Source organism: Wolffia australiana, chromosome 3 (genome assembly GCF_029677425.1).
Source record: "Wolffia australiana isolate 7733 chromosome 3, ASM2967742v1".
Classification (NCBI taxonomy): Eukaryota; Viridiplantae; Streptophyta; class Magnoliopsida; order Alismatales; family Araceae; genus Wolffia; species Wolffia australiana.
This window is the reverse complement of record NC_135837.1, coordinates 19,902,070-19,974,158: the sequence shown is the minus strand read 5'-3', so window position 1 is coordinate 19,974,158 and position 72,089 is coordinate 19,902,070. Positions and strand designations below refer to the sequence as shown.

The following is a 72,089-nucleotide window of genomic DNA, read 5'->3' as shown; positions in this document are numbered from 1 at the left end:
ATGAATCATTTTCTTGAAGGTCATCATCGTCTCCACGTCAGCCACTGCATTTTGCAGCCACATCTATGCCGCCACCCCTGTTTTTGTTGCCGCTGCTGCACCTCTCCACACCGGCATTAGAGATACATGTGGTCGCATCCCTCCACTATCGTCTGCCTCCCTTTGCCCTACAACAACTAGTTTTGAAGCATTCTCGTCTCCCTCAGACTGCATCACAGTACTACACGCCATCATCTTGCGCCAACAATGCCACGCACTTGCCGCCCATAACCAGTCGAATAGCACCCTCAGTATTGAGCTCTCCCACACCATTCCCGTGTGGTGCACCAACATTGTGCGCCTCTACACTGCGCAGGCCTGCCATGCAGAAGCCCTTAGTGGTGCGACGGTGTCTCATGCCATTATCCAACTAAACCACATCAGCGCGCGCTCAGGAGCTGCCCGCTCCATACCTCATTCCCCAGCCAAAGCCAGATTTCTGCTACCCCGAACCAGGCCATCCTACGGATCAACATCATCACGTACCCAAGAGCTGCCAGCTGTGCTTCGTCCTAAGCCATTGCCCGAGTTCTGCTTGACCAAACCAGGTTCCTTCTCGTCTCTCCTTCATTAGCAGTATTATTAGCTTCACCAATGCCGCGATTTGAATACCTACATTCAGGTTAGCCACTTCGTTGAGTATTAGGATATATTTTCTTTGTGGTAGAAGACTAGTCATTGGATATCTAGTTGTGAATGTTTTTGGGCTGATTATCCCCTTGCATCTTGGGTATCTAGTTGGTTTATTGGGTCATTGAGAGTTTGATTGTGCTATCCTTCTTCTCGGAACATTAGTGAATCGTTCACCTGGTTTATCCGCAACCTCATTTCTTTGTTAAAGAGCTATTTTTTACACTCGCATTCACATCATTTCAGGATCCTTGTAATCCATCTTCTTGTGCTGTAGTACAAGGCGTCGATCCTGAAAATTTTGTATTACATCATATTGGTATCAGAGCACGGCTTGTTAGCACTTGCTTAACATGGTCGGTAACATATCACTCGTAAAAGTTTCTTTCATAATGCATGTCATTTCTTGAAATTCATTTGCATCCATATCACATCATATCTTTTCATTACCTCATCATTCCATCATATAGGAATCATCATTTGGTTTACGAGATAATTGACCATAGGATGTATCAAACATACGAATAGATACAATCCGCTGATAAACTCAAATTATGGGTAATTTTACTGGTTAATTACTGGTTAATCGTGTGAGGATTGAGCTTATGCAACAATATTTATAACCTCACAGCCTTAGGGCGAGTAAGGTGTCGATCCACAGGGAGACGGTAAAATGAGAGCGATTCTTTTTCCAATCAGTTCAGTTTATCAGATTTATGTATCAATACTAGCAATCAGAGGGATTATCTTCAGTAACACTCAATGAATTTCCTCGGAGAAGACGTATGAAAAGATCTCTATGTAAAACAGCAAACTACTCCTCAAGATTAGTGCATAGAGATTGATAATCGACTCTGTTTACTTGTCTACAGGCTCACACCTGTAGGTTTGGCAATTTGCCAAACACCTGGCGGGCGTCCCTGTAGGCGTTACTGCCCGCGGCCTCAGCTGCGTGCAGACGCGCCTGCAAGAGCGCCTGCGTGCTGCAAGTGCGCACGCAGCTTAGCTGCGCGTGGCCTGGCTGCGCGTAGCTGCTGCTGCGCGCTGCTTGGCCGCGCACGGCGATTGCTACGCGCTGCACAGCTGCACGCGTGAACGTTGCTGCGCGCGGCGGTCGTTGCGCGACCGGAGCTGCGCGTAGTTGCGGCTACGCGCTGCTTGGCTGTGCGCAGACTCTACTGCGCGCGGCCGGAGCTGCGCGCTGTTGGGCCGTGCGCGGCCTGGCTGCTGGCAGCCTAGGCTGCTAGCGGCTTTGGCTGCCGGCAGCTTAGGCTGCTGGCGGTCTTGGCTACTGGCCTCCTGAACTGCTAGCGACCTAGGTTGCGGCCTTGGTCGCTGGCGATCTCGATTGCTGGCAACCTTGATCGTTGGCGACCTGGCTACTGCTTCAGGTGGGATTTCAACCTTGATTGTGAAGAACAACAGTGGATTTTTGTGGGAAAACGAGAGGAAGAACAGTTTGAACGAACTGAAACTTGAAATCAAATTAAAACAGAAACAATGTCAGTTGGAATCGTTGGAAGATCACTTGTGTGAAGCTTCCAACCCAACCTAGATTGTCTGAAATGGAGAGAGTTACATTGCACTGAAACTTGGGCAATCTCTCCACCTTGTGTCATGATCCTTGCGGCGAGGTGGAGGTCGTCCAGCCCAAGCTACTCCTCAGCTTGCTCCTTCTCTCCAGCTCCAATGCTCATCAGCTCTTGGAGGGTCTGCAGAACTCCTTCTTCTCCAAGCCCTAGCTTCTTTGGACAGAATTTCTGGACCAACCTAAAATGAACTCCCAAGAGAGTATTTATAGGTTTCTCTTAACTCATGCCCAGGGGCATTTTCGTAATTTTCCTTCTTTGAATTTTTGCCCGCTCCACTTGATCCTCGTCTTCTTCCTTGATCGTCTTAACCTGTCTCTGAATGTTTACTAACCATAAAATGTTAAATATAATCCACTTGATTTAAAGAATCAAGTGGGGTTAGTACTTTCAAAAAATGATGCATATGCATGATACTCACATGAATTAACACAATAATTTTAAGGAATTAACACTCAAAAGATTAAATATTTGATGACATGTTTGAGAGTCATCATCCGCCATAGGTGATAGACACTTTTACGAGGAGCATGAATATGATGTTGAGATTCCCGATCTTCTATCAGATGATTTTCGTAGTTCACTTTATCAGAATACCCATTCTGACCTTGACGTGGTCGAGTTACCTACTCGAGCTGTTAGGAATTATTCCCCTAGAAGTCCTTCATCACCTAGTGCACCTCGACAACATGACTATTCGGCACGGCGATGTCAACAACGTCAACAACCATGGGAGCCAGCGAGATGCCAATTTCCACCACCCGACCCATATAGCCAAGTGCGAGTCCATGATGATAGAAGCGAGTCAACAACCGGGATAGTCCTTCGTACTATCTCGAGGTGAGTTACTCACCCCGAAAGGAGGCAGCCTCTCCAATATGTTCTTATGGGAACAAACACCATTATGACTATCATGAACGACCATACGAGTCAGTCCATTCTTAGTACCTTGTGACAGAACCCTAGTATGATAATCAAGGGTATCCGTACAGAGCAGCTCCTGCCACCTATGTGGCCTCTGCTCCACCTACTATACAGTACGCGCGCAGTTACCCAACGAGTCCAGGTGCACCACCTTACTCCACCAGCCCACTAGCTGCACTGCCCAAATATGGCCCAATTCCTAGCCAAGCCCCTAACTATGGGCCGCTTGCTGCAAATGTGTCGCACCCTTACGGTGCTTCACTAGCACACTCGGTACCTCTGAGAACTCACTTGTCGTATGTGCCTACGCTGAATTATGCGCAGTACGAGCAGTATCCTGCTCCCCAATTACCACCAGCACATTGTATGCTGCCACAGCAACATACATACCAGTACATACACTTGACTATACCACCACTGCATGCTTCATATGCACCGCCGATTCACTATGGGTAGTGATAGTAGAGGTATTGTGATGGGGGACAATCTCGCCGTCAGCACGGAACAATGTCAACAGCCTCACCAAGCTGCTCGAGCTAACGCCCGCGACTCATCGTTCAAGTACCCTGCTTGACGACACAGCAGCACATGTCATATTTTATCATTATTTTTTCGATTGTAATTTCCTCTCAGATTGTGGACAAGGCCTATTGTGTTTTGGGCCTTGTTCTTTCGAACAGTTTTTTTCGTCATTTTGAGAGGGTCGCTCGTCAAGAGACGGTTCCCTCTAATTATGCCAATTGGGCATGCCTTCGACCCCATATAAAAGCTAGCATGCCCAAGAGGACTGCTTGGAGAGCATTTAAAAAATTGAAAGTTTGAAGTTGAGTTTTTTAGTTCTTTCTTTCGTCAGTAGATAGATTGACTAGAAGATCATGGAATCGTGGCCTCTTTTTTGTCGTCGTAATTTTCGTGGATCGTCGCCAATGCCCATCGTATTGTTAGACCGCATTCGCCTTCAAGAACTCCAGTTCTTGATTTGTTGATTGATCAAAGATTTGCCAAGAAGCCTCCACTTGGAATTATCTTGGATTCGTGTAGTTTGTCCTTTGCCTCACCGTCTGCATTGCCGCTGCCGCCCTGTCCACGTCCGTGCACTGCCACGTACTTCCAGTGCACGCTAACGCCAATGCCCGCCACACCGTGACCTACAACCAGCCCAACAACAGACGCGCACGCACTAGTGTCCACCCGCGCAAGCGCTGCTCGCACGCCCGCCCTCAATTGTGCGTGCTCGCGCCTGCCGCTGCCGGTGCTCTGTCCCCATCATTCTTGGTCGTGCTCTGCCTCATGCCCGCACGTCCACCTGTGCCACTGAATGCCAATGCCTTGCCGCCTGTATCCTTGATAAGCTCAAATTAGGGATGGTTTTTTACTGGTTATTTATCAGTCAAGTGTATGAGGATTGAGCTCAAGCAACAAAATTTATAACCTCACAACCTTAGGGTAAGTGGGGTGTCGATCCTCAGGGAGCAGGTAAATCAAGCAGTTTCCTTTTCAATTCAATTTATATTTAGAGTCAGATTTCTAAATTCAGTTGAAATAATTAGTTAAATTTATCTTCAGTTAAGTTCTACAGAGTAATCTTTACAGAACCTAACTGAGCAAAACCGTCAGTAGAGAATTTCTTTGCTGACGGTTCACCTTTGCCCTTTGGGACAAGTGAGCGAACACCCTGCGTGCGGGTAGCAGCCTGTGCGTAGGCAGTTACCTGCGCTCGGACGTGCAAGCCCGCCGCTCAGCGTCTGCGCGCGGCGCTGCTGCGCGTGGGCGAGCCCTGCTCGCGGCGCTGCTGTGCACGGGCGAGCCCTGCTCGCGGCGCTGCTGCGCGCAGGGGAAGCTCGCAGCCGTGAGGCTGCGCTCAGAACTTCTCTACGCGCAGATGACAAACAGGTGGTGTGCACCTGTTTGGGCCTCGCTCGGCCCTGATTGGGTGTGGCTCTGCTGCGCCCTGCCTTGGCTGGGCGTGGCTCAGCTACGCTTAACCCCGGCTAAGCTTGCACAGCAACGCAGCACAATTAAGCAAAAACTCATATATGATGGTGAAGTCGAACAGGAGATTGAATAGGGATATCGATTCTAACAAATACACTTGCAATGAATCTAAAAAACAGAACAATCTCGTTTGGAACAACTGGAAAACACAACTCACCACCTTCCACTCCAACCTCAATTGTCTTTGTAGGGAGAAGAATACATCAACTAAAACTGGAGCCCTCACACCACCTGGTGTCACACCCCTCCCAGCGAGATGACGATCGTCGTGCTCCAGCTATTCCTCAGCTTGCTTCTCTCCCAGCTCCAATGCTCATCAGCTCTTGGAGGGTCTGCAGAAATCCTTCTTCTCCAAGCCCTAGCCTCTTTGGAGAGAAATTCTGGACAACTTAAAATGAGCCTTCAAGAGCTATTTATAGGTTTCTCTCAATCATGCTTCTTGGAGATTTTTAGGGCTTTTTCTTCTTCATGATTTTCGCCAGCTCTTCTTGATCAATTGCATTTTCCTTTTGATGCTTAACCCATATCTGAACTCATTAATCACACAAGTGAGATCTAGTCCACTTGATTCAGAGAATCAAGTGTGGTTAGTAAGTAAGAAAATAATATGCCTGAAATATGATCAATATGGGTTAAATGTGTGCAAATGATGCTTTGATGCTCAGAAATTTCATAATAGTTAATGACATAATGAGAGTCATCAATCCTACCACGCGGCCGCCCTCACACTGGCATCTGCATCGCGCGCCAACCGCCCAGTCACGTGCCCGCTCTACCGCACACTCGCGCGTGCCTGTCACTCAGTCACGCACACGCCCCTACCATGCGTGCGCGCTCTCGCCCCCCAGCCGCGAGCATGCCCGCGGCGCACACACGCACGCGCTGGCTGCTCACCGGCAATCCAGCCTGCCCTGTGCCCTATCCGAGCCCGCGGCCTGCTCATGCACCCTGCCCTATTGACGCACCGCTATTGAACGGATTGACTGCTCGGCTCTGCTACAAAATCAATGAGTATCAAACCCATCAGGTTCTACCATCTCCTCCTTTGTCGCAGTTCTTATATTCTCTTACAGTACTGTTGCTTTACATTCCGTGCCTCGAGAGATAGGAACCGTCCTTGTGAATTGAACACAACTCCATCTAGTGAGAGATAGGATTTTCTTATGGTAAAACACTACTAGCTTACTAAGGAGGATTGGACGCCGAAGGGTAATTGAATTTACTGATAACATGCTAATAAGAGTTGATAAAGTGTTAATTTCATCATATTTTTTGGGCATTTAATGCATAAAACATTTATTTTTAGCACATGTTATCATGATTTCAGGTTAAAATCATGAATTCCTTGAATTTCAAGTTAAATAATACCTTTAATCAATATTTAGGTCAATTTACACATTTAAATGATTTAAAATGATGATTGGAACAATTTAAATGATTGTAATTGACCTAGTTCTATAAATAAAAAGAAGCTAAAATTAAAGTCTTTTCGAAATGAATAATCTAGTTTTTTATTATGCATTTAAAAATAAATTTTCCAATTTATTTTAAGTGTTTCTTTTAATAAAAACATTTTTTTATTAAAACCGGCCTTAGTGGGCCGGTTTGAGCGCTAATGTTTTTCTTAAGTTGCGCAGCATGCACGAATAGACGCACCGCACCGCACACAACATGGTTGCGACCCATCAGAACGCATGTCTGCGTCTTCGGTGCGCAACACACACGTACACGATTACGTACGTGTCGCGCACCCAATGAAGGCACGCAAAAGCACTATTGACCTATCATAATGCGTTGTACGCTTCGTGTACAAGGCGATAAGGATGAAGAAAATAACGGAATCGAAAGAACATGTTCTTCCGATTCCGTGGCGATAAAAAGGAAAAAAATGGGAAGATTAAAGGGGTTCTTGATTTTTAAAGCTCAAGGAAGGATCCCCTAGCCTCCTTGAAGTCTCAAGGATCACCCAAGAAGAGTTTGAAGCTCGATTCGTGGACAAAATTCGCAGATCCGTCGCCGCAAATTTCTGGAATTTCAAGCCAAAATCGGAGGAAAATATTCAGCATTCGTTGCTCGAAGCTCGCCTGGATCGATTCTCTGCTCTTTCTGGTACCTCTAGGTTTATCCGTGTTTGATTCTTGCACCTTACTTCATTCTTAGTTTTCTGAAATTTGCATTTTCCTTCACGTTCGCCGTTCTTTTTTATTTCCGATTTTAGTCGTTTAATTTCATAGATTTTAGTTCGTTTTTTAAATCATTGCCTTAGTTGATTATAAAATTCAGATCTCGAACCTATCTGTCTATTGGATCGCAAAAAAAAAAAAAAAAAAAAGTCGTGAATGGAATTCACGACATCGTTCTCCTTGAATAAGCAAATTGTGACTTGTGTTCACGATTTGCTATTTGAGGATATATACACAATTTCAAATGAATAAAGATAAAATAAAAATATAATAAAAATGCTCTTAAAATAGCATAAGATTTGGTTTACTGATTCTTTAGAAATAGTCAAACTCCCTTAGAAAAATAAAACAAATTAAAGAAATAAAGAAAAAAAAACATAGAGTTACATCCATTTAGAAATCGATTTCAAAGTAAAAAGAACAAAATTATATATATAATTCAAAATCAATAAATATTTGAAATCAACTATAAAGATAAACTTAAGTGATTTTATATCTTTGTTATTTAATAACAGAGAATCATTAAAATTACTTAAGTTCAAATGGACAAAATGTTTGTTAAAATTTACAAGTATTAGCATTTAAATAAGAAAACAAAACATCATTTCACTTAGGTTTCAAATTGAAAACCCTAATCAGAAAGAAAACTGAATATTTCCTATCGCCTCCCTAGGGTTCGACTCCTTACTCAATTCATTAAGGGATATATAAATTTAGTGATTAAGCTCAAAAAAAACCCCTAAATAACGACATATATAAACGTAATTTTCGAGCTTATCATTTACCTCTCATCTTAATGCATCTAATTGGTCCAAAGGGAGGTTGGGAAGTTGATTTTGACTTAATCAAACTTCGCCAATTTAATCGATCGTTTGACCTTAGTACTTTCTCAGTACTTGTCATTGACTCTTAAATTCGCATCATAATATTCTGCGTCCACGCATTTATCGTTTATCATTGTGTTGTAATGTGTGTCGTTCGATCCCGTCCGATCGCATATTACATCATATCGTCTTAGGGAAGCTAGTAAAGTAATTCGATTGTGTTCTCCATGAGTAACTTGTCCCTAATTAGAGTTAATTTGATTTTCAGTGAAAATCAAATCACTCTAATTAGCGGAAGAATTTAGAAAGGGAGGTAGAAGAGATGGGAAGAAAAGAAGAAATAGGGAGCTCTAAATTGAATTCTTTGATCCAATTAAAAGGATCAAAGGAGTCAAGTAGAGGGATTAAGAAGGAAATTTGATTTGGAGTTGGTTGGTTTTGGGAATTTGGCAATTCAAAATTTACTAACTATTAGAGCATACAAGGCAATTTAATTGCCTAAAAATGAAAATCCTTTTTTTTAGATTTTTTATGGCGCAATAGGAATAGCTAGATAAATCTCACAATCTCTCTTCTCAATCTCTTTAAGGGCTTGTACATTCTGCTCAGTCCTAGCGATTTAGAAGTTCATACCAAGATTGACAAGAACAATGAACAAATTTACTAACAAATCATCCCAATTACACTAAACATTCAAATACAATGACGAAAAAATAACCAAACAGGGTTGATCCAGGATGAAGCTCCTCGTTGTTTTGCAGCTGTGAAAGAACCACCTCTAGAATGACCCCCTCCTCTCAAAATTTGGCTCTTATACTTGGGTTAAATCATCAAATTTACCATTTTACCCCTAGTCAGTAATTAATTTTCATAAATCAAGGTAGGGTTGATCTGAATAATCCAACCGTACAGATGGAAAGAGGAGGTCAATATAAAATTTCTACACACAATGTTGTGTCGTCTCCTGATTGGCTGATGCACTTGAACTTTAAAAATTGGAATCATTATCGTCGTGCCACGTACCCCATATCCTGAAATCAAAAATAGAAAAAACCAATAAAAATAGACAGCATATATAGTGATTTGCATGTACCTTTGCGCCAAGTTACACCCAATCATAGAGCACCACGTCACCTCTTGTGTGTGCACTTTGTATGAACAGCATGGGTAGTGAACTTACCTCCTGAAGAGAGAATGTCCTAGAATTTTTCAAAAAGGTCCCTAATTAAATGCGCAAGCGGAAATCAACGCCACTCAAAAATATTTATGTTTATGTCCTGTTTGCTTTCTCTCTCCTCCATTTTTCCTAAAAACCATTAAAATTCCTGATTAATTGCAATAAAACCCTGAAACTAATTTAATCTCATATTTTCTAGAAAAATCAATAATTCGTCCTGTCATTAATTAACATTAAAAGTAATTTTTAAACATGCCATCTTTGTTAAAATATATTATTCCATGCTTAAATAAATTCCATAATATTCATAAAATTACGGAAAAAGCAGAATTCACTTAGAAAAATTAATTAACAGGTAATATATGATAAAAATCCTACTTTGGACTTTGTAAATGCATAAAACAGTACTGATTTCTTGAAGTAATTACCGAATTCAGGGTGTTACCACTGGTCTTCAGTGACGTTCCCAGTCACTCATGGTGTCGTCGACCACCTGTATTGCCCATGTGTTGGAGCGTTGCGACCCGCTCGATTCTTCACGACGCCGACAACTTTCGCTGGTCTCACCACCGGCCATTTGTGTGGCTCTTGGTTGTGCACATCGTCCATCGAACGCCTGCGACGGCTCCGACGCTCAGCCTTTGCGTGAGCCGTTTACAAGTTGTCCCGCCCAGTGTCATCCTGCCGCACGCGTGCCACCTGTTTGGACGTGCACCAATGCAAATCACAACGCCGCTTTGCCGAGCCATCGCACCACCTAGCGACCCACCTACCGTTGCTCTAACTCGCACGCTCTACCACCATGCCGCCTGCCACTGCTCGCATCCAACGCCTGCCTCCGCCTGCCCTGATCTAACTAGGGTTGCTCCACGTAGAGTTCAGTCGATCGATCGAGCCCCCTCCTCGTCGTCATTTCTCCTCTTTGCCTTAGATCTTCGATGTTGTCTCCTGCGCTGCATCACGCCCCCCGTTGAGCGACATCTAGCCATCATGTTTCACAATCATGTGTCGACTGCATCAAAATTGCATGTTCCTTTGGCGGTTTTCTCCTCGGCGTGCCGCGTACCCCTTGGCTGAAAAAGAAAGAAATAAAAAATTACACACAATACCTATTAAATGTACTTACTTGTGCATTGCTACTGCATTGCCCAATGAGAATTAGCAACATCACCTCCCGTGCATGCGCTTTGTATGCGTCGCACGAGTAGTGCACATACCGCCTAGGAGAGATAACTTAATCTTTGCATTTAAGCCGTCAGATTCTCATCTCACTTTCGAGATCTGGCCACGTGGCGTCGCAAAATTAACTTGGAATTTTGCATAAAAGTCCCCAAAAATATTTGCGTGCACAAACAGACACCGCCCAAAAAATATTTATGCATATGCCCCTCCGCTTTCTCTTCCCTTCATCTTCCCTAAAAAAGATACAAAATCCCAATTAATTTGATACAAACCTTGCAACTATTTTAATTGGATATTTACGCCTGCAATGGGCAATTGAGAGTTCTTTTGAGGGCATAAGTGTAATGAAAATTTAAGAAAAAACCCTCTGACTTTATAAATTACTTTAATACTCCTATTTGCTTTGTAAATATACCATTTTTATGTAAATATTAGTTTTCCCTGAATAAATTCCCAACAAATCCAATAAAATTGATGGCGCGACACAGCCCGAGACGACACGAGCAGCGCTCGAGGAGTCGGCATCGTCATCAACTCTGCCACCGACTCGCGTCCAGCCCGCACGGCAAGCCAAGGCGACGACGCGTGCACCCGGATTCAAATATCCCGGGTAATGACGTGCCATCTCCGATTTCGCTTACCGCTTTCATTTTCTACATTTGCATTTTCTTTCGTATCTCCTTTCTTCGTAACAGCGTTGTAGCGAGGGGAAATTCCCGTATGAGGATATTTTCCCCTCCTCGTTATTGGGTCCAAACCTTTCTTCCCATTTTCACTTCCCTTTTTTTTTGTAGTCCTAAAGGGGACCCATCCACCTCTCCTCTATAAAGGAAAGGGGTGGCCGCCCTCCAGGTACTCTCTTTGACATTTTGTTTTGAGAAAGAAACGTTAGAAGTTGAAGAGTCACCCCGCAGAATGAAGGAGTAAGAGAGGAGGAAGAAGAAGAGCAAGAAGAAGAGGAGAAGAAGGTTATCTCCGCCCCGCCTGATGAACCGCCGCCGTCGCCAGAATTGCATCGCCGCCGTCAAGCCGCGCCGCCGCCATAGCTTGAGCCGCACAACCGCCGCCGCCCGCGTTGCGTGCGACGCCGCTGCCGCTCTACCAGCGCAGCTGCTACCGCCAATCCATGCCCTGCCGGTGGCCCTCTGCACTGACCCGCGCGAGCCACCCGCTTGCCACGTGGCTGCATCGCCACCGGTGGCCGCGAGTGCTGCCCCCCGCTCTCGTGCCTCTGTTATGCAACTCCGGGCCGTTTCACCTGTCGACTGTCATTCTCGGTCGCTTCTCACCATCCTTCACTCTCGTATCCTCATTCATGCAAGCCTGGTCGTCGAAGCCATCCGCACGTGCTTCACGCCGCTTGGAGTGACCGCTGTCGTCCGTAGCTGCCCCACCGTCTGCGTTCATTCTCCTTAATGCGCCTGTTCGATAGCTCGAGCCGCCTGCTGTCGTTGCGCGCGCCGCCTCGCGTCCTTGCACAAACCTCCCACGCCACTATCGGTGCTAGACCATTTCCACGCTGCTGCTCTATCGTCGGCGACACCTTCGCCCTCCAATACGCGCCGAGATCCCTTGACCGCCATCCCTGTTGGTCGTCGCTCACTGCACCGACGGCCGATTAGTGGACGTCGCCCTCAACAACCCCGTTATGGGCTGGATTCCAAGTCGATACAAACCTCGCCCGATGCGAGCTGTGGTACGCCCCTCTACACCCGTCTCTGATTTTCTTCAGTGCGCTTTCGATTGCCTCCACCGCGCTCGGGTTAGACATAGGTGAGAGGGACAGATTCAGAAAACGGCGAAGATTCAGTCGAGAGTCTTACCTGTTCGGTGCGAGTCGGGTTTGCCCGTCCTCTGTGAGCATCATCTGCGGGCAATTCCCATTCGACCGCGTAGTCGTCCTCGACCCCTCAGATGAGGTTTGAGAAGCCGGGACTATCCAGCTCTGGGCGACCCCGTTGAATCCCGGGAACGGCATCACCATTAGTCGGCACTCGCACGTACCACATCTTGACATCTCGCATTCCGTCATATATCATATCTGTCTATTGACATTACTGGACGACACTCCTATCGTAGTCCGAAGAGTTCCCTTTTCGGCACCGATTCGTTACCCTCGGTGACGATCGGATAACGTTTCGATGACATCCGGCATAAAAAATTCTATTAAAATCTATAAATTTCAATAATTCATCCCCACATTAATTTACATTAAAATTAATTTTTCAACCTTTCATCTCAATTTAAATAAAATTATTGCAAGCTTAAATGAATTCCATAAAATTCATAAATTAACAGAAAGTTAGGGAAAATTAGAATTCACTTTGAATATTAATTAACATGTAAATATATGATAACAACCCTTTTGAAATCTTTAAATACATAAAGTTGTGCTAATTACTTGAATTAAACACAGAATTTAGGGTGTTATCAACCATAATGGTGAAGATCAAACATGTCACCAACTCTGACACATAACCAAGTACGGTTTGCAATAAATTAAGGATCATCCTATAACATAAGGATGATCCATGAATTGCGGGAGTCAAAAATTGGTCAAATTCCATGCATTTAAAGTAAAAGAGATGAAGATTTTAATAGAAAAGGGGTTTTGCCATGTGGCAGGGTAAGCATAAGTAGCGCGCTGAGAGAGGAGACAGAGTGGTCTTGTAATGCATCTCTCTCTCTCTCTCTCTCTCTCTCTCTCTCTCTCTCTCTCTCTCTCTCTCTCTCTCTCTCTCTCTCTCTCTCTCTCTCTCTCTCTCTCTCTCTCTCTCTCTCTCTCTCTCTCTCTCTCTCTCTCTCTCTCTCTCTCTCTCTCTCTCTCTACATATAAAGGGTAACCGTAGAAACTCTGGCCATGTCAGCACGGTGGAAAGGATTAAATATTACAGTAGAAACTCATTTTTTTCCTAATGCACCTATAAGAAAATCCAGGTATGAAAATCTCATAAGTGAACTTCTTCATAAGGAAAAGGAACCCACACTAGAAGAGATCATTGGATGATACAAGACAAATATCATTTATAACTGACAGTAAAAGCACATATGAAAAATGTTGCTGCATTTGTGAAAAGACAAGTGATGCCCACCCCGCTCATGGAAAACCTTGGTCAAACATATCTAATTTGGGGAACCGAACGTCTTGGAGTGCATATTGCAAAAGGAGAAGATACATGGAGACCATCTGGAGGTCAGCCCAAAAAAACCAACTATAATCCCAAGAATGCCTCATTGCTATCTCCCATTAATAGGAGAAGATGACAGTTCAAAATATCACAGAGTAGTCAAATGTAATACAAAAATTGGAGTGTGTGAATCAAATTCACAGTTCTTCCAAGTTATACATCATTTGTGAATTCAGGTGAGGCTGCAATTTTTCTTAGCTTCACCATATTTAATGAAATGTGGATTCTGGGGAACAGATCATGTTTCCAACACTATCTGGTTCTTCAAATATTTACTTATCAGTTAGGTGTGCAAGGTAATTATGGCTGGTGGACTCATTATTGTTGTATTTTTTGAGGACAAATTATGAAATATTAGGGCATTGAAAGGATTAATTGTATCACACTTAAGGAAACATCTCTTATTTGAATAATTGGCCACTGAATTGTCTTTCATTTCTAAATATGTGCATGGGACATCCTTTATTTGAATAATCAAGCACATGTTTTCTGCCACCTTTAATTAAGTGTATGTCGAGTAGTTATCATATGAAGCCTTTCAATTGACAAAGCACAGGCATTTGTCTTTCATGCACTTACTTCAGCAATGCTTAAACATGTTTGATTGTATGCACAGTATTGTGTGTGAACCATGCCAAGTTACAATTTTATGATGACCAATCCAATTTTATACATGCATTCTACACCTTTTTAGGATATTTTGATGTCATTAAATCCAAATTATTTTCATTTTAATCTGAAATTATATTTTCTTTATTTAATTGGTAGATCATGTTAATTTTGCATGTTTATTATGGATTTATCATGATTTACAGATTCAAAATTTTTACACTATTTCTTTAAGAGGTGGGATGGATTGAAAATAATAAAGGATAGAAAATAAGAAAAATAAATATCCAAGCGGAAAACTAAAATAAATTATAAAGGAGACAAAGCGTAAAAGATGTGGGTCATCCCATCGTTCTAACCATGATGTGGGGACTCCATGCAAGGGTCAACATATATGGAAATTCTTCGTGTCATATGCCTTGAGCAGATCAATTTTCTAACCAATATCAAAATATGGATCCACCCCCTCCTTTTTGGCGCCAAAAGTCCCCCCATCTTGAGGAATGTTTGTCTCATGCTCATTATTTGACAGTCATAAATGTCTAAAATCACAGTATCCCAACAAAGTGGGCTCTTATGTTCGAGTGATTTTTTATATACAACTAATATAAAATCTATCATGGATCAGACATGATTTTCTTGCCATTTAATTTTCTCATGATGGATCATGATTTTGATACATCATGATGTACCCTACATGGAACTCTTATAAAATGTTATTTATAAGATGCAAGATGCAATGGATTCCATTCAGATGCCTTTGATTCATATGTAGACTCATATCTTGGATATCCATTTCCTAGTGATGACAAGAAATCTGAAAGCTCATCTCCTATTTGTTCATAATCTGATAGCAAACACACGAGTGATCAAATAAATGATGAAGCACTAGTTAGTAGTATGCTAAGCAACGTGATTGATCTAACAACCATGGGGTCAATCGCTGCAAGCATGCACTAGCTGCTCATGTGCACAGCCTACAAATGTATCCACATGATCCATGGCATGTTGAATCTCCTCTTTTGCCTTGACAAGCTCTGTTTACCCTCCGTCATCGTTGTTATGCTATCTCGTGCATCAAGAGTGGAGAGGAGGTAAGGGGAGAAGGGGGAAGAAGGGGAAGGCCCCTGAACAAGTCTAGCCCAGTTAATTTTTTTTTAGGGCCATCCCTTTGTTGAACTAAGTAGGTATTTTTCATAAAAACCTCCAAAACTTAAGTATATTTTTTGACGTAGAAAAGACCATTTGCTTGTGACCCTCTAGTCCCATGTATCAGTGTAATTAACAACTCCAGTGACCCAACAACTTTTTATTGGCCCTCCGAATTCATAAACTATACCATCATATAGATTTGTTAATGTTGGATCAATTTAACACAATCGATAGGGTTGAGTCTCTTATGGGGGACCATCTCACCTCCAGCACAGAAATTCGTCAACAGCCCTATCGAGCAGCTCGAGCCGATGCCCACGACACGTCGTTTAAGTACTCTGCTTGATGACACATCAGCGAGCGTTCGTATTTTATCGTTTATTTTGAATTTTATTTTCTTCTCGAATTATGGACAGGCCTACTTGTATTTTGGGCCTCGTCCTTTTGAACAGTTTTATTTTCGTTGTTTTGGGAGGGCCGCTCGTCAAGAGATGGTTCCTTCCTGTTATGGTTCTTCCTGTTATGTAAAGGCCGGCATGCCCAAGAGGACCCTTATAGAGAAAATTGAATTGAAAGTTGAAGTTTAGTTCTTTGTTTCTAGTTTTCCTAGTTTTCCCACTCCATCAAGAGATAGTCATTCATTTTAGATCGTGGGTTCGGGGCCTTCTCTCCATGTCGGAACCTTCCACGGATCGTCGCTAGCACCCCACCACTCTACCGCTCGCTCTTCATCCCCGTTTAAGAATAGCTGACTTCTTAATCTTTTGTTCTTCCCGCTTCAAGTCACGTTCAAGAAATGATATCTTGAACCCTTTCTTGGAGCCCCATTGATTGCTCATTATTTCCACCGACAACATCATCGTTGTCTCTGCCGTAGCCGACAACCAAACACCGTTCTCGCCTTAGTCACCGTCGGTCTGCTGCCCCTGTCGTCGCCCACGTTGACAGTCACTATTGCAGTTCTTGGAAGATCTTTCATCAAGTATGCCCTTCTAGCGCCATTGTTCACATGTATCACACCCAGGTTGCGCGCACTGCACCAGCATTGGGGTTCTGAGCCAGTGTTGTCTACGCATCATGCCACACGCCTTTGCGCCATCCAGTGCACTGCGCATCACGCTGCTCTGAACCCCACCTGCGCATGCCACCCCAGTCTGCCGCCTAGCACACATCGCCTACGCAGCTCGGTGCACCTCACTGTGTGCCCTTCGGGCCGTCAGTGCACAACATCCTTCACAGTCTATGCACCTCGACCGTGTGGTTCCGTGCGCCTCTCCCGCATCATTTTGCCTCCTTGTAAGCCATGCTTCGTGTACCCCGCACACGCACAACCATTCTTCATCACCGTATGATCATGCCCTGCACCTGGTTCTCACCGGTCATCTCATTACTGCCTAATCATTCCACGACAAAAATTGCCCACCAGGTTCTACCACTATCCCTTCGTTCTTAGTTTGGTTATTTCTTACAGTACTGTTGATTTGTGCTCTGAGCCTCTGAGAGTTAAAAATTATCATCATCGAATAGAATTCAGCCCTCCATTGTGATAGATAGGATTTTCTATGTGGTAAACCACTAGTTAATTACAGAGGAGGATTGGACGCTGATGGGTAAATAGATTTACCTCTCATCTTGTAGCGTCTAATTGGTCCAAAGGGACATTGAGAAGTCGATTGTGATTCGAATCAATCTTTGTCAATTTAATTGATCTTTCAAATTTAGTAGTCTTCTTAGTACTTGTAATTGAATCTTAAAATTCACACCATTTAATTCATGCAATATTTGTCCGCACCGTCTCTCTGTGTTGTAATACATGCCGCTCGATCCCAGTCGACTACGTATTATATCAGTTTCCAACCTAGGGGGTGCCAAGCTCTAAAAGATACAAAGGAGTGTGTATCACTTCACTTATGGAATACGTTCATCATCGGTTACAATGTACGTATAATCCCACATACACATGACACACTAGAAGAACTTAGGCTATGGTCAACTATCAAACTCTTATCGGTCATCGGAGTTAGTACTAATGCGCTCTAAAATCATCAGAGGACTCTTGTTTGATATTTCACTTCCTTAGAAAAAGGGCTTCCTTGCATCATCTTTCTTGAGATATCTCCTCTTATACCGAGAGGGGATGAGCCCATCGTGACCACTTAATCATCTTTGTAAACTTCATTTGCACCCAAACTAAGCTTGTTTAGAATCCCATGATCACAGACTCGGAGGTCCTTGTCGAAGTACAAATATACATCTAGAAGATGGCTTTAGTGTCATAAATCTAAGGACCACTTACACAATCATGATGTGAATCAAACCTGATTGAAAGTTTGGTATTATACCATTTTGAGACTTGTGTGGGTCAATTAACTGAACTCTTTCCACTAAAAAAAACACCCACTATCTATCTGTAGTATCTCCACACTAATGGCTACGGGATTATCCTATGAGTGAAGGTAGATGTTTTTATCCTATCCGGATACTTTGATCACGTTCTGGAATATACTTTAAATAGGAATATTTACAACACATGCTTAAAGACTAGTGATCTCCATATTAAAATCTCATCATAATTAAATAAGTCTGATCATGTATTCATGGACTTCATTATATCCATCAAACATGCACTATAATGAATATATTCTATTAATGAATATGGAACAAGAATGGAATGTGTGATTGGCTTGTCGGCCATTTTGATAACACCCTAAATTCTCTACATAATTCACATAATTAGCAAAATTTAATCAATTTAAAGAGATTAAAGTAGGGTTGTTATCATATAGTTACATGATAATTATTATTTCAAGTGAATTCTGATTTTTATAATTTTCTGTTAATTTATAAATTTAATGAAATTTATATAGGCTTGTAATAACTCTATTTAGCTGGAAAGGGCAGGTTTAAAAATTAAATTAATTTCTAATTAATGTGGGGTTGAATTACTGAATTTTCTAGAATTTTATTGAATTTTTTGGGAAGTTATTCAAAGAATAAATGAATTTAAATAGAAAAATGATATAAATATAAAGAAAATAGCAGTTTAAATTAATTTCTGAAGCGGAGGGACTGTTCTGAAAGTTTTTTTGCAAATTTGCCCTTAAAACAGCTCTAGGTCACGCATTGCAAGCATAAATATCCAATTAAAAATAGTTAAGGGTTTTAACAAAATAATCTAGATTTATTCTATGTTTTTTAAGAAATATGGAGGGAAAAATTGGAGGGGCATATGCATAAATACTTTCGCTTGGCATTAATTTGCGCCCGCAAATTAAAGAAGGGAGTTTTGCGCAAAATATCAAAAACTGAATTTCACGATGCTATGTGGCACAATCTCGGCTGTCGGAAGAGAATCTGACGGCTTAATTGTGATGGCAGAAATATCTCTCCTGGGCAGTAAGTGCACAACCCATGATGCGCATACAAAGCGCGTGCACGGGAAGTGATGTGGTAGCTTCTCATTGGGCGGTGCTAGTAACAACGTACAGAAGGGTACGTGGCGCGACGGAGAGTGAGGATGCACACTAGAGAGATCAGGACAAAGAGGGAGCATGATCGAGCGAGGGAGAGATGGATCTGAAGAAGTCTAGGAAGAGAATTGATTAAGAGAAAAACCGGAGAGAGAGAGAGAGGGTCCAATAGAGAGAAAGAACGTTGGAGCGAGGGAAAGAGACAGCGCGATAGAGAAAGGAGAGAGGGTGATTAAGAGAGAGCGCGATAGAGCTACAGAAATAGAGAAGAGAGAAAGCGAACAAGAAAGTATCGTAGAGAGGAAGAGAAACAACAGTAAAGAGAGAGAGCACGCGATTCAAGAAGGGAATGTACCCGAAATGTGGCTGATGACTCAAAAATATGTCATCAAATAATCAAGTTCTTAAGTTTAAATTCATTACAATTATCTTGTGAATTCATGCTAAGTTCATGCATATGTATTGTTTTATGAAATCACTAACCCCACTTGATTCTTTGAATCAAGTGGAATATATTTAACATTTTATGGCTAGTGAATATTCAGAAACAGGTTAAGAAGATCAAGGAAGAGAGGAGGATCAAGAGAAGTGGGCAAAAATTCGAAGTGGCAAAAATTACGAAAATGCCCCTGGGCATGACTTAAGAGAAAACCTATAAATACTCTCTTAAGAGAGGAGTTTAGGTTGTTCAGAATTTTCTCTAAGGAAACTAGGACTTGAAGAAGAGGATTTCTGCACCCTCCAGGAGCTGATGAGCTTGTGGAGCTGGGAGGAGAAGCAGGCTGAAGGATACCCGCTCAAGAAGATCGCCAACTCGCCGACGGGACGTGACACGAAGTTGGAGTGATTGAGCTGGTTCAGATCTGTTCTCTTCTCCCCTTTTGACAATTTCAGTTGGTTGAAGTAACCTTCAGGTTCTTCAGCAGCTCAACCAGAGATTGTTTGATGCTACTTTGATTTGCAGTTCATAGTTATTTTGATTTCACTTAACGTTTCACCCCTCACCTCACCGTTCATCAATTTGTCATCGAGCGACACCCAACCAACCTGCATTTCCAGTTTTATCCAGCAGAGGGTGCGCAAGTAGCAAGCTGCAAGGCAGAACCGCGCTCAGGGGAGCATCCCTGCGCGTAGCACCCGCCACGCACAGGGATCCCCCGCACGCGGCAGCAGCCTTGCGCGCGCACGCGTCCGCGCGGAGGAGCCGGCGCGCACGGCATTCTTGCGCAGACACCTCCTGCGCGGGACGCACAGGAAGGGCTGGGTACACACCGCTGCGCTAGCCGCTGCGAGCAAGCCGTCCCGCGCGCAGAAGCGCAGCAGGCCGCTTGCTCGCGTGCAGCCAAGCGCGTAGCGGCGCTTGCCTGCGCAGTGCGTGGTTTAAGAGCCACGCACAACTGAGCACCCTGCGCGCAGGTAATTCTGCACGCAAGGTGCTCGATCTTTTGCCCCAAAGGCAAAAGATCAGTCAACAGAGAAAAGTCTCTGTTGACAGAACAGATTAGGAAATCTTGACTAAAAAATATATACATATCCGCAATCAAATATCTTTTACAGAGACCCCTTTAAGAAACCAACTGAGAACAGATTAACTAGGTAAAAGGACTGAACTAATTAATTGAATTGTGATTTGAATCAAAACACAGAAAGATAAAAAATCATCCTGCTGTTTTCTGCTGCTCCCTGTGGATCGACCCTCACTCGCCCTACGCCGTGAGGTTTATAAATTTGTTGCATAAGCTCTAAACCTCACACGTCTGAACTGCTAAATAACCAGTAAAAAACACATAAAGTCCGAGCTTATCAGTGGCGAGCGATTGAGAAAGAGGGAGAACGCCAAACATAGTGTGATAGAGAGAGGGGTATCACGAGAAAGAGAAATAGACGAGTTAATGAGAGAGAGAGAAAGCATGAGAGAAATAGCGATAGAAAAGAGGGAGGTCTAGAGAGAGAGGCGATTGAGAGAGAGAACAGGGAAAGATAGAGAGTGTTAAGCCAAAAAATAGGGGTGAATTTTTTAATTTTTTAATCCCTTGTCGTTGTTGATTTTAGCTTATACAATAAAATTTATAAAACCTTAACTTAAGGTGTTTAATGATAAGTATAGGTATCGTCCAAGGGAAGCTAGTAAGGAATTTCATTTGTGATCTGCATTTATAATTTGACCCTAATTAGAGTTAAGTTGATCTTCAACGAATATCCAACCACCCTAATTAGATGATGAATTTAGAAAGGGGGGTAGAAGAGATGAGAAGAATAGAAGAAATAGGGAGCTCTAAATTGAATTCTTTAATCTAATTTAAAGGATCAAAGGAGTCAATTAGAGGGTTTAATTAGAAAAAGATTGATTGGTGTTGGTTGGTTTTGGAGGCTTGGTAATTCAAATTTTACTAAACTATTAGACAATAAAAGCAATAAAATATCTCCTAAAAATTAAATGTTTTTTATAATTTTTCACTTAATGTGGAAATGGAATAGCTTGATCAATTTCATAATTTTGCCTCTCAATCCTAGAATGGGCTTGTACATTCTGCTCAAGCCAAGCAATATAGAAATGCAAACAAAGATCAAGAAGAACAATCAAAAAATTTACTAACACATAATCCAAATCACACTAAAAATCAAATACAATGAAATAGAAATCACCTAATAAAGTTGATCCAGGATGAAGCTCCTCTCTGTCTTGCAAATGTGATAGAGCCACCTCCAGAATGACCCCTTCCTCTCGAAAATTGGCTTTTATACTTAGGTTACATGGTGAAAATTACCATTTTGCCCTCATTTAGTAATTAATATTTATCCATCAATGTAGGCTTGATCTGAATGAGCAAATCCATAAAAAATGATCTCAATTGGACTTCAGGATCAAAGATTATTAATAACTGAAAATCGACCAATCTAAGCTGTTGGATCAATTTTCATTTATATGATTTGATTTTTTTCTACACGCAATGATGTGTCGATGGCGGATTGGCTGGAGAAATTTGAACTTCATTTTTCAGGTTAATTCTCTAAGCGCCACGTACCCCCTGGCGAAAATAAAAATAAAGAAAAAAAATCAAAAAACCGATGGTCGTACATTTAAAACACACTTATTTGTGCATTTTTCATAACATCACCCAATCAGAAAGTGCCACATCACCTTTCGTGCATGTGCTTTGTATGCGTTTCAAGGGAGGTGAACTTATCGCCCGAAGAGAGAATTTGATGGATTTTTGCATATAAGTCCATGATAAAACAGGAGCATGCAAATGGACGCTGGTCAAAAATATTTGTGTATATATCCTTTTTGCTTCCTCTCTCCTCCTTCTCATAGAAACCATTAAAAATTTTCAGATTAATTGCAATAAAACCCTATAACTATTTAAATAATATCTTTACGCCTGCACACACGACCAAGAGCTTTTTTAAGAGCATAATTGCAACAACAACTTAAGAGAAACACCTCCAAGTTTTGAAATTGCTTTAAAACTCATATTTTCCATATAAACATATCCTTTTCCTATTTAAAAATTCATTTCTTCCTCAAATAAATTCCCAAAAATCCTAGAAAATTTAGTAATTCATCCCCACATTAATTAACATTAAAATTATGTTTTAAACCTTCCATTTTCATTTAAACAGAATTATTCCAAGCTTAAATAAATTCCATAACATATAATCAATAGAAAAGGAGGGAAAAATCAGAATTCACTTGGAAAAATTAATTAACACGTAATGTATGATAACAACCCCATTTTAAACTCTTTAAGTGCAGAAAATTATGCTAATTGCTTGAAATAAATATCGAATTGAGGGTGTCATCAGAGAGATTGGGAGAGAACTAGAAAGAGGGACGATCGAGAGAGAGCGTGAAGAGAGAGAGGACAAATGAGAAAGAGCAGGACAAAGATGGATAGAATGCGTCCAATAGCAAGAGATAGAGAGATCCCGATAGCAAGGGCTTAGGACACAAGAGAGAAAAGAGAGGGAGAACAAGATAGGGAAAGAGCAAATAATAAAGAGAGAATATTGAGAGAGTGAATGTCATAGAAAGAGAAAGAGGAAAGGAAAGAGAGAATTATCGAACAGACCATGGCTGGTTAACAGAAGGGAGACGGTAGCAAGAGGGCGTCCCCTCAGCAGTGGCGGTGGCACTTCCGGCGGCGACGATGGCGGCAGGTGAGGAGAAATTGATGGATGATATTTCTCGAAGGAAACTTTTTTAAAATCAAATTGGCCATTGAGAACAATGAAAGTTTTGGGATCTTATAGATCCATAGAGGGGAAGAAGAATGTGGGAAGCGCGGGGAGGTGGCGACGGTTGCAACTCCAACGGCCACAAACGTGGGGTCGTTCGTCGCGCAATCTCCACCACCTTCCTTATAGACTCTTCATCTAATTAGGGGAATTTGATCTTCATTGAAGATTAAATTAACTCTAATTAGGCTCAAATTATTCAAGTAGATCACTAATTGAATTCCTTACTAGCTTCCGTTGGATGATACCTATATTTATCATTACATATCTTAAGTTAAGGTTTTATAAATTCTATTGTATAAGCTAAAATCAACAACGATAAGGGATAATAAAATTGCATAATTCACCCCCAATTTTGGCTTATCAATTTTCATCAGACAGGTCCTTAGCAATACATTTAAAAGATATCCACAAAGGCCACTGTCCTAAGCAAGGCCATCATCATTAAGAGCAGGCAGGGAACTACAACTTTCTTTTGGTGGCATCTTGAGAAGTTTCATTGTATTATACATGATGACTTAAATGGATTACCAAATAGAAAGAAAACAGTTGCTGACCTATTATGTGGTGGCCCCCGCACTAGGAAGGACCAAAATGGACTAGGATTACCCTTTGATGGGGGGACCATCCAGCTTCGAAGACCTTGTCGAACCAGCTCGTCAAACGAAGGCTCATGTGCGAGACCCAACTGATGGAGGACCATCCTGGAGACGGTGCGCCAGGACGACAGCAGCCACGTCAAGCAGCCCGTGCCAATGATCGCCACCGGGGTTCGAGTACCCCGCGTAAGAACTCCTATCTTTACTTATGTTCATTTCATGTTAGTTTGTATTTTCGGAGTCGTGGACTGGGCCAATGTTGTTGGGCCTCGTCCTCGTCATTTCCCTTTTACTTTTATAATTGTATTTTTGAACTTGTAAGGAGAGGCCGAACCACGTCTTGCGACGGTTCATCCTCTCCCACATTCTCTTGGCACCCATCCTCCCTATATAAGGGGATGGCATGCCCAAGGAACATTTGGAGTCATTGTTGAAAAGTTTATTCACAATTCGTCTCCCCCCTATCCTAGTTTGTAGCGTAGGGGGTTTGGCTAGCCCCATCCACGTCGAGATCACTCCGTGGTTAGAGCCCACGTATCTCTCGTCGAGATCACTCCAAGAGGAACGTGCTTAAACGTGCCGTCGAGATCACTCCGGTACGCTTAAAGAAGTTCAAGAAGTTGACGCCGTCAAAAGTTGAGAAGGCCTTCGTCGAGATCACTCCGGAGGTTCTTGGAGGCATACGACGAAGACGACGCGACGCCGACCTGTGAGATCCGCTCCATCGAGAGAGCTCACCCAGACCGATCAAGAAACCCGTTCTTGACAGGTTCTTGATCTCCACTCTTGATGACTCTCAAACATGTCATCAAATATTTAATCTTTTGAGTGTTAATTCCTTAAAATTATCGTGTTAATTCATGTGAGTATCATGCATATGCATCATTTTATGAAAGTACTAACCCCACTTGATTCTTTGAATCAAGTGGATTATATTTAACATTTTATGGTTAGTAAACATTCAGAGACAGGTTAAGACGATCAAGGAAGAAGACGAGGATCAAGTGGAGCGGGCAAAAATTCAAAGAAGGAAAATTACGAAAATGCCCCTGGGCATGAGTTAAGAGAAACCTATAAATACTCTCTTGGGAGTTCATTTTAGGTTGGTCCAGAAATTCTGTCCAAAGAAGCTAGGGCTTGGAGAAGAAGGAGTTCTGCAGACCCTCCAAGAGCTGATGAGCATTGGAGCTGGAGAGAAGGAGCAAGCTGAGGAGTAGCTTGGGCTGGACGACCTCCACCTCGCCGCAAGGATCATGACACAAGGTGGAGAGATTGCCCAAGTTTCAGTGCAGTGTAACTCTCTCCATTTCAGACAATCTAGGTTGGGTTGGAAGCTTCACACAAGTGATCTTCCAACGATTCCAACTGACATTGTTTCTGTTTTAATTTGGTTTCAAGTGATCTTCCAACGATTCCAACTGACATTGTTTCTGTTTTAATTTGGTTCGTTCAAACTGTTCTTCCTCTCGTTTTCCCACAAAAATCCACTGTTGTTCTTCACAATCAAGCTTGAAATCCCACCTGAAGCAGTAGCCAGGTCGCCAACGATCAAGGTTGCCAGCAGTCGAGATCGCCAGCGACCAAGGCCGCAACCTAGGTCGCTAGCAGTTCAGGAGGCCAGTAGCCAAGACCGCCAGCAGCCTAAGCTGCCGGCAGCCAAAGCCGCTAGCAGCCTAGGCTGCCAGCAGCCAGGCCGCGCACGGCCCAACAGCGCGCAGCTCCGGCCGCGCGCAGTAGAGTCTGCGCACAGCCAAGCAGCGCGTAGCCGCAACTACGCGCAGCTCCGGTCGCGCAACGACCGCCGCGCGCAGCAACGTTCACGCGTGCAGCTGTGCAGCGCGTAGCAACCGCCGTGCGCGGCCAAGCAGCGCGCAGCAGCAGCTACGCGCAGCCAGGCCACGCGCAGCTAAGCTGCGTGCGCACTTGCAGCACGCAGGCGCTTGCAGCGCGTCGCACGCAGCTGAGGCCGCGCAGTAACGCCTACAGGACGCCCGCCAGGTGTTTGGCAAATTGCCAAACCTACAGGTGTGAGCCTGTAGACAAGTAAACAGAGTCGATTATCAATCTCTATGCACTAATCTTGAGGAGTAGTTTGCTGTTTTACATAGAGATCTTTTCATACGTCTTCTCCGAGGAAATTCATTGAGTGTTACTGAAGATAATCCCTCTGATTGCTAGTATTGATACATAAATCTGATAAACTGAACTGATTGGAAAAAGAATCGCTCTCATTTTACCGTCTCCCTGTGGATCGACACCTTACTCGCCCTAAGGCTGTGAGGTTATAAATATTGTTGCATAAGCTCAATCCTCACACGATTAACCAGTAATTAACCAGTAAAATTACCCATAATTTGAGCTTATCAACTCTCCTCCATCTCCCATCTCTTCCACCCCTTTCTTGAAACCCCAACCATCCTCGTCCTGGCCTTCCCGTTCGTCGTCCCACGTTCTTGGTCCCTTCTTCCGCGTTCTTGAACCCTTCTTCCACGTTCTTGATCCCTTCTTCCACATTCTTGAACCCTTCTTCCACGTTCTTGATCCCTTCTTCCACGTTCTTGATCCATTTCCCTGCGTTCTTGATCCCTTCCTCCCACATTCTTGACCATTTCCCCCCCTCCTTTCCCCACGTTCTTGAATTCTTGAAATCTTGAAACCTCAACCTTCCACCCTCACTTTCTTGATCTGTCATCCACCCCTCGTTCTTGAATTCTTGAAATTTTGAACCCTCAACCCTCCGCCCTCTCTTTCTTGATCTACCACCGTTCTTCCCTTCCATTTCTTGGATTCCCGTCACCCCTCCCTTCCCAACCCCTTCTTGGTCGCCCTACCCGGCCAACATCGCCATTCCGCCCCCCCCCTAGTCTAATCACTGCCGCCTTCGCCCCCCTCGTTGCCACGCCTCTCCCCGTCGGGGCTCCGCATTCGCGTGGGCGTTCACACGCCCGCCCAACGCCCACACGCGGCGGCCACCTCTGCGCGCTCGCCGGCCTGCCCGTGCGCGCACCTCACGCCCTTGCCGGCCGCACGCCCGCCCACTGTGCACCGTCGACCCTGCCCGCCAGAGTCGTCCCGCGTCCGCTGACCACGCCACTGGGAGTCAACCGCATCCAGATCGTCGTCTCCAACGATTCATCCGCACCTCGTTATCAGTCGGGACGATTCTCTACGCCGTGGACTAAGCGACCCAAAGGTCAGTCTCGTCTTCCCTCCATATTTCCAGCATTATTATCTTCTCTAGTCTCGTCACCTGCTATCGCGTCCTCTGCCCAACTTTCCTCTGCACTTATAGGATAGCCACCATTGTTGAGAGTAGGGAATTCTTGTGGTTGAAAGGATATTCATTTGACTAGGACGCCGAACACTCCTGGGCCGTCATACGCCCCTCGCTGCTTAAGCGTCTAGTTGATTTCGTGGTTCATTGGGAGTTTGATCTTAGGATCATTCTTCTCTCGTTGATCGGCACGGCCGATGCCGTTATCCGTCGATTCCCTAACTGCTCATTCACCGTTTTCTCATTACTTGAATTACATCTCACATCATTCGCATCATAATTCATGTGACGTAATACGAGCCGATCGATCCCAGCCGACATCATATTACATCACCGACCTTTGGAGTACCCGGCCTCGTCAACAGGCCACAAAGGTTTGCCGTTATCTTTCCTAATATTTTCATTGTTTAGTAGGCCTTGTATGTCGGCCGTGTATGTGTTTGTTTTTGTTTATTCGCACGTGTCTAGACCACTTTACGAACGTACACATTTGTGCCTGTGTTAGCGCACGCGTGGGCATGTTAGTGGTTTTCTCTCTCCTATTAGGGGGCCCCAATTATTCTTAATTGGGCCTTCTCCCAATTATTTTTAAGGGGGAGGCCCATATTTGCACCTATAAAAGGTGGGGGACGCCCATAGGAAGAGAGAGGAGAAGAAAGATTGAAGAAAATATGATTTTTTGTAATTTTTCTTGATTTTTTTAGTTTTTTTCATCATATTTACAAAATTGCCACTTCAAAGTTAGGAGAGAGAAAGGAAACCCTCGAGTTCACCGAAAACTGTCGCCGTCGTCGCCGAAAACTACCGCAGCCGCCGCCTTCACTAGAGTTTTGGCCACCGCTCTTGAGGCAGCCCAGCGCCGCCAGCGGCCACCTAGGGCCGCCAAGAGCCGCCTAGGGCCGCGAGTGGCTGCCTAGAGATGCCGGCATCTGCCCAGGCCCCCCGCAGCCGCCCAGGGCCACACGCGGCCACCCATGCCACCTGGGGCTGCCGCAGGCACCCACGGACACTGACCAAAGGCCGCTGCAGGCGCCCACGGTCGCCGATACGAGGCCGCCTTTCCCGCGGCCGACCTTAGGCCGCCGCCCCCGTGGCCAATATCAGGCCGCTGTGCCATGCGGCCGACCGGAGGCTGCCACGCCCCGCAGCTGACAGAAGGCTGCTGCGACCCACGCCCAACCAGAAGCGGCCGCCCCGCCACTGCCCGTAGGCCGCCTTCAGCACCACCGACCTGAGACTGCCACCCCTCTACCAACCTGAGGCTGCCCTCCACGAGGCCACCCCTTGGCCATCATGCGGTCACTCTCGGTCACCCCAGCCAACTACGCGGCCGCCCCACTATCGCCCTTTGGACGCCTCCGCGGCCGTCCCTACGACCATAACTACGTCCCTACATCCCTACGTCCCATGACTAGGCCACCCAAGCAGCCGCCCTTCGGTCGCCTCCCTCGGCCACCTCGCAGCCGCCCTTGCAGTCGTCTCTTTGGCCTCCCCTCAGTTGCCCCGCGATCACCCCTTGCCTGTCTCTGCGGCCGCTCCTTGGTTCCCCCAGCATCCAGCCTCGGCTTACCGTGTTGCCTTTCGCACCTCCGTGCCTTGATGCCTCCATGCCTTGTAGTCACACCCATTGCTACCCTAGTGCCGCAACCACTACTGCACCCATTGTTGCACCCGTCGCTACGCCTACCTGTGCCCCATCACGCCTACTTGCTGGACACCTTCCAAGATTGCCGAATCAGACCTTGCCTGCGCCTACCACTACTGGTACACTCATCAGCTCCCTCTCGACGTTATATTATTTCTTCTAGTGCCTCCGAATGTTTTCTCCATCGCCGGGTTAGATTAGTGCTAGATATGATTCACGTAATGAGGATTAGAATTTCAATCGGTATGTTCTTGGTTTGGAAGGTCGAGGGTGTGTGCATTAATGGCAGTAGCCGAGCTCGCACCATCAGCCTTCAACCTAACGTTCGGATCATCGAGAGCCTACTGGCATTTCTAGGTCTTGCTTGCCGTAGCCTAGTGGAAGTTGGTGTAAATCGACGCCGAAATTATACTTCTCAGTGATTTTATTGTTGCATCATCACTTGCATTACGTTTACGTTAGTCGTATCCTCTACATTATATGATTGTCATTGCCCTCCCTATGGTGTAACACGAGCCGTTCGATCTCGACGTCCGTCGTGTTACATCACCCTTGAAGCAACTAAAGTAGAACTTGGGCAGCTCATATGCATTCAAGATCTACCATGGAGCATAGCAGATGGCGAGGGTTGTATGTGATGGTCTCGTTTTTTTGCACAGTTTTACTTGCATATTCCATTGGTATCACTGTACTTTTGATTAATGATGAGTGGAAGTTGTGGAATTGTGTTGTCTATTCGAGAACTAGCCCACGGCTAAGGTATATCGTCATGTTAGTGCTCGAAGAATTCAACCTCACGGCTAAGGTATTTCGTGTACCAATACTTAGATGATTCTCTTATGTAGTGTAATGGATTTTTTATGTTATGGATAGTTGCAATGGAAGAATGATCAAAGTATTGTCAGATAAAGTAGTCGATATGAACCCACGCTTCACACCCGCTTGTCATTAACCTAGTCCCTGTTTTTCCCACAACATTAACCTAGTCGTCCAAGCTGGGCTATCAAAGATTCCCATTCAAGAACAAGCCTTCCTAGAGGAGGAGGATACTGATATAACTCAAGAGAATGAGGGAGTCCTCTAGTACAAGTGCTATTTATTTTTCTCTTAAGCAGTTGTGTCACGAGTTAGAGAGTTGATAACTATGATATGGGTGTCTATGAACAGATCCAAAAAATATCGGGAAATATGCGCAACACTTGGGGTTCCCAATAGCAACAATTTCCCCCTTGACATGCAGACAAGGTGGAATTCTACCCACCACATGTTAGAAGCAGCGGTGGAGAAGAGATAAGCCTATTCAATATGGCCCTCCTTCTCGATCCGCAACAAGGAAACCTCCACAATACTAATGACGAGTGGGACATGCTCACCAAGTTCTTGAAAACTATGAAGCTATTTGGAGAGGCCACAAAATCATCCACCAGGATGCCCGTATTGACAATACAGGCAGTTATAGATATTGTTACATTGTTGAATGCCCACTGAGAGAGATTAATATTGTACTTGAAAACTATAGTTGGCGCTTGACAAAAGAAGTACATGTTTAGCTCTTGGCCGCTATTAACCAAATGAGAACAAAGTTGTCGAAGTATACAGCTATGCTACAGTGCATTATAGTTGTAAATGTTGCAGCCATACCGCACCTTGCTTTGAAATTAGTTTCTACGGATCCATTATGACACTTTGTTCTCTTGAGTTATGTGCACCATAAACTTCAAACAATGGCAGAACAATAAATTGATAGTACATGTCAAATTGATAGAACAGATGCATTACCAATGCCAAGCGTCTCAATTGATATCTTTTCGCAATGAGTGAAGCTCTACATGACGCACGATTCAGATTAAGGGTCTCTACAAATGAGTTAGACGGCAATATTGCTGATTCTTTTTATCCTAGGACAAATGCATTCTCCTGGTGGAAGAAAACTAGAGAACGATAGTTCCCTCTATTAGTGAAGATAGCCAAAGAGTTACCGTGTATTTTGCCAACCTCCACCCCACCAGAGACTGTTCTTAGCTGGTCGGGCCGTCATCTCATACAACATATACAATCTGAAAGCAGAAAGTATTGAGATATTGACAACTATGAAGTGTTGGCTCTGACAATACAAACCAAGTGACGTGTGTGGAGCACTACCATTTACGAAGATTTATGGGACGAAAAACTACCATTATAATTGTAAACAATTACAACCAGTTATTTGTAAGTCAGATTCATCATTTTTAAGATTAGTAATTCATTTCAATCTTACAGATTTACAAACCCCGAGTAGTGTTGCGTTGGAGCACATAACACAGGAACCACAGAGAAGAACTAGGTTGGTCGATTGTGCTGGACTATTTTAATGATAATTTTGGAGATGGAAAAATACAATGACTCATGGCGGATGTCATCGGTGATGTCGTTGATGGGTAACTTCCCTACAGATATGAAACTACGTGATGTAGTGTCCTTGGCGAATGTACGTGCAGGCCCCGACTCATGGGGTTTCGTCGAGCTCCTGGCTTTGGGGCGAGTGACCGATGATGGTGGGAGTGTGATGAGGGACCATCCAGCTGACGCCAAGACGGGACAACTCCAGCCACGCCAAGCTGCTCGCGCCGATGCTCGCCACCCGGGGTTTAAGTACTCCGCGTAAGCATCTTATCTTTGTCTTTTATTTGTTTTGTCTTTGTTTTGTTTTCGTTCTTGGATTTTACGGACTGGGCCGGTGTTTTGGGCCTCGTCCGCATTATGTTTTCATTTGTTTGTAACCGTTAAAGAGGGGCCGAACCACATCTCGCGACGGTTCGTCCTCTCCACGATCTCACTTTTTACCTATCCTCATTATATAAGGGGATAGCATGCCCAAGTGAAGGTTGGGGCATTTGTTGAAGAAATTTCCAAATTCGTCTCCACCTTATCGTAGCTAGGACTAGAGAGTAGCGAGGAGTGGCTAGCCTCACCCATGTTGAGATCACTCCGTGGTTAGAGCCCGCGCCGTCATGTCGAGATCACTCCGTGATGACGTGTCTCATCGTTTCGTCGAGATTACTCCGGAACGCCTAAAAGATTCAAGAACCCAACGTCTCTTGAAGCCTGAAGACTCCTTTGTCGAGATTACTCTGAAGGTGATTGAGGATTCAAGAAGCACCGCCGTCATTTTCCATCAAGATCCTGCCATCCGCCATCCTAGAGCTCTCCAAGAAGATCAAGAACTCCGTCTCCAAGAGACTTCTTGGGTGGTTAACTTTCAAGAAAGTCTCTTTCTTGGGCGTACACGCACCGCCGCCGCTGTCACCTGTCGCCGGACTCCTCCCGTAGGCGCCTGCCCTCGCGCAGCCCGCTCCCACGAGCGTCCTGCGGCCGCGCCACCGTCCCACGCCTGTGTGTGTCCCGGCGCCCACCCGCGCCCCTACAGCGCGGCCTCCACACGCGGTCCTGCCGTTCGGCGCCCGCACGGTTTCCCTACGCGCATCCTGCCGTCCGGCTCGTGCGCCCCTCCTCCCCGCATGCGCTCTGCCGTCCGGCGCCCGCGCTCACCCTACTCGCGCGGCATCCGCGCACGCCCCTGCCGTCCGGTGCCCAGGCGTCCCCTCCCCGCATGCGCGCCTACCGTCTGGTACCCGCGCGCGCCTCCAGCGCCCGCGCTCAACCTGTCCACGCAGCCTCACCGCGCATCCCCTCTGCCGTCCTATGACCGTGTGCGTCCCGGCGCCCGCCCGTGCCCCGTCCGCTGGACATCTGCATGTGTACGACCCGCATGCTCGCCCCGAGACCGTCCACAGTCGTACGCCTGTTGCCACGTGTGATCCGTCCTCCACACGCCTCCTGTCCGCAGTCCTGCCGTCTACCCGCCTTCGTCTCCTGGAATTCTCAACGCTTTACTGTGTAGTGGACTATCATCAATCAGGTACCTCTCTTTCTCCCCTCCGTTAATTCCAGCAATATTACTTACTGCAGTGCCGTCCTCCCCTATCGCTTCCTCTGTCGGGTTCATACGATCTCGTCTATAGGATAGCCACCTTTGTCGAGAGGTAGGACTCTCTTGCGGTAGAGGTTAATCATTGATTCTTAGACGTTGAACATCTTTGGGCCTTTAAACCCCCCTTACTCCTTAGACGCCGTAGTTGGTCTTGAGGGTCATCAGGAGTCTAATCAGATCAATATCTCCTCTCGGTGGGCGACGTTGATAATCTTCCCTCTCTCGGAACCGTCTAATTTGCTCATTGAAGGAGTTTCTCTACGTGCATTCATTTCATATTAATTACAAATTCACTTACCCTTGTTTTGTGACGTAATACGAGCCGTCCGATCCCGGCACGATCATCGTATTACATCAAAGTGACCTTTTGACCCTCGTCTGAGCGACGACGGTGACTATGGCGTTGAACAGAATAATTATGTAGGCGCTCCCACATAACATATGAGATCAACCCGTACCTAAGAACTCACTCAAGTCGTAGTTTTCTGAATATGAACTCTCACCTAATCTAACTCGAGCGTGGTGTAGTGCAGCCAAAAATATATTGAAGAAGATAATATAACTAACGAGCAAGAGAAATGATGTACCTTGTCAGTGGCGACGTCCGTCATCAATATGTTTGTCGGTGTAGTGGTTAGTGTGGGCAGGTATGGTGGAGGCGTGTCGAAGATGAGTATGGCGTTGCTCGACAAGCGATAGAGACGCGGTGCAGGAGCATGACATTGGAGGTAGACGACGGCAAGGAGGAGAGACGTGCGGCGAAGAGTCAGCTTGAGCGATCAGCCAAGTCCGGCGAGCACAATGTTAAGATGGATCAGTGCGGGCAGAGTCAGACTGTAGATGTGAGCGATAGGAGGTGGCACAAAGGCAGAGTGTGAGTCAGTGCAGTGACATGCAGGTAGCTTGGCGGCTCAATCACTTGGTGTAGCAATGAGCGTAGCGACTTAGAGTGGCGCACAACCTAACAGGTGGTGCACATGCAGCTGGACAACTACGGGCATGGCGTGCGAGGGGGCGCGGGTGGCGACAATAGCGGCTGTGGCGACATGCCGTGGCGCGCACACGCCGCAGCGCGTGTGGCCGCGACTGGCATGGTGAGACGTGTGCGGTTTGCCTATAGTGGCGCGAGCGGTAGCGCGTGAAGCCTCAGGGGCAGTGAAGTCGCGCAGGTGGCTTAGTGATAGTGTGTGCAGTCACAAACGACGTGCAGAGTCGCACGCGGCCTTGGCGGCGCACAATGGTATGTATGACGGCGTGTCTTGACTAGGTGAGGCAAGACGTCGTGTGCACTCGATGGGGCAACTGGCAACGCTCGACGAGGCGAGAGGCGGTGCACAAATGGTGCAACTAGTGGCGCTTGATGAGGCGAGAGGCGGTGCACAAATGGTGCAACTAGCGGCGCTCGATGAGGCGAGAGGCGGTGCACATATGGTGCAACCGGTGGCGCTCGACGAGGCAATGGGTGGTGCAACTGGTGGCAACTGGTAGTGCAACCGACGACGCTCAACAAGGTAAAGGGCAGCGCGCATGTAGTGCAGCTGGTGGCACTCAACGAGGCGATGGCGGTGCAATTGGCAGGCAGCCGACAGCACTCAACGGGGTATTGATAGTGTGACGGACGAGAAATCCGCAACACTCCTTTCCCTTTCTCCTCATCCCTTCTTCCTGATGGCGAAGCCCTCTAATATCTAGTTTTTTTTTCCTAGGTTTAGTTAAAGTTTCATGTTCAAATAAACCATGTATTAGTGGTCTTAAGAGGGGACCCTTTCATAATGGGTACCCCTCTTTTGATCCCTCCTTAGGGCCCATTATCCTCCTACATAAGGGAAGGAGAGTGCGCCCGTTCTCCTAAGTCTATTTGGAATTTTTGGAAAAAAAGAAGTCCCGTTCCGTTTTGAGAGAAAGAGGGTGAGGAGAGTGAAGGGCGAACGGGAGGGGGCTGACTTTGGCCGCCCGTCCCGTTCCGCCCCCCCCCCCTCCATTCCGTCAGGATAGACCGACGGAACCCTAGGCGGTCAGCAGCCCCGGGGTCCCAGGTCGGAGGGGCGCCGCCCGGATCGCGGAGCCGCCGCCCCAGCAGGGGCTGCAGCCGCCTGACCCGCGGCCGCCACCACGAGTAGCGGCCGCCGCCACGAATAGTAGACGCAGCTGCCGAGCGGCCGCAGCCGCCCGCAGCCGCCGAGCGGCCTCTGCCGCCCTCAACGGCCGCGGTCGCCGGATCAGCTGCAGTGGTCGCAACGGCCGCAGCCGTCGGAGCGGCCACAGCCACCACAGCCACCACAGCCGCCGGAGCGCTACACCGCCTCAACGGCGCGCCGCCAGATCAGCTGCAGCGTCGCAACAGCCGCACGCACCGCCCGCAGCCGAATGACCTCAACCGCCGCAGCGAGCACAGCCGCCTAACAGCCGTAGCCGCTGGAGCGCCGCAGCCGCAGCCGCCTCAACGGCCGTGGCCGTCGAACAACGCAGCGCCGCAACGACCGCAGCCGCCGCAGCCGCGGCAGCTGCCTCACTGGCCGCAGCGATCGCGAACGCCGCAGCGGCCGCACCTGTCGGAGCCGCTACAGCCAGCGGAGCTGCGCACGCCGCCCGCCGCACGGGGTCGCACGACCGTCTGCCGCGTCGTGCCCCGGGCCGCGCCCCACATTGGTCAGTCCTCAGCCATGCTGACTCCACCCATTGGGCCCAAGCACTATGGGTCGGTGCCCCTATTTCGGCCCAAGAGACCCACTCAACGATCCGGCTCCCGCATCCCGAGGCGCTGCATCCCACGCCCTGAGGCATCACCGCCGCCCTCCAAATCGCCGTGAAGTCCAGCCACCAGCACGTGCCCCGAGGCACCGCAACCTGTCTCCGGGAAGCCCAATCGCCATGCAAGCATCTCGAGGATGCCACGACAGCCCTATGCCCGTTACGGGCCTAATTTAATGGGCCACTGCAAATCTTGGTGGCCCGCTCCGACACAAGCCCGAGGCCTGTTACCCCGGAGGAGGTTCATTACCGCGGCTCAATATCCTGGCTATCTCCGGCTGCCGCCGTCGCCATCTTGGCTGCCGCCACCTCTAGTTGCCACCATCTCTGGCGGCTGCCGCAGCCGCCATTGTGTTGACCATCGCCGCTCGCCGCATGACGTCGCCCATGGCCGTCGTATGCAGCTGCCAGTTTGCCGCCGTCCTCGTCATCCGGCCGGCTGAACATCCCCTTCCACCGGTAGTCGGGCCCACCAACGCCCCGACGACTATCTGTGGAGCGCAGACCAAGTGGAGAACAGTCACCCTCGGCTTCTACGAATTGAGGCCCCACGCAGGATTTTCTGGGACACCACCGACAAGCGGGACGTGCCGTCCAAGATCACTGTCCTCAGAGAAGGACGAACGAATGAGCACTCCCGCCGCAGGACGTCGACGACGTCTGTCCTGCATCACTTCCTTTCCCTCTTCTTCTTGTTCCTTCGTGAGACCAAGTCAGAACAACAACTTTCCAAAATGAGAAGTATGGTCTGAGTTGGTTAGGGCACCATTGTGCCCTTATATAAGGGCACGATGGCCTTTACTAAGGGTACAGTATCCCTTGGTAAGGGTCCAGTTGCCCTATGGGGGAGGGGGGGGTACACTATCTCTTGGTAAGGGTACACTATCCCTTGGTAAGGGTCCAGGACCCCGGACCCACTTTTCTTTTAAACAAAATAAAAACAAAGAGGACCACAACATGATGATACAAATGACACAACACACGAGGACACAAATACGACGCACATGAACACAATGAACACGAACACACGAACACGATAAAACAATGAAAATGACAAGCATGTGCCAACGAAAATCAAAATGTTCAAATGCGCGGATGTGCTTTCACCCGTAGTATTTGAATTCGGGTGTTTTCACCTTCACCTTGGCTGTGTCAGTCGAGTTGGACTGATGGAGGACCATCTTGAGGATGACGCCACGATGACGAAGAACCATCTCGAGGATGACGCGACGGGATGTCGTCAGCCACGCCGAGCAGCTCGCGCCGACGCTCGCCACCCGGGGTTTAAGTACCCCGCGTAAGAACTTTTATCTTTTTACTTATGCTCATTTTCATGTGTGTTTGTATTTTTGGATTCGTGGACTAGGCCAATGTTGTTGGGCCCCGTCCTCGTCATTTTTACTTTTTATGTTTGTATTTTGAATTTGTAAGGGAGGCCGAACCACGTCTCGCGACGGTTCGTCCTCTCCCACGTTCACTTGGCACCCATCCTCACTATATAAGGGGATGGCATGCCCAAGGAACACCTTGGAGTCATTGTTGAAAAGTTTATTCACAATTCGTCTCCCCCCCTATCCTAGAGAGTAGTGTAGGGGGTTTGGCTAGCCCCACCCCACGTCGAGATCACTCCGTGGGTAGAGCCCACGTCTCTCCCGTCGAGATCACTCCGAGGGAGACGTGTTAAAGCGCGCCGTCGAGATCACTCTGGTGCGAGGAAAGAGTTTCAAGAAGTCGCCGCCATCAAGAATCGAAAGAGGCCTTCGTCGAGATTACTCCGGGGGTCTTGGGAGATTCAAAAAGCGTCGCCGACACGTCATCAACCTGCGAAATCTGCTCCGCCGAGGGAGCACACCCCAGATCCATCAAGAACTCCTCTTTCTTGGAGGGTTCTTGGTTGTTACAGTTCAAGAAAGCCATTTCTTGGTACCTTTTTTTCCACCCTTCCACCATTCTTGATCGCCCACCCCCCTTTCCCCATCGTTTCTTGATTCCCAACCGCCTCGTCTTGCCTTTCTTGATCGCCCACCCTCCTTTCCCCATCGTTTCTTGATTCCCAACCACCTCGTCTTGCCTTTCTTGATCGCCCCCTTTTCCCCCTCGTTTCTTGATTCCCAACCGCCTCGTCTTGCCTTTCTTGATCGCCCACCCTCCTTTCCCCATCGTTTCTTGTTTCCCAACCGCCTCCTCTTGTCTTTCTTGATCGCCCCCCTTCTTTCCCCTTGGTTTCTTGATTCCCAACCGCCTCGTCTTGCGTTTCTTGATCTCCTACCCTCCTTTCTCCCATCGTTTCTTGATTCCCAACCGCCTCGTCTTGCCTTTCTTGATCACCCACCCTCCTTTCCCCATCGTTTCTTGATTCCCAACCGCATCCTCTTGTCTTTCTTGATCGCCCACTTTCTTTCCCCTTGATTTCTTGATTTCTTGAATTCTTGATTTCATGATTTCTTGATTTCTTGATTTCTTGATCTCACCATATCTCCTTGTTTCCCTTCGTTTCTCCCCCTTCGCCCTCATCTTTCTTGATTTCTTGATTCCCACCCTCTACGCCATAACCGATTACTTGGTTTTCTGCCCCACCCCCACGACTATTCCCACGATACTTGGTTCAGTGTCTTGCCCGCCCACACGACTACGCCGTGCGCCAGCCAAGCACGCGCCTTGTGCGCCCTCTGCTCCGACTTTTGTTGCACGCCACCCGTGGACTCAGCTCTCTGCTGGTAGTTACGACCGCACCGTCCGCACCCGGTTTTGTCCTCGTCAACGACACTCGTCCGCACGACCCGACACTAAGCATTTGCTCGACGACTTGGACGCCTTGGACTAAGCGATACAAAGGTCAGTCTCGTCTCCCCTCTATAAACTCCAGTATTATTATCTTCGACAGTCTCGTCTTCCCCTATCGCGTCCGCTACCGTGATATTCTTGAACATCATCGGATAGGACTAGCCACCTTGTCGAGCATAGGGATTCTTGTGGTAGACGGACTGTCATCCGACTTGGACGCCGAACGCTCCAAGGCTGTTAGATGCCCCTCACTTAGTAGACGTCTAGTAGGTCCAGTGGGTCATTGGGAGTTTGATCTTAGGATCACTCGTCTCTCATTGATCGGTACGGCCGACGTCGTTATCCGTCAAGTCCTTATCTGCTCATTCGTATTTTCTCATCATTCGGCTTACATCCCATACATTCGCATCATAACCCTGTGACGTGAAACGCGCCGATCGATCCCGGCCGTCGTCATTTCACATCATATTGGTATCAGAGCCGGTCGTGTTAGCTTTCGCTTAACACGGTCAGTAGCATATCACTAAAGAAATTTTATTGGATTGTGCACGTCATTATTTTGAAAATCATTTACATCATATTGTGCACATCCTATTGGTTCATCGGCATTTTACACGTCATAACATTTCATCCATCACGCGCATACCCCTAGGCATTTTTTAGGCCATGAATGGTTGACCATAGGATGGTTCATACACGATCACCTCAAGCATCCGAATACCGGAGATCTTCTACCGCCATCCCTACTCGTAGGGCACCGATAGACGAGGCCTATGACAAGCCCTTGGCTCGAGATGTTTCCCGATGACCGGGAAAAGCTCTCATGCAGGAGCATTCTGCCCCGGAGTACCGACCTCGAGGCCCCGAGGTCCCACCTCCTCGATACCAACGAGCTGACGAATGGGAGTATGACTGTCATGACCGCCGACGATCCCCTCCCCGGGAGTATCACCGCGACGACCGACGAGGATCCTCGCCACGGGAGTACGACCGCAAAGACAGGCGGAGATCCCCACCACGGGAGGATAGGCCAGCACCCCGCTACTATGACGACCGTTCCTATCGTCCGGATAGGAACTACTATCCACCCGAGACTAGAGGTTCTTGGCGTCACGACTACCCAGAGGACGGGGTGCTCAACCCCAACCGCATACCGGTGCGAGATGCATCGCACTATTCTTCCCGCCCGGGTAGCCCACGGTCACCACCTGTCGCACGTCGATCGGACGTCGCCACTTATGGTGACAGTTCCGCTTACCGGCCACACTATCGGGCTGCACCCACTCATCCCGGGACCCATACGAGGAGGCCCCGGCACCACCTCGAGTGCCGCCGAGATACACAGTGGATTATGACCGCCCCCCCCAGTTGGGATTATACCCCTGACAATTTGTCTCGACCAAGGAGGCCCACGGCATATTCCCCTCACCGGGTGCGTGCTTATCCAGCACACTCCCCGTTGCCACCGAGACGACCTCATCCCAACGGATACCCAGAGGAGCGGCCACCCTATCAACCGGCACCTCACCGAGATGTTTACTACGAGGATCGATCGGACCAATACAGCCAACCTGAAAGCTATAGATGTCAATCCCGAGATAGTCCTCCGTACTATCACGATGCGAGTTATCCACTCCGAGAGGAGGTACTCTCTTATGTAGGTTATCATGGGGATGTACATCCTCATTACTACCATGGACGACCCCGGGATCCTGAGGCGCCTCCACCTTGCTACCACCTACGCGAAGACTGGGAGCACTACTACGGAGAACGGCGAAAAACTCCCACCCCTCGGAATGAGTATCCTGCACACTATTACTACGACGACCGTTCCTATCCACCGGATAGGAACTACTGCCCGCATGAGAACCAGAGTTCTCGGCATCATGATGACCGGGGGCATCCTCACGAGATGGCCAACAACCCTAATCAGATACCGGTACCGAACTCTCCACGGTATCACCGCACTACTCGTCGCCCGGAGGCAGCCACATATGGTGGTAGTTCTGCCCACCCGCACTATTACGGGTCGACGACGCACCGCACTTGGCCAATACCAGGAGCCTCTAGCACCATCTCGAGCGCCACCAAGGAGGCGAACCCTACCCACCTCATATACCACAGTCATCCTACTTACCGCTTGCGCCTCATTGAGTTGTGCGGCACACGAGCCCTTGCACACCATTCAAGACAACCGACCAAGCTGGCATCATGTGATTCATACATGTCACCTGCTCACTATGGACAGCCCCCTCCACTAGTGTCAAGTGCAAAAGAATCTGGGGAACCACTTAGCTCACAACATGTTAGGCAAACCAAGTGTGCCCATCATCAGCATGATGACATTGATAGGAGATGTCGAGACAATGCACCCACTAGAAAGATACATCTAGTGACTCCATTCATTACCTTAGCCCAACACATGATGCACCTTCTCGGTTATCCCGTCGATATGTCATCCGACCGTCGAACGTCACAATATAATGAAAGGAGACTCATTCTAGAGGTACTATCGGGAGCCCACCGACCCGCCCCGTTGCCAGATCCACCACCGCCTTCACCATTCCTTCGTCCTTTCGCTATCCCGCAGCCTCTAGGGCTCTTCTTCACACGCGTCCAAACAACTCACCCCTCAACGCGATTTCTAGTATTTTTAAATTTGCACTGGATTTATATTACATTCCAAGGAATGTACTGCAGTCCACCGTGGGTCTATACCCCCCACATACTAGGATGTTTACCTCGCATGGATCGAGTTCACTGTTTGCCCAATGGTGAACCGTACTAGTTTGGCATTGTTTGAAACTAAACTATGGTCAATTACTTCATGGACACTAGATATCATTCATGTAGGTAATCATACTAACTGTTTGGATTCCGTTCTTTGTACATGCATTAAGTAGTAGAACATGCATCATTGCATCCATTTGTTTTTTTTACATTGCATCCATGAATGAGCAGTATAAGGCATCAGCGGGTAAGGGTCGTAGGTCCATGTCGTTCTCTGAGGGAGAACTGGTCCTGGTCAGATTGAGGCCCGAGAGGTTCTCTCCTGGGGTCGCTACGAAGCTCCATGCTCGTAGCGCCGGGCCTTTCCCGATTGCCCAACAGATCAACGACAACGCCTATGTCGTGAGCATCCCGCCAAATTGGGGGATTAGTTCGACGTTTAACGTCAGTGACTTATCCCGATACCAGCCTTCGCCACCCATCATCGAGCCTCACAGCCAATTGAGCCTTAATAGTAGTGAAAGTGAGAGCAAACCCACTCCTTCTCCGTTTCCCCTCCTTGTACGGCAAGACGCGATAGAAACGATACTGCAGGAGGTAATTCACGCTGAGGGGGAGCGAGTTGGCCGTTCTTTCCTAGTCCATTGGCAGGGGCGACCATCATCCGATGACACGTGGATCTCCGAGGACGACCTTCGCCGACTTCGACCGGACCTGCTGCCTCCACTTGAAGACCTTGCTGAGCTTTGCTCGCCGGAGTCGAGCTCCTCCCACCTCGGGAGGATGATGGAGGACCATCTCGAGGACGACGCCACGATGACGAAGAACCATCTCGAGGATGACGCGACGGGATGTCGTCAGCCACGCCGAGCAGCTCGCGCCGACGCTCGCCACCCGGGGTTTAAGTACCCCGCGTAAGAACTTTTATCTTTTTACTTATGCTCATTTTCATGTGTGTTTGTATTTTTGGATTCGTGGACTGGGCCAATGTTGTTGGGCCCCGTCCTCGTCATTTTTACTTTTTATGTTTGTATTTTGAATTTGTAAGGGAGGCCGAACCACGTCTCGCGACGGTTCGTCCTCTCCCACGTTCACTTGGCACCCATCCTCACTATATAAGGGGATGGCATGCCCAAGGAACACCTTGGAGTCATTGTTGAAAAGTTTATTCACAATTCGTCTCCCCCCCTATCCTAGAGAGTAGTGTAGGGGGTTTGGCTAGTCCCACCCCACGCCGAGATCACCCGTAGAGCCCACGCCTCCCGTCGAGATCACTCCGAGGAGACGTGTTAAAAGCGCGCCGTCGAGATCACTCCGGTGCGAGGAAAGAGTTTCAAGAAGTCGCCGCCATCAAGAATCGAAAGAGGCCTTCGTCGAGATTACTCCGGGGGTCTTGGGAGATTCAAGAAGCGTCGCCGACACGTCATCAACCTGGGAAATCTGCTCCGCCGACACGTCATCAACCTTGGCTGTGTCAGTCGAGTTGGACGCAAATCGGTGGGGCCATAGATGACGATGCTGAAGGCTCTGAAAATGTCTCCGATGGAGTAGACTGACACCCTCCATCATGAATCTTTTGACACATGACACAAAATTTTATTAATTAGGTGGTTTGGTTATATGCATATTGTTCGTCCATCACACACTCACTTCCTGTCGTCTCACAGTACTAAAGTGGTCGCAAAGGGGGACGTAGTCCATCCACGTGGCCTATGACATCGTCGACATGTGATGTCTTCTCACTTAGTCACATCACCTCATTTCGGCGGGTCATGGTATTGATGTGGTCTCAAGGAGGGAAGTCATCCAACCATGTGAATGATGGTGTGGTCAGCATGTGACGGCAATGACATTTTCTCACTCAATCACGTCATATCTTGTCGTTTGGTCACAATATTGACGTTGTCTCAAGGAGGAAGTTTTCCCACTATGTAGCCGAGGATATTGTCAACATGTGACGTTAGGGATATGATGTCGGACGTCGTCGGGGACGTCGTCTGGTCGACACCGAATATGATGGTTCAGTGCCGATAAGGGATGATGGTATCGGACTACGACAGTGTCGTCGCCCGACGGTTCTAAACCCTAACAGGCCAATGTAACTACGATGCGTTGAATGCCCTACGTGTCGTACGTGCAGGCTCCAACTCGAGGGAGGCGCCGAGCTCCAAAATTGGATGGGTCGCTGGGTGGGGCGACGGTGGCCTCTCGAACCTCATTGGAGCGATGAAGGCATCTACAACCGAACAGAGTCTATCCGTAGGGCTTGCACGTAGCGGACATACTCGTACGTACCATTAAGACACTCAGTTGACCGTAGTTCTCTCAATTCGTCCCCTCTCACCTACCTAGCCCGAGCGCGGTGGAGTCAAGACGAGGATATACTGCACGAGGTAAATAAACGAGCGACGAGAGAGGACGCGTACCTCGTTGGCGGTGGCTCGTAGTGTAGTGTCATCAACGGTGAGCGACAATTCAAAGCGGGTGGGGCGGAGAGTCGCCGGAGAGATCACAGCGGCTCGACAGGCCAGGTAGCGCTGTAGCTATTCGTAAAGGTCAGTGGAAGATTCATTGAGGATGTCCTGCACTCGGGGTGACGACCTCTTCGGGGCGGCGAGGAATGGTGCCCTGGGGCGTCGTCTGTCGAGGCGTCGCGGGTCAACGTCGATCGGCAAGGGCGCAGAGTGCGGTGGAGATGTCCGGTGGCGGCGCCTAGAGAGGTGGTGGCACAAGGGGGCAACGATGATGCTCGGTAGTGGCGTCCGGCGTCGACGGTTGCAGCCACCCTAGCGGCTATGGCTGCTCTGGTTGCAACGGCGGCACCCGGCGCCTGCGGTCAGGTGGGGCGGCTGTGCCCGCTGGTCGCGACGACACCCATTGGTCGTGGCAGCCCGCGCTGCTGGGGGCGGCGCCTGCTGTTGGCGGCGGTGCCCGCTGCTAGCGGTAGTGCCTGTTGTTGACAGCGGCTCTCGCTACTTGCGGTGGCGCCCGCTGGTCGCGGCAGCACCCGCTGGTCACGGCGACGCCCACTGCTGACGGCGACGCCGGTGCTGGCGATGATGCCCGCTGTTGGTGGCGCCACTCGCTGGTCGCGACGGCACCCGCTGGTCGCGGCAGCGCCCACTGGTCACGGCGGCGCCCGCTTGTTGCGGCGACGCCTGCTGCTGGGGTGGCGCGGTGGCGGCCCACCTGCACCGGCAGCCGTCTAGGGCTCCGACGGTGGCTCTGTCAAACGAAGCCCTAGAACGGGTGTAGGGGTGGGATGGAATGGACGCGAACCCGACCCCGTTCCGTTCTGCCCATTCTCTCTCCTCTCTTATCTTTCCTTTTTTTCTTCCTTTTTCTCCCTTTTTTGTATTTTCTAAATCGTGAGACCAAGATAGACTAAAAACCCAAATTTTCTCGTCCTGGTCTAATTTTATTAGGGCGCCCCCCTCTTCGTTTATATAGGGGAGAGGTTTGGGCCCCTTAAATGGGTCAACAAAAAGGGGGGAAATAGGTCCATTAGGGGCCCTTATAGAATGGCCCCCATTACACATAGATGGGTAATTAAAATAGAAATGAAATAGGAAAAGGGGGGGAAATAGGAGGCCCCTCTCCCATGACGTTAAAACACGAACACGGGACGCATCATGGTGCGACGAAAACATGACGACTGTGAAGAAAACACGAGACATGACTAGAAAAAATGACAAAAATTAAAACAAGATAATCGAGCATCTCTTCACCCGGCTTTCGATGACGGTGGCCGGCGACACGGACGACGTCGTCGGTGATCCTTGATGGCACGCGCCATCAGGATATTCTCTAACTTGGTCACATCACATCATGTTCTTGGATCACATAATTGACATGGTTCCAAGGGAAAGTCGTCCAACTGCGTGGTTGTCAACGTCATTGGCATGTGATGTCAAAGACATCCTCTCACTCGGTCACGTCACGTTGTGACGTTGGGTCACGATACTGATGTGGTCTGAAGGGGGAAGTCTTCCAACTGCATGGCCGACAACGTCGTTAGCATGTGACATTAGGGACATCCTCTTACTCGACCATGTCGCGTTTTATCGTCAGGTCAACATATTGACATGGTCTCAAGGAAGAAGTTGTTGAAATGTGATGTTTGAGTTGTTCTCTCACTTGGTCATGTCATGTTGTCTCATCGGGTCACAATATTGATGTGGTCTCATACGAGGATGCTATTCATCGGTGGGCTCAATGATGTTAGTCAGTGTGTGACATTGGGGACGTCATCTCGCTAGGTCGCATCACGTGATCTTGTCAGGTAGCAATATCGATGTGGTCTCAAATGGAGATGACATCCATCCGTGAGGGCAATTATGTTATCATCATGTGACATCCTCTCACCCAGTCACATCATGTTGCATCATCGGGTCGCAGAATTGACGTGGTTGCAACTGGTGACATCATCCATTACAGTGCTCGATGATGCAATTACATGTGACGTCCTCCAACCCGGTCATGTCATGTTGTCGTATCAGATCATGATATTCATGTGCTCTCAAAGAGGGATGGTGATGCAACACGCCCACGGCCGCGATCGATAGGCGCGTGTTGCAACACAACAATTCGGCAAACTATTTTAGTGAATGGATGATAACAAGAAGTATGCACCCGATGCAGGAAAACATGAAAAATAATAGGCCGACGCGAACGTGGGAATTGACTCTTCTGGTTCGTCAGGACGGGCTAGTAAGGGACAGGTGCCCCGCATGTCGGCGAGTGACTCGAGACCTACGGATGGGTGCCCCGGTCAGGGTTGAAGCCTTCACTTGGATGTTAGTTATGGGTGACTAGTGTACTCTGGAGGTGTATTCCCGCCCCAAAGGATCGCTAACAACTACCCGACCCGGTTAGGCAATGAGGATAGTGGAGCGACTGGAAGGTTGGATTGGTCAAAGGTTCACACGCACAGTCGGCACAAGGAAAAGATAACAATACCAAAATAAGGGGAGAAAATTATGGGCTGACCTTAGGCGACCATGTCCCTGCAGTCGCGGTGGAGCGAAGCCTCGTCGGGGGAAAGGCAACCCGTTTGCGTCTGGTGAACCAGCGGCAATTGGCGCCTCCAAGGGCAAGATGCCGTCAGTAGGGCCCGAAGGAATTTGGGTGTAAGGGCGGCTGTTTGGGCAGGCGAGGGAGACCGAGGATTCTGGGTAACACACGACCTTTGCCATGTCAGAGCTCCATCAACTGAGGGGTAGTCATGCTCTGTCGTCGTGGAGCCCAGAATGCTTCAGACATGGTGCATCCTGATCGGGTCGGCAGTTCAAGCGGATCGAGCGTCGCAGCGCCAACAGTGCCAACAGAGACTTTCATGGCGCCGAGGAGGCCACGGGAGACGTTTGGGGCACACAATATTGGAAGAATGGCGGGGTGAGACAAGGTTCCAAGGCGAGATGGTGAGGAACAGCGTAGGAAGAGATAATAGGGTGGGGGGGGGGGGGGGGAATCGCAGGAAAAAAAAGGAAGAGGGGTGGCGGAAATGTGCGAGGGGGTCGCAGTAGAGAGAGAAGGGGAATGGGAAGGTTTGAGGTTATCGCGAGGAAGAAGGATGAGATTGCAGGCAATGGGGGATCTCATTGAGCAGATCGGGGAAAGGAGGCCGTCGGGAAGAGAAGACAGAGAAGAGAGGACCAGGAGAAAATATGGGAGAGAAGAGACGGGGGGCTCGTATGATGGAGAAAAGGGATCGGGAGGAAAACAGGGGAGAGGAGGTCGCAGGAGGTAAGGGAGGGCCAAGGGGCTCCAAGGATACGACGGTGTTAACTAGTCGTCCCAGCGGTGATCAAGACGGTGGTATTGCGAGATCCCCCTTTTGGGTGAGGTTGTCCGGCACTCTCAGAAAACGCCTGGGGAGCTGGAAAACCGGCGGTCTTGGTAGATGGGGCTCCTTGTTCTCCTCCGCTCCAATGTAGTGAGGGAGCTGAAGAAAACGAAGAATTGATGGAGGTAGAGGGTGGGGAACTCCTTCAAGATCAAAAGTCCTTCAAAATTCTCCCATTTTGAGCATAGGGCACCTCTCCCTTCTTATAGGGTGGGGGAGGGGATGCCCTAATCTGCCCTATTAGGGTGGCATTTAGGCTAACCACGCCACTCAGGGGCTGACATCTGTTCAGAATGCGACATAGAAAGAAAAACAAATGCGGAGTCCCGAATACACGTGGGGAAGTTCCACAAAAACAAAGAGAAAAGGAAACGAAAATGACATAAGTTCATGATAAACGAAGAAGATAACTCACGCTGTGTATTTGAATTGTGGGTCCTTCACGTCGGCTTGGGTTGCGCGGTGAGGTTGCTTGCGGTTGGACGTTGATTCGCTTGGATGGTCCTCCATCAGATGGCATCCCTTTGTGTGGCCGACGACGTCATCAGCATGTGATTTCTCAAATGTCACGTCATATTTTTTATGAATATTATGTTGCCGTCAAGCCAATCATACTACCATGTTTATTTAAGTTCATTCAATAAAATATTACTTTTATTATTATTCGTGTATGGTGTTTATAACGAAGTTCATAAATACATGTAATCACATATTGAATTATGATGAGATCATAATATAATATTTATTAGTCTTTAAACATTATTCTAGATATTTTAAATTCATGGATAATTGAGATGGATATCAAATTATCCGGATAAAATAGCACTAAAGAATTCTACTTATACAATAAGTATAGTTGATCATGTGGCTATTAGTGTGGCGGCACTAATGACAGATAGTGGGTGCACTTTGGAGAAAGAGTTCATTGAATTGATCCGTATGAATCTCTAAATGATATTATACCTAAACGCTAATCAGATTGATTCATGTCATGGTTGTATAAGTGATCTATTAACTTAAGACACCAAGGACATCTCGTGAATGGACGCCTATATTTTGACTACGACTTATGAGCATTTAATTATTGAATTCAAACAAGTCATAATTCGGATGTAGTAAGAAACTTATGGAGATGATTAAATGGTCAAGATGGAATCATCCACCTTACGTATAAAAGGAGATTGACTCAAGAAAGGTGATGCAGAAAATCCTTGGCCAAGGTAGTGAGGATATTGGAGGAGTTTTCCAATGATCTCTGTTATGCATTAGTATTAATTGAATGACGGACTAGCGTTGACGATAAACCATACCCTAAGTCGTTTAAAAGTCTCGCGCGGATGATGGATTATACATATATGATAATCAATGACGGTAAAGGTTCTACGAGAGAGTTCAACACTACATGGTGTTTTCTAGAACACGAGGTGTAACTTGGCAATTAGTACCCCATGGGCAGAAAACTTAACCTACCAATCGTGTTAAATTGATTCTTATTTAATTCATATATATGTTGATATAAGTAATTAATAAGGTTGGCCAATAATTAACTAGAATGATACATGGACTTAAAGGGTCACATGTATAAGGTTTTAAGGGCGTTGGTGGATATATTTTACTTAGTTTATTTTTTACAAAATTTTAAGTAAAATATAAATAAAGAAGGGACATTCATTTCACACACCCAGGCTAGTCAGATTTGAGAGCTCTTCCATTTCTCCATTCTCTTTTCTACTCATCCAAGAAGAATGTCTTCGTGGTGAAACGATTTAATAGATTTTCAAGAAGAGTTGAAGAAGATGTTGAAATCTAAACGTTGAGTGATCGTGTGGATAATTCTAGAGGCCGAAGGTAAGAACAGCTCATACACTTAATACATTCGATTATAAATCGATCAATAGGTTTCCCCATCCATGAAATCGTTATTTTCCATGGACTAAGGAAGGCACAAACCCAACAATTTTCTCATTAGGTCACTGTATGTGGTCTCAACTAGGGACATCATCAAGCAACATGCTCGATGACTTCATAAGAATGTGACGTATGAGATGTCCTCTTGTCAGATCATATCACCTTCCATGGGAAGGTTTTCCATCAGACGGCTCACTAACTTGATCGTCTGCGCGAAGTGATGAACTTTATCTTCCTCATTAAAAACAATTTTCAGAAAGTATGAATTTCATCATACCTGATTCCTAGAAAAAAAATCTCAATGGAGCAAAATGTCATATTGTACACAAACAGAGAAATCAAATCAATTATTTTGTTTGTACTTCATGTAACAACTTGTCTGATCAAAGGTTTCAAACTGTTAAAACCAAATTTTCACTTCATATGTCAAGTAGATTCAAACTCTGACCCCCTAATTGTTTTTTTCTTACAATGACCACATGCATGATTGTAAGAACATGTTACCAAAAGTTTACAATGAATAAATTGTTCCTTTGAAGATGAACAACATTTTGGTGACAATGCTAGTGGAATCAACCAAAGCAACATCAGTAAACATTACGCTTTCTAGAATCAGCCTGTCTAATTTACTGTTACTTCTACGCTGCTTCAAGGTTTGTATTTTGCCAACGTCAGCCTTCCTTCTAGGTCTCTCCTCTTTCTTCCGTCCTTCTCATATATTTATCCTTTTTAAAATATATTAGTACCTGTACTCATTGTCTCACCTTGTCTTGTTAGTTATCATTCACAACTCCTGTTCCTTTATATCCACTCTGTACGCGACTTCTCGTTCATCTTACGACCATCGACCTCCTACTAAAACATGCCAGTTCTTGTCTTGTTTCCCACGATATCCCTATCGCTCTGACAAATGTATGATTCTTCTATTCATTTACCATACCTCTTCCTTAGCTACCCTATAGTGTAACTTAACCACTCGACATTAGAACAGGCATTCTATTATAAGTCAATATGACATTAAAATAACCAAGCAATTCAATGCCAATCAAGGTTCTTAGTACACATTGATCTTAAGACGATTATTGTTCAATAACAAATTAGAGATTTTCTTCCGCTGGTTAATTGAGCCATGGTTCATTGTGTCTACTTACTGATAAGAACGTTAAAATACAACTTCATATTTGAGCATTAATAGGGTCTTCACATATCAATTTACGTTGGATTGCTCAAAAACATGGAAGTATATTTTTCAGACTTCGCTGCAAGATCGGAATTTTCAGATTAGACTTTAAGCTATGTAACAAGGAAAACTAATAGGTGTAATACTAATTAGAACATAATATGATATAAAAATTTCAGATAAAAGGTGTAATGAAAATCGGAATTTTCAGATTAGACTTTAAGCTATGTAACAAGGAAAACTAATAGGTGTACTTGTTAGTACATAACATGAAATAAAAATTTCATGTAAAAGGTGGAATGAAAATCGAATTTCGCAGTTTGGATTAACACCCACTTAAACGAGATGGTGGCATGTGAGCCTGCACTTAAATGAAAATTAGATCAGAATGTCTTTCCATTCATGCGTCTGTAACAGCGGATTACACTGTTTCAGTAATTCATATTTAGAAATGAAGAATGAACTTCATTGTTCTTGCAAACGTAGAAATTGGCACAAAACATAGAATTTCCCTGACGCTAATCAAGGAAGTTTTGCGACAGAGTGCATTTGCTAATCCCGAAAATTATACGACGAATTGAGAAACAGACCGATATAGATAGAATTGACACAAAACTGAAGAGAAGTGATGAACTCATAGATTTATTCACGATGTAGATAGAATTAAGGAAGAGTGTTAAAAAAATATGCGTCTCATGGCCAGTCCCAAGAGGTAAAAGCAGCAACGCCGCTCCACAAGGCGATGGAATATGAGACCGTCACCAGAAAGCGAATGATCGAGCGAAATGCTTGCACACTACGCTTAATCACCCATCAACTCCTGCTAACTTAATTTACGACGTTTAGCGCGGAATATGCAGCTAAAAGAAACTGCTCCGACAACAGCAAAGGAGATTTCACCCAGAAAATCAACCCCGTCGCGATGCGGAAATTAATCATATATCATGGGAAAGGAAAAAACGAAACAAATAATTTTCAGCACGAACGGAAATCAATAACGAGGAACCGGATGGATGGTGAGAATATTCAAGTTCAACATTTGCATGGTGAAAGATGAATCAAATGAACCAAAGACCTTTGCCGATCGACTGCGCCGCTTGTTAAAGAAGTCACCAGACACTGCTCTTCGCAATTGCTGTGCCCTAGAAATCACTACAGATTTTATAGTACAGACTTATAGACTTCAGACCCATAGAGATCATATATTAGTCTTTTCTCCTTTTCAACCCCAAAATACCGTTATATGCAATTTAATTGTATTCACTTAACGAAAATAGTATAAAGGAAACTTGAAATTGTAAACCAATTTTAGAAAAAGAAAAATGCTCTGAGTGGTCGATATTTTAATATATATCAAGTAACTAGATATAAAAATGTCCTAATGTCACAGTTATTTCTTCTTTATGAGCTTTATGCTACATATCTTTCACTGGACTAGTGTTTTTTCGTGCTATATCAGACCAACATCGGATTTTGGACAATCCGATACATGATATCTGGTATCCAGATCAAATATAGACTATTTCAGATGCCAGTATCAGGTATCATAGCAATAAAGAGTATTTTATTGAGATCAGATATCCAGACGGATGCTGAATAGGTCCTGATGGTGGGGTGGATAATGGTAACAGATATTCTATGCTGACGCCCATAGAAAATGTTCATAACCGGATCTCGGATATTGATATTCAGGTATTGGTTTCCTTTATGCCAAAAACTGTCTTATGTGGGAGAAAAAACCAAAAAAATACTCTGGTGACTTAAGAGTATTAACGTGCATGATAAATCTCATGTGTATCTGTTAGTTGACCGGTCAACCCATTCCATGTGCAGGCAGGTCCCACCCAAGTGTAGGCAGAGCTAATTTGGCCCGTGTTGATTTAGATGATGGTGTCTCATATTGGTTCTATTAAGTTATCCAAATATTTACGCCACCATTAGTTTTACAAAAACTATAAGCAGAATATTGTTCGACTTTAATTGAATAACTTGTTAGCAAAATGATGTGTGATGTCTAACTAGGCTTCCTCTAATAATAGGGAAAAGTGCATTTATAATAATATTGACACAGCTGACACATTATAACTCCCCACCCAACATACACCAATGTGCCATTACAAATTTGTGATTAGCATAGGCTCTAAGATAGTAGTTGTGCGGCCTAAACGTTAGCAGAAATATAGGTCAATGTTTTGTTAATATCTATAAATATGTTGATTATTATGTATTTAACATGATCGATACAAAGAATAACATACGTATTTATGCGGAAAAATATTTAAATTATAGTCAGATATTGGGAAGACCAATATCAGGCACTGATATCCAGTATCCGCATTCAACTCCATTTTTGTGTTTGAATGTGATGGCGCACGCCATCAAGGACCATGGACGACGTCGTCCGCGCTGCCCGCTACCGTCATCGACAACCGAGTGAAAAAATGATTGTTATCGCATTTTCATTCGCATCGTTTTTAGTCGTGTTTTGCGTTTTCTGGTTCTCGTCGTCCTGTTTTCTTCGCACTACGACACGTCCCGTCTATGCAGCGTGTTTGTGCCGACATGTGGGTGGCGGGTCCATAGCAATTCAAACCCCTCCTTCCTCATTTCCCCTTTGTTTCTTTTTATGTTTTCATTTTCTTTATTTTGTAGTGAGGGTGCCCGTTATATAAGGATCCCCCCTTGATGGACCAAACTTCCCTCCCTCTTTGTTGACTTACTTAAGGGTCCATTTCCTCCCCCGTTTATAAAGGAAGAGGGGGGTGCCCTAAGAGGTAGACCAGGAAATAACGAAGTAGAAATTTTGTGTTATTGTTCTTGGTCTCCCCCTTCGTTCAAAGAAGAAGATACAGAAATGGAGGGGAGAAGAGGAAGATTGAGAAGGGATAGGAGGGGAATCTTACCTGCTTGCAGGTTATCCTACTTCCTAATTGCAGGGTGAATGTGCTGGTTTTCTTGCTGGGTGGATTATGAGCTCCAACTCGAACGACGGCCGTCACAAGTGCAATAGGGGAATTTCTTCACCGTGATTGATGGGCTACCCCAATTCCCGATTCGTCAAGGTCAACGAGTTGTTGTGAAATCAGCCGTCGTTTCCCACGCCGTCAGCCGCTTGGGCTCCATCTGGCCAGACGAAACGGCACGACAGGAATTGAGTCTTTCCCACACCGCTTGGGGCTTCATTCGGCCAGGTGAAACGGCACCAGGGGATTTGAGTCTTTCCCATGCCGCCATCTGCTCGGGGCTTCGTCCGGCCAGACGAAACAACACGACAAGAATTGAGTCTTTCCCACTCAACCGACCTCTCGGGGCTTCGTCTGGCTAGACAAAACGACACGATAGGATTTGATTCTGTCCTACGCCGCTGGCCACTCGGGACCTTGTTCAGCTAGACAAAAAGCCACGATGGGATCGAGTTTTTCCCATGCTGCAGGTCGCTTGAAACCTCAACCAGTGGAGAAAAAGACAAAGATGTTGCCAAAGAAATTCTCTCTCACACGATGATCGCGCCTGGGAATTTGTTGGAGTCCCTCAACCCAGCCCCGACCTGCCCTCACTCCGCTAATGGCCACCTCGAGGGACACCTCTGAGACTGCACGCTTCCCCGACGGTGATAAACCTCTCGGGGCTATTGAGTTCCACTTCTAGTGGACTCCTCCGCCAGGTGTTTGATCCAGGCCCTCTCCAAATTGGATCACCCCAGCATATCTGCACAATTTTGGTCAGCCCATTGCGATTGTGACTAACTGATGCATGACAACTAGGAGAAGACGGGATGGGACGACAATTGGTGTGGGAGGATGGACGACTAAGGAATGGGCAGGATAAAACCAGACCACAAAATCACACGATCGCTTCTAAAGAATTAAATCCGATGAGATAGTGGTGGTACAGCCCCTTTCATCGTCGAGGGCGAGGGTACTGTCTTCAACCACCGCAATGATGCTAAGCACCAAAATCAATAAATTTGAACAGTCGTGATGCAGGACGGCTAGTGAGAAGGGCGACTGATGGAGATGGATACGACAATGCCGGATAGAGGGTGCTAGACGGGTTTGTATGGAGGGATAAAACAGACCACAAAAATCCACACAGTCGAATTCGGAGTTTAAAACCGATGAAATACTGGTGGTGCAGCTCCGATCCTCGTCAAGGGCGAAAGTACTGTCTTCATCCACCGCGACGATGCCAAGGTACCAAAATCAATACCCAAATTCACACCACTAAAGAAACTCTCAAAGAGAATTGTAGGAAAATCCAAATCAAATCAAATTTGACGGCGGTGGAGACTTCTCGTGGAATACTGGACGGAGAACAATTCGACACCAAAGAGGTCAGGTGTCCCTCGGCACCGTAGTGCGTGAAGAGGTTGTGGGGAATTCTGACTGTGACAAGACTGGGTGAATGCGGGCGTTGAGCAGCCCACTTGACGAAATAGTCTGGGCATTCCGAGCGTTGAACGGCCTTGGCTGAAAGCTGGTCGAACAAACGAACACGGTCAAGGATGGCATGCGCGAGTACTAGTGGGAAGGCGACCTTGAGCAGTCCGGGCAGGAGCCTTGGGCGGCCAAGGGTTGGCTGCCCTCGGCGGTCGGGGGTGACTGCCCTAGGTGGCCCGGGGTGGCACCTTGGGCGGCCTAGGGCGGGCTGCCTTAGACGGCCTGGGGTGGCTGGCCTGGGGCGGCAGCCTTGGGTGGCCTTGGGTGGCTGCCCTGGGTGGCCAAAGGCGAGGGAAGAGAAGGGGGAAGGAGGAGAGAAAGAAGACAAGAGAGAAAGAGAGAGGGAGAGAGATGGAGAAGAAGGTGGCCGGCGACGCGAGGCGGTGGCGGCGGTGACGGCGGAGGCGGCGGAGGTAGGGTTGGAGAGAAATAGGGAGGCTGGGTAGTCCTCCAAGAAGAGTTAACAATAAACTCAATTCTTAAATAGTGATTGCCTAACTATTTCTTGAAATAATGGCCTATACATATATGCCTTGGAGGAAAGAAAAAATACAACTTAACGACAAGAAATTAAAGACGAGAAATTAAAGACGAGGGACGTGCTTCGTGTCACGCCAAGGGGCAGTTGTTGATCTACCATTGGCGACGTGTCATGATGCGTGAAGGGGCGTGCGTGCGTGGAGACGTACGTGATGCCGGAGTGTTGACTTCGTCCGATGAGGGTGGTGGCATGTCTGTAGCGGCGGCGTTGACTTCGGTTGATGGTGGCGGAGTGTCCGTAGAGGCGGCATTGACTTCGGTTGATGGTGGAGACGCGTCCAATGTCGATGCGTTGGCGTCCTGACCATCAGATCGTTTACTTGAAGATTCAAAAACTTATTCAACTAGTCATTTGAAAATCCAAAATCCGAACAAACCCAACGACGGTGGATGAACTCTCGAGGAATATTGGACGAAGAACATATCCCACCAAAGAGTTTAGGAATACCTCAGCACCAGATGGTGCGTGATGAGGTCACGGGGAATTCTCGAAGTATCGTTGACGAGTTTCAAGAAGAGATGATCCATTGACGGAGCAAACAAGAGCGAGCGGCCGTGAGGACAATGAGGGCGCTAGACGCGAGCGGTCAGGTTGCAAGATGTTGACCAAGAGCGGCAGCCAGGGATGAGCGCGGGCGGTCTGGGCATCCGGTGGAGGGTCGGGGAATGAGCGGCCTGGGCGTTGGGGCGGCCTGGGCGCTGGGGCGGCCTGGGCGCTGGGGCGGCCTGGGCGCTGGGCGGTGGTCAAGGGGCGCGGGCGGCCTGGGCGTGGGTGGCCCTGGCATTGGGCGGCGGCCAAGGGTCACGCGCGCCTAGGCGTGGGTGACTCTAGCTCTAGGCGGCGGCCAGGGGGCGCCCACGGGCCTAGGCGTTGGGCGGCCTTGGCACTGGGCGATGGCCAAGGGGTGCGCGCACCGCTTGGGCGCTGGGTGGCGCCCAAGGGGGGCGCGCGACCTGGATGCTAGGCGACGGCTTGGGTGCTGGGCGGCAACCAAGGGGCACGGGCGGCCCTGGCGCTGGGTGGCAGCCTGGGCGCGGGGCGGCGACCAGGGGAGATAGCATGCGGCTTGGGCGAGGGCGCGGCAGTAGCAGTGATGACAACAGCGGCGACAATGGCAGTCCGAGAGGGGGAAAGGGGGGTAGGGTAAATCTTCCAAGAAGAAAAGTCAATTCTTGAAAATAAATTCACCCAAATGTTTCTTGCAACATTGGCCTACATATAGGCCTTGGAGGAAAGAGAAAATACGTAAAATGAAATAAAATAAAAATAAACGACCTGATATCGTGTCACGTCAAAGGGCAGTTTTGGATCTGGCGTTGACGATGTGTCATGATGCATGATGGGGCGTGTGTAGGTGGAGACGCGACTGACGCTGGTGGGTTGATTTGGTTGTTGTTAGGCCTGTTCTGCAATTGATGTTGGCAACGAGTCATGATGTGTGTCGCCTCTAGAGACAGTGGCGGCGTGCCCGCAGATGGTGTGTTGACATCGTCACCACCACTAACCTTCCCGGGTGCCGTGTGAATCCAATCAATCGACCACACCACCCTCGCAAGCCATTGCGTTATTGGACGGGAATTCTGCCTTGAAGGCGAATCAACCCGTTGATGCTCGCTCGCCGTAGTTGTCCATCGTGTCGGCATTGTGTGCCCACCCGAAACGCGTCGATTACGACCAGTTGCTGGTTGGAACCGCGACCGTTGCCTCTCTCGCCTTCCTTGACTCTGCCCCTTTACCAAGCGCTCCTGCATCCTCTCGTCAGTCGAGCCGCCGTGTACACTCTGGCGCCTCTGATAGATATTATGTGGCCATCAAGCCAATCACGCTACCATGCTTATTTAAGTTCATTGAATAAAACATTTACATTCATCATTATTCCGTGTGACATTTATAATGAAGTCCATGAATATGTGCAATGACTTAGTGAATTATGATAAGATCATAATGCAGTAATCACATGCTTTTAACATGTATTCTAAATATTCCAATTCAATAGATAGTCGAGACGTACATCAAATTATCCAGATAGAATAACACTAGTTGATCCTACTTATACGATAAGTATAGATGATCATGTGGCTAGTAGTGTGGCAACACTAATGACAGACAGTGGGTGCACTTTGGAGAAAGAGTTCATTGAATTGATTCGCATGAATCCCTGAATGGTATTAGACCTAAACGTCAATCAGGTTGATTTAAGTCTCGGTTGTATAAGTGATCCACTAACCTGAGACACCAAGGACATCTCACGAGTTGACGACTACATTTTGACTATGACTTACGAGCCTCTAATAATGGGATTCAAATAAGTTATAGATCAGATGTAGTAAGAAGCTTACGGAGATAATTGAGTGGTCAATATGGGATCATCTGCCCTCGGTAAAAGAGGAGATTGACTCAAGGAAGACGATGCAGAAAAATCCCTGGCCAAGGTAGTGAGGATATCGAAAAAGGTGTTCTCCAATGATCCCCGTAAAGCATCAATACTAATCGAATGACGGATGAGGATTTGACGATAAACCATACCCTAAGTTGTTCGAGAGTCTCACGCGGACGATGGATTACACATATACGGTAACCGATGGCGGTAAAGGTTCCACGAGTGAGTTCAAGACTACTCGGTATCTTTTAGAGTACGAGATGTAGCTTGACACCTCACGGGCTAGAAACTTAACCTATCGATTGGGTTAAATTGATCCTTATTTAATTAATCTATATGTTGATATAGTTAATTAATAAGGTTGGTCAATAAATGTTACTGGGCCATTAAAGTTATTAACTAGAACGATGCATGGGCCTAGAGGGTCACACACACAAGGTCATAAGGGCATTGGTGGATATATTTTACTTTGGAGGGTTTTTGAGAAAACCCTTAAGTGAAATATAAAGAGGGAAAGGGGTCTCATTTGAAGCACCCACGCAAGCCTGATTTGAGAGCCCTTTCTTTCTTCATTCTCTACATCAATCAAGGATATAGTCTCCAAGAAGATTTGAACAAGAAGAGGTGGAGATCTAAGCGCCGAGTGATCGCGTGGATACTTCTAGAGGCCGGATGCGTGAACGGCTTCAGAACGACCTCAAAGAGGGCATGTCAAGGGTGGAATAAGTTCCCCAAAAGGTACACTCAATATTTTGTTTTAAAGATCGATCGTGAATCGATCGACTGCACTTCCGCATCCATGGAAACGTGATTTCCATGGACGAACCAAAGCATAGAACCCAACAGCCTCTCCACCACACTCGCTTCGACTGCCGTAACTGTCAACGATTTTGTGCGATGAGCCACACGCCGACGAGGTACGCCGTCCTCCCTCTTGCTCGTTATATTACCCATTGTAGTATATTTTCGTCTTGACTCCACCGCGCTCGGGCTAGGTAGGTGAGAGAGGTAATTGAGAAAAACTATGGTGTAATTGACCGTCTTACCGGTACGGATGAGTCCGTCCGTGATAAGCCAAAAATAGGGGTAAAAATTGTGCAGTTTTAGCTCTTGTCGTTGTCAATTTTAGTTCATACAATAAAATTTATAAAACCTCACTTAAGATGCACATGATGAGTGATGGTATCGTCCCAGGGAGGCTCTTAAGGAGTTCAATTCCATGATTTTCTATAATTAGGACTAACTTAATCTTCAACGAGGAGCGATTTGACCTAATTGGAAAGATAATTGAGAGAGGAAGGTAGAAGAGATGAGAAGAGTAGAAGAATTTAGGGGACTCTAAGCTGAATTAATTGATCCAAAGGAGAGGATCAAGGAATTCACTTTAGAGGGACTTAAGAAGAAGGTTTTTCTTACTTGGTTTGTTTGTTTTGTAGATTAGATAATTTAGAATTGACTACAATACTATGTAATAGAGATAAAAGAAATTAAAGTTTTAATACCCTAGAATTCAAAGTTAATTTTTTTTAGTTTTTCTTTGGGAATGTAGTTGAATGCCTAGTTGAATCCCTCAATTTCTCCTCTCAATCCTAATCAGGTCTTGTACATGCCGCTCACGCCAAGCGATTTAGAATTTCAGATCAGAATCAAGAAGAACAAACAAGAAATTGAACTAATTTCATTCAAAATACACCAAAATTCAATTACAATGAAGGGAAATGTACCAAACAGGTTGATCTAGGCTGGGGCTCCTCTGTCTTGCAGATGTGATAGAGAACCATCAAGAATGACCCCTCCTCTCGAAATTCGGCCTTTATACCTAGGTAAAATGGAAAAATTACCATTTTACCCCTAATTAGTAATTAATTTATATCTATCAATGTAGGCTTGATCTCAATGATCCAACCATACAGATAGAAAGAGGGGATCAATACGAGCAAATCCATAAAAAAATCATCTCAATCAGACTTCTGGATCAAAAGTTATGAATAAATGAATTTAAACCAATATTAGCCATTGGATTTAAATCCATATATATATATATATATATATATATATATATATATATATATATATATATTTTTTTTAAAACTACACACTGATGTGTCGCCCTCCTACTGGCCAGTGACTTTTCAACTTCTCCAAGCAGGCTTCTTCCCGTTGCGCCACGTACCCCCCTAGCGAAAATAAAACCAAAAAAACAATTCAAAAGTCGGGAATTGCATAAGTTTCGATACGCACATATGTGTGCATCTGGAGTTGCCTTCTTCGAATGATAATCGGCCACGTCACCGCCCGTGCGTGGGCTTTGCATGCGTCACACGGGCGGTAATCTTACCGCATAGTGGCCTCCATCACTGCCCGCCGTTAGATTCTCATCTGACGGCTGTGATGAGGCCACGTCGTTGCCCCCAGATATCGCCCTGAAATTTTCATACAAGTCCTTTGCGAAACAAATATTTGCCGCCCCGATGCCGCCCAAAAATAATTATAGATATACCCCTTGCGTATTCTCTCTCCTCCGCTTTTTTCCTAAAACATTAAAACAAAATATAAATGAATTGCAATAAAACCCCAAAATATTTTAAATCACATCTTTACGCCTGCAATCACGACCGAGAGCTGTTTTAAGGGTCTCATTGCAACAAAAATTTGCAAAAAGGCCCTTCAAAGTTCGAAAATGATGTCAATACTTTTTTTTTTCTCTTATAAATATATCTTTTTTTCTTAGAACAAATGCATTTCCTCTTTAAATAAATCTCAGAAAAATCCTAAAAATTCGTAAAAAATTCTAGAAAATTCTAAAAAATTCACTGATTCATCCTCATACTGATAAATCTCGAAATTAAGTATTAAACTTGCCATTTTCATTCAAAAATAGTTATTTCGAGCTCAAATAAATCCTTTAAAATTCATAGAATTAACATAAAATTAGGGAAAAATCATAAATCACTTGAAAACAGTATTTTCATGTATATGGATGATAACAACCCACTTTTAAGCTCTTTAAATGCATGAAATTGTACTAATATCATGAAATAAATACCGAATTTCGGTTGTTATCAATCCGTATGTGCGAGCCCTAAGGTTTGATTCCGTTTGGTTGTAGGCGTCTTTGTCGCTATGACGAGGTTTGAGAGACCACCGTCCCATCACTCGGCGACCCCATCCAAGCTCAAAACTCGGCGCCTCCCTCGAGTCAGAGTCTTCACGTACCACACATAGGATGCACCTTTCATCTCATTGTAGTTACATATCCCTGTTAAGATTTCATCCGTCGGACGATGACACCGTCAACGTTCGATACCACTATTTTATCTAGGTACCAAGCCATCATACTCGGTGCCGACCGGACGACGTCCTCGATGACGTCCGCCATTAGAATGTTGATATTAGCATGCACAACAATATCGGGTATCAGTATTGTTGCAACCTATATCCCTGATCGTCATCCAATCTCGGTTATTGGTAAAGCTGGATATCCAATTTCCTCTTTGTGATATCCAGTAAAACATCCGTAAAAAATATGGTCATTTGATATTGGGATCAGGATGGACAAACACTAGTCTAAAGTAAGGTCCCCTAATGGAAGATAATGACATCAAGGCATCAGCACCAAAAGGGAAAACGAATCGTCATCTGTTCATGCACGAAGCATACCATCTGGGATGGAGGACAAATGACAATTATGTGGTTGATTCATCTACTGAGAGAATTCGTTGACATCTCTACTGTCATTCGTCACCATTCCATCATTAGTCGCAATCTGTTGACATCTCTCTCTTTCCATCGCTCCCTTATCAATTATCCCTCCCCCTATCCGTCATCTTAAACGGATGACGGAGGACGTAGAGGGAAATGAACTGGCCCACCGATTCGACAGATGACGGATAACGGTTTTGAACGATCTCGGACTAAAAGTTCGTCTGCCGCTGTTCCTCGTCTTCAAGCTCGCACCGTTCACCAAAATCAAAACCCTAGATCTTCGCAGGTCCTGCACAAGGCGAAAGCGAAGACGATCTTCTCCATCGCGAGGTCCCACCGAGATTTTTAATTTTTTAATTTTTTAAAAACTGAAGGCGCTCTCTGATCGGCCTTCAGTTTTTAATTTTTTTTTATGCCCTGTCCCATCCTCCAATCTCGTCTCGATCGCCACAGAAGCTAAAACAAAGGAAAAAATCACACAACAGTCGCGGAAGTTTCCGAAAGGACAAGCGAAGCGGGAGAAGAATTCCTGAGGACAACGACGAACAGATCGCCGTCACGACTTGTCGCGGTGACGGAGGATTCTCTATAAATCAACCAAAACGCTCGAGCTCGTCTGCTTCGATAAACCCTAATTCAGCCAGAAAGTGAGATGTATCCAGAAACTTCAACGATGTTTTTCCCTTTCTTGCCGGATATCAGCCTGAACCCGCCATTGCCGGAAATCAATTTCTTCTTCCTCCGATCAAGAAATCGGGATGATTTTTTGAAGTTAACCAGCGTTTAATTTCAGAACCGATCGGTGGCGCAGTACGATCTAGGAGGAGAAGGAGATCTATTCAAGGCGCCGGAGCCGATCATGGAGGAGCCGGAGGAGTTCGACCTCCTCGCCGCCGCAATCTCTTCCATGATCGCGCCGGAGGAGATCATCGCGGAGTCCATCCAGGGAGTTAACGGAATGAGGAGAGATTCAAGCGAGTGCGACATTCTACAAGCCCACGATCAGATGATCTACAGCGAAAATCAGACCAACACCCTCTTCCCTCTTCCGGAAGATCAGAGAATTGGGCAATCTTTCCCACTGCCGAGTGTTCCCCGCAACGAGAGGCAGCCCACGATCTGCGAGGGCGTGGAGGATAGAGAGCAGAAGCTTTCAAGATACCGGAGGAAGAAGATGAAGCGCAACTTCGGGAGGAAAATCGAGGTATATAGCTGAATTTCCCGCTTGCCAGAAAAAAAGTATTAAATGCAGAGTCGTCTACAGAAGATGACGACAACAAACCTGAACCATCATCGTCATCCGTCCTCGCTATATCCCACCATTGAAGGTTAGGAGAGAAATGGACGATGGATGATGGAACGGGACAGAACGAAAATGTTGTCAGGTATCCGTCATAGTCAATTGGTGACAAAAAAGGAATGGGGTGGAACAAGAGCCAGGTTTTTCTTTCCGTTTTTTTCAACTTTGAGGTCAGGATGGATGATTCATGATAATCAGGGTCAAGCAGGAGACAGATCCCCTTCCCTACCCGACTTTTCTCAGCAAGAGTAAGGTTCGGGGACAGACGGAGTGATGGACGGAACAGTTAGCAAGGGCTCTCGTTCCGTTTTCCATTCTGAGATCAGGACTGATGACTGATGACAGTCAGGGTCAAAATGGGGGACAGATCCTTAAGCAAGAGCCAATGACAAAATTGGCAGTGCCTTCTGGTCTTGCTAGGAAATTAATCAAACTCGGATGATGAGAGATGATGCTGACAATGACTGGTCTTCGAAGACAATGACAATTTTTGTCATTGTCCGCATACACTAGACTCTTAATCTTGCTGCTGTCTAATCCAATTGAGCTCTTCTTCAGTATGCAGGCAGAAAGGCTCTGGCTGACAGCCAGCCGAGAGTCCGAGGGAGGTTTGCGAAGACGGAAACTGCCTGCCGTTACTAATGCATCTATACAGTCTTGTTTTGTAAAATATCTTGTTACCTGGAATAAGAAAGAAACAAGAGGTTGATTTTGATGATGAAGTTCAACGGTCTGTGCCGACGGCCGGGCGGCGGACAGGCCCAGGCATCCTGCCACGGGGATTCTGGTGCCTCCACTGGACCGAGTTCGAACCTCCCCGTTGGACCTGCTGGCTCACTGCCTTCATTCTCTGCTGCTTCATGCTCGCAAAGAGGGCATCAAGCGTCTGTACCCGTGGCTTCATTGATCCTCCCTATGCCGAAAAAAAAATAAGGGGGGAAAATTAGGAGCTAATAAAGAGATGGTGAATAAAATTGAAAAGTTTTGTACCTCCGTGGAAGTGGTTTCAGCAATCTGAGGCTGGAATGACTTGGCCGCGGCAGGTCTGCACAAAGAAATCGACATCAACAAATCATTGTCTAACTGAAGCTGCTTACCACACTTCAGGAGACATCAGAGCTGATGATGTGGCTCAGGTTTAGAAGCTTACTTGCCAGAAACTTAACTTGGCTAAAGTCGATTGATACTTGAAAATTTTAATACGGCACTTTTAGGAAGGAAAGATGAGAGCTTAAGAACATGGAGACGGTCAGAGAATGCTGTCTGTTGATCTGAGTATTACGTCTTTATTTTCTCTCTCTTGTTAGCCCATTAAGGGCCCTCTCTAGTCAGCCCATTAGGGCTTCCTATAAAACCCTGTAATCTCTTTCATTTGCTATCAAGAATTGTTCTTTTCTTGTTTACACTGTCTAGAATGCGATGAAGTTCACCAGTAGAGATAATAGTCTAAATTGGCCGATAGCCACTTGGAATCAAGCACAAACCCCCGCATTTGCTCAGATGCCGACATACTTGTACGGGAAGAGAAGGAAATTCCACCTTCTAGGCTTCCATTTGACTAGGTCTAGTGGCCTCTTACAACTCTCAAATGCTTGAGACTCATCCATTTTCACAATCAAACAAGAGAGTGCAACTGAGGAGGTGAAAAAGCCTCTACATTCGCAAGATAATACCTTTGCAGGCACACCAAGAATCAATCACCAAGATTCCGGACATCCAACTGATTACTTATTTCAGACGCAGAGATGACATTTGATTCAGAAAGATTAATCCAGGATGAAGGAATGTAGAATAGCAAACCAGCTAGCCTCCACGAAGCCAGTTTGAGAAGCCTTACATCTCCATAAGAGAGCGAAGAGGCGAAGAGAGACACAAAAAAGACGTCTATTCTCTTGAGTGAAGAAGCCCTAATTTTATACAGTGTTTGATGGTCATGGACTCATGGGCTTCAGTGGTCAAAAACAGCAGGGATGCATACATAATTACACAAACTTTTGGGTAAGAATGTAAGACTGAGAACCAGAATAACAGTGTGATTAGGGAAGTGCTTTTCTCAACAGCATGTCTTGGATAAATTAACTTTATTGGAGTACTATTCAAGCCGTGATCTAGATCAATCTGGCTAATGAGTCATCTTACATGAACATCCAAGTTCCGGGCAATAGAGGTATTTGAGATTTATTATCATAAACCAGCACGAATACTGATATAGAACTCTAAGTCAACGTACCAATACTTCCAACAACTTCTAACGTGTAAGTGCCAAAATTCGTAATAATACTCAAGCCCTTGTATGGCCTCTTGAATATCTATCCTTAGGAAGGCCGCCTTAAATCATAGATAAGTTTGACTTAATGAAGCACTTTTTTTGAAGAACTTTAAATTATTTTTTTTGAAAGAATTATTGGCCTCTTGAACTTTATTTTTTTTGAAGAACTTTATGAAGCATTAAAAACCATAAAGATGAAATTGAAAAGCCATAATTTACCTAACAGAACTTCATCGACCAATAAACATTAACACAAACGGCAGGAGATAAACATACCTCTGGTTATTATTCCGCCAATTGATCCCTCTGTTAACGATTGGAGTAACTTGGGCATTCCTTGCTACTACATTCGTCAACAGAAACTGATCTGATCGATAATTGGTTCTTTTTCGTGCAAGTGCACCCTTAACGTGAAATAAATTGATTAGTTAGACCGAGGAACGGGACATTTAAATCCTAAATGAAAATATTAAATAGTAGTACCTGCCTAACAGACGCCCTTGAATTCAAAAAACGCTGTGCTTTGGTGTTTTTTGGAGGTGCAACAGACTTTGCAAATCCTCGGCCTTTGTTCTATCAAAATGTGGTTGGAACCGTAAGTGATCGGCAGTAAATGAATTCGTTGACGAGAGCACAATGGGGGGAAGAAAAACTAACTGAGGTTCTGGGCGGTTTTTTTGCATTGTAAGTGTTCTTCTTGGACATTTTTATAATATCATCTGTGAAAAAAATCAAGGATCAAGGAAAGGGAGAGATGGGATGTGTCAGACCAAGAAGAACATACCCAGACTCATGTCCATTTTCTTCTCTGTTAATGCAATGGATTCGGTGGACAAAGGCTTTGCGGCCATTTGAATGAGAGGAAAACTGAGCACGATTTAAAATCTGTTCATACACGTACGAAAATGCAAAAATATAAATTAGAAATTAAATTTGGGAGAGCGATCAACCTTATCAACAGGGTAGCAAGATAAAGTACCACAAATTCATAGACGTAAAGGAAAAAAACAGTATTTTAGGCAAAGCACTACGAAGAAAGGCATTCAGAAATGGCAACAAGATCCCAAATTCCATTACTCCAGCAAATGATCAAATACCACACAACTGACCCGGAGAGAACCTAATAAATGATCGATGATTCTGTAGCCGCGCTAAGTTGGATTTGTTTACAGTTATGAAATGAAATTAAGGGAATTATTGAGGAAACTACAAGCATGATGATAAACGATTGCGATATGCCCAAAAGCATCATTTGTATGCCATAAGGTCCTCGAGAAACATATCAAATATACGTTCTACTATCCCAGTCTTCACCGGGAAGGGAAGAATAAGAACATGAAGACAGTATGCCGAACTCTCATCAGAAATCAACGCCCGGAAGAAGTTTAAGAAACACAGATCAACAGCGACACATAGAAAGGCGAATACTGGTCCAGAAAGTACATTGTCCAAAACTGATGAGGCTAAGTTGACAACTTGCTCAGCCATATGTGCTTTCAATCGCAGAATTAAGTAAACAAGAGGCTGGGAAACGCTGAAACATTTTCTAAATTGCGACGCCAGAAAAAGAGCAGCACTTCCTAGATCCACCACTCTATCAACAGTATACGTATGCGCATGATCGTGATCAGGGTTTAAATCTGAACGCATAAATTTGAAAGAACCCCCAAATCTTTCAGGTTCTGGCAAAAACAATTAGCTAATTACTTGTCAAATAGTTAGTAAGAGGCAATACCACGATAAAATTGCATTTGTTTAAGAATCTCGCGTGCAAGATTTCTAAATAAAAGATCACGTATTCGCCGTAGAAAAAACTCCTAATGAACGACAGAATCCTAAAAAGCGAACAGAAATGAGAACATGTTACAATACACTAGCTCAGAAACCTGAACCGAGAACGTTAAACTGAAAATATTTCGAGCCAACGAGTATCAGACGAAACGTTAACTTACAGGAAAGATTGAAATCGTCTCTGCTAAGGTTCTCCAGTAAGCACCGAGCGTCGAGAGAATCACAGAGGGAGCTAGGGTTTCCCGGCTGGATCTCTACCGATAACGAGACCTCGGATTGGAGATCGAGATGAGACTAGACGGAAGATGGCCAGTTCATCTCGCAGTTAGAACTCGCCCATGGTTTTTATCAAGATATATATCATTTGAACCGACATCACTTCTTCATAGTGATCATATCATCTTGGTTCGGATCCATTATATGTGCATATGATCATAAAATTGTGTTAACCATGGGCCCACATGAAGCAATAAAAGAGTTCTAGCTAGTTCCACACTAGATGGATACAGTGCACAGATGAAGACGGGACGGTGTTTTCATCTGCCGACGAAAAACCCGTCCCATCCGAGCGGTCGAATGAACGACGGGACGTCGAATAGTCGCTCTGTTTCCAGACGGACCGTCGAATAGTCGCTCTGTTTCCAGACGGACCGTCGAATCGTCCGTCCGTCCATCTATCCCATTAGAGCACGCGGTGGATGAGATGGGACGGGACAGTCAGGACGGGATGGACGGGAAAATGGAAGTTAGATTCTTAGGGAGATTACTTTGTCTTCAATTCTTTGGTCTTTAATAAGATATATGGATGTGTCTCTTGTTCTATCTAGTGATGTGCTACTTGATTGATTTTTTTTACCCAATAGAACATGGTTTGCAAAGGATATTCATAAAGTTCCATATAAAACAAAACTTGCACAAGGGTGAAAGTCAAGGATGATTCTAGAAAAACTTGCAATTTCAGTATTTATCTAAAACCCACAATGCAATCTTCCAAAAGAACCTAAGGTTCAATCCATTAGCTTAAAGTTATGCTACTTTAATAAAAATTAGAGCTTGAAGCTATGACGACCCATCCTGTAATGCAAACCCAGTAGCTATGACGACCCATCCTTTTTTTCTTCTTTGTTCGGCGAGGTTGAAGAAGCTTGACAAGGAAGAAGGCCAAGGAGTTTCAGTTGCATCTGTAAAATTTCATCTAGACAGGTTAGAAACAAACTTAATAAATTCTCTTGCAGAAAAAACAAGAAAAGAATAAAAGAGAAAGCAAACAGCTAAAGAACAGAAGAAAAAAGGACGCAAAATTGTAGAATAAAATAATAAGGGAAGGGGAAAGAGAAGAAATGAACAAGTGAAGAACATAAAAGAGAAAAAAGAAGAACGCGGGAATGAAAAAAGATGACAAAACATAAAAAATGAAAAAGATGATAAATTAAGAAAGAGAATAAAAGAGAAGAAAAGGTGGAAAGAATAAAGAATAAAATGGAAGAACAAGAGAATAAAAGAGAAGAAATCCACAAGAATGAAGAATTCTAGATGAAAAATAGGAAGACAAGAATCTGAAAGTAGGAAGATGAGAGAAATAGAGGGGGAAGAAAAAAGAAGATGCGAAGAAATGAATAACAAAGAAGAAAAAAACACATAATAAGAAAGACAAGTAACAAATTGAAATATGTTTGAAAGTGTGTGTCGCATCCCACACAATGCCTTTCGAGTGATCTTGGCGGCGACGACGTCAACGCACCAACTTCAGACGTGCCGCCAACGTCATCCGAGACGCCTCACATCCAGACTCGTCATCAACATCAACTAAAGAACCCCCAGGATGACGACCAAGTCAACAAACCGGCATCAGTCACGTCTCTACCTACACACGCCCCATCACGCATCATGACACGTTGTCAATGACAGATCCAGAACTGCCATTTGACGTGACACGATTACACATCGTCCACTTTTATTTTATGTTATTTCTCGTATTTTCTCTTTCCTCCAAGGCCTATATGTAGGCCAATGTTGCAAGAAACATTTGGTGAATTTATTTTCAAGAATTGAAGTTCTCTTCTTGGAAGATTTGCCCCAGCCCTTTCCCTCCTTGGACCGCCGCTGCCACCGCTGCCGCTGCCACTACCGCTGTCTCCGTTGCCAGAGGATCTCCTTGTTCATTGCCCTAGGTTCCTACATTCGAACCAGTCACCCGCGCAGGCCACCACACCGACCACCCACACAGGCACTGCCTGCGCAGGCCGCCATGCTAGCCGCCCGCACAGGCACCACTCACGCAGGCCGTCACACCAGTCGCCTGCACAGGCAATGCCCGCGCAGGCTGCCACACCGGCCGCCCGCACAAGCACAGCCCGCGCAGGCCGCCATGCTGGCCGCCCGCACAAGCATTGCTCGCGCAGGCCGTCACGCCGGCCGCCACGCCGGCCGCCACGCCGGCCGCCCGCTTTGGCACCAACCGCGCAGGCTGCTTGTGCCCCCGGACGCCCTCTCAGCTACTTGCTGCGGTGCATACCGTTTAGGTTTCGGGGCGCTGCCCCGAACCCCGCAAGGGGGCGACTCCCCCCTTGACCCCCCGTAGTTGGATCTACGACATCCTGTCGAAGCGCACGTCAATCGTTCCGCCAACGACACATCGAGAAGTCCCCCCAACCTCGTCATGCACCATCTGGTGCTGAGGTATTCCTAAACTCTTTGGTGTCCCGTGTTCATCATCCAGTAATCCTCGAGAGTTCATCCGCCGCCATCGGATTTGCTTTGGATTTTCAAACGACTAGTGATTAGGTTTTTGAATCTTCAAGCAGACAAAAATTCAAGTTTATTGATTTTGGTGCTTAGCACCGCCACGGTGGTTGAAGATAGTACTCCCACCCTTGACGAGGAAAGGGTGATGCAAGACGATGGCATGTCCTGCGCAGTTGTTGGAGGAATATCCCGGTATGGACCTGCGCGGGGTCCTCATTTCGTTGAGCCGGAGGGTGTTTCTATCTTCGTGTGGGCGAAGGCCCTCAGATAGTCGGCGAGGCGTAGGTGGAGGCCTTGAGGAGCGACATCAGCGAGCGGCGTTGGCGAGCAGCGTCGGTCAAGCGACGTCGACGAACGGCATCGGCGAGCGGCGGCGGCGGCAGCGGCGGCAGCGGCGTGGCGGCGCGTGGCGGCAGCGGCGGCGCGAGCGGCGGCGGCGGCAGCGGCGGCAGCGGCAGCGCAGCGGCGGCGGCGGCGGCGCGGCAGCGCTGGTCCGCCGATCTGGGCCGCGGTTTGGACCGCGGTTTGGTCCGCGGTCGGGGCCGCGGTCTGGGCCGGGGTCTGGGCCGCGGTCTTGGCCGCGGGCTGGGCCACGTTCTGGCCAGGGGCTTGGGCCGCGGTCTGGCTGCGGTCTTGGCCGCAGTCTGGGCCGCTGGCAGCACCACAGACTGGGCTGACGGCCCGGCCGGAAGCAGCCCAATAACCCAAGCCCACAAGGGGCTAGGGCTGACCTGGCAGCCCTGGGTTGCGTGCCCAGCCGTCAAAGGAACGGCACCTCGGGACGCGAGCCGGGGCGGCTAAGGAGCTGGTGAGCGGCGCCTCGGGGCACGGGAAGTCGGTGCCTCGGGGCGCGGGTTCGGGGGCTGGGCCTGGTGGGCCTGGCTGGTTGGAACCGACCCATTAGGCCGGTCGACTGGACCCGGGCGCGCAGTGGCGCGGCCTGGGTCCAGCGGCCGGGCGCGCTTGGGCGGCGCGGGCGGCGCGGAGTGGGGGGGTGCCGGGCGGTGCGGACGGCACCGGCGACCGGCGGTGCAGGGGCACGCCGAGTCCGGGCGGCACGTGGAGGCGCGCGGGCGGCGCGCATCGCGGCCGCGGGTGGCTCGGGCCACGGACGGGCGCGACGCCGCGGTACGGCGCGGGCGCCATGATGCCGCGGGCACCGCGGAGGGCGTGGCGCGCCGCGGGTCGCCGCGGGCACCGCGGAAGGCGCGGGCGCTGTGGGAAGGCGCGACACCGCGGGCAGTGCGGGCGCCGCGACGCCGCTGGTGACCCGGGCCGCACGTGCACGGCGAGGCGGCGCGAGGCGCGGCGGGCGGCGCGGGCGCGCGGGCGGCGCGCGGCGCGGGCGCGCGCGGGCGGGCGGGCGCATAGGCGGCGCTGGCACAGCGAGGGCTGCGCGGGCGCGGCGATGCTGGCATGGCAGGCGGAGCGAGGGCGGCGCGGAGCGTGGCCTGGCAGCACGGGCAGACGAACGTGGCCGGCGGCGGAGCCGCTCGAGGTCGCTCGGACCTTCTTCCAAAAATTATTTTCTCAAAAGGAAAAATATGCATTCTCTTACATGTGGGGTTCCTTTTATAGGAACCTTGAGGAAAATAAGGGAAAGAAATTTAACCTAAAAAAAAGATGAAAATTCACCTAGACATAAGAAAAAAAAATCACGGATAAGTTGAGGGCTTCGCCATCAAAGGGGCTGCACCACCACTATTTCTTGAGATTTAAATCTTCAAAATCGACCGTGTGGTTTGTGGTCTGATTTATCCATTCCATTCCGAAATCAACCCAGTACCTAGCACCCGTCTTGCCTTTTCTCCCCGTCACGTCTAGTCACCCTGCATTCGTCTCTGATGTAACACGGTAACGCCGGGACCGATGGCTCGTGCTACGTCACAACGATGTTCGATGCGTGTTGATTATGAAGATGAAATGCACGTTCAAATTCCCTCTTAGAGTGACGAGGGCAGGCTGACGGAGGGGCGACGGTTCAGTAAATTCAAAGAGGGACGACGAGATCCGGGTCGACTCCAAGTTACCCGCGGGTTCTCTCAATCGAGCTTGTCGTGAAGGCCTTTGACGGCCGCAGGAGTTCTCCCTCAACGACGGTAATTAGATCGTCAATCCTCAAGAAAATGCCCAACACTCGACAACAGTGGTTATCCTAACTGGATTCGTAATAAGATCAGGCGGCAGGGCAATCGATAGAAATACAGCACTGAAGGTAGTAATAATACTGTTAAGAAGAAAGGGAAATCGAGAAGAACCTGGGGCAGTAAACGCCTGGTAGCAGGGATCTCGGCGGGCGATCGACAGAATTCCCAAAACTGAGAGATCCAACCACGTCACGCCAAACAACAGCGCTCCTAATGCTCAATCGTAGAAGCCGTCACCGAGTAGTCCGGAAGCAGCTATCCCAGGACAGGTTAACATCCGTTGACTGGCGAGAGGGAAAGGCACATGTCGGATAGATCCGACCATCGAGAAGTGTGAGGTCCGGAAGGCGCGATCCCGATCGCTGGAGAAAACTCACGACCGAGGGGGCCGCACGCACGAGTGATGAGGAGGGCGAGAATGGCACCGGAACGAGGCGAGGAACGATGAAGAAATCAGTCGCGTCTGAATTTGCGGCCGCGGAGGCGGCGAGGGCGACTGATCGGGAAAGGAGCTTGGTCGGCGGTCGGCGACAACAAGCAGCCAGCGTGCGACGGGGAGGGCGCGGGAATTTGTAAACGATCACTTGGATGGCTGCAGGCCCGTAGCCGACGGCGGAAGTCGACGGCGCTCGGGCGGATGGCTATGACTCCCGGCAGGGGCGGTCGGTCGGGAAATACCAGCACGGAACGTCCAGAGACATCGACACGGAGCTTAAGGGTCAGACACCGGAGTGCCCCAACCAGCAAGACGAAGAACCTCGCGAATTTCACCGAGCAGGAAGAGGGCTCTCGGGGCAACTCAGATGAAGATGTGCAGGCCGCCGGGAACAGTTCGGGCGATCGTGTACGCTCGCGGCCGAGAGCGCCGGCGGTTCAAGAAGAAGA

General features: G+C 46.9%; 2 protein-coding genes and 1 long non-coding RNA gene across 3 annotated transcripts; 1 reads left to right on the top strand and 2 right to left on the bottom strand.

Moving 5' to 3' along the window:
- Window positions 1-50,076: 50,076 nt before the first annotated feature.
- Window positions 50,077-51,038, bottom strand: LOC144701259 (uncharacterized). Its single transcript, XR_013580963.1, has 2 exons — window positions 50,963-51,038; window positions 50,077-50,248 (listed from the first exon to the last, which is right to left on the bottom strand). It is a non-coding gene; the product is annotated as an uncharacterized LOC144701259 (long non-coding RNA).
- Window positions 51,039-61,130: 10,092 nt separating this feature from the next.
- On the top strand, window positions 61,131-62,967 carry LOC144701437 (uncharacterized). Its single transcript, XM_078573245.1, has 3 exons — window positions 61,131-61,238; window positions 61,746-62,156; window positions 62,811-62,967. Exons 1-3 carry the CDS (start codon window positions 61,131-61,133, stop codon window positions 62,892-62,894), a joined length of 603 nt encoding a protein of 200 aa, XP_078429371.1. The 3' UTR covers window positions 62,895-62,967.
- Window positions 62,868-66,696, bottom strand: LOC144701258 (uncharacterized). Its single transcript, XM_078573019.1, has 7 exons — window positions 66,474-66,696; window positions 65,306-65,406; window positions 65,179-65,240; window positions 65,005-65,094; window positions 64,798-64,925; window positions 63,243-63,297; window positions 62,868-63,165 (listed from the first exon to the last, which is right to left on the bottom strand). Exons 2-7 carry the CDS (start codon window positions 65,370-65,372, stop codon window positions 62,977-62,979), a joined length of 591 nt encoding a protein of 196 aa, XP_078429145.1. The 5' UTR covers window positions 65,373-65,406; window positions 66,474-66,696; the 3' UTR covers window positions 62,868-62,976.
- Between the last annotated feature and the right edge of the window lie 5,393 nt (window positions 66,697-72,089).

Bases quoted from the DNA above. Each gene is read 5' to 3' on its own strand.
- LOC144701258 (XM_078573019.1), bottom strand. From the start codon at position 65,372: ATGGCCGCAAAGCCTTTGTCCACCGAATCCATTGCATTAACAGAGAAG. The intron at 63,298-64,797 runs GTATGTTTATCT...TTCTTTGTGCAG, and splicing joins TGGCGGAATAATAACCAGAG to ACCTGCCGCGGCCAAGTCAT. The intron at 63,166-63,242 runs GTACAAAACTTT...TTTTCGGCATAG, and splicing joins CTGAAACCACTTCCACGGAG to GGAGGATCAATGAAGCCACG.
- LOC144701437 (XM_078573245.1), top strand. From the start codon at position 61,131: ATGACGGATAACGGTTTTGAACGATCTCGGACTAAAAGTTCGTCTGCC. The intron at 61,239-61,745 runs GTCCTGCACAAG...GTTTAATTTCAG, and splicing joins AAAACCCTAGATCTTCGCAG to AACCGATCGGTGGCGCAGTA. The intron at 62,157-62,810 runs GTATATAGCTGA...GCTCTTCTTCAG, and splicing joins ACTTCGGGAGGAAAATCGAG to TATGCAGGCAGAAAGGCTCT.